The 72089-nt window shown below is 30.3% G+C and overlaps 2 protein-coding genes across 4 annotated transcripts; one reads left to right on the top strand and one right to left on the bottom strand.

Moving 5' to 3' along the window:
• Positions 1 to 16223: 16223 nt before the first annotated feature.
• LOC103575326 (kelch-like protein diablo) lies at positions 16224 to 21032 on the top strand. Of its 3 annotated transcripts, none has more exons than XM_008555061.2 (4): positions 16224 to 16319; positions 16847 to 17257; positions 18484 to 19840; positions 19917 to 21032. In XM_008555061.2, the coding sequence occupies exons 2-4, from the start codon at positions 16944 to 16946 to the stop codon at positions 20106 to 20108; spliced, it is 1863 nt and encodes a 620-aa protein (XP_008553283.1). In that variant the 5' UTR covers positions 16224 to 16319; positions 16847 to 16943; the 3' UTR covers positions 20109 to 21032. The 3 variants fall into 3 exon arrangements, with proteins under 3 accessions (XP_008553283.1, XP_008553282.1, XP_008553281.1); XM_008555060.2 differs by lacking the exon at positions 16224 to 16319 and adding an exon at positions 16357 to 16499; XM_008555059.2 differs by lacking the exon at positions 16224 to 16319 and adding an exon at positions 16357 to 16621.
• A 10207-nt stretch (positions 21033 to 31239) lies between these two features.
• LOC103579175 (transposable element Tcb1 transposase) lies at positions 31240 to 32283 on the bottom strand. Its single transcript, XM_008560503.3, has one exon. It carries the CDS (start codon positions 32281 to 32283, stop codon positions 31240 to 31242), a length of 1044 nt encoding a protein of 347 aa, XP_008558725.3.
• Positions 32284 to 72089: the final 39806 nt, after the last annotated feature.

Below are 72089 nucleotides of genomic sequence, written 5' to 3'. Positions count from 1 at the left end.
ATTCTCTTTCGTATTTCTGAATATAATGTGCATAAAAATGATATATATTTCGTTTTTATTACCATTAAATCGTCGTCATTTACACCAACGGACTCTTGATGAAAATTGTAACCAAAATAAATCGATCTAATGTGCATAATGCTATCATGAATTTGAAGTGTTGACAAATCTTGCTTTCTCAATTTATTTAATTAAATTGGAGGAATTAAAATCGATAAATAATGAAACATTAAATTATGCAGTTCATTAAACAGTTTTAGAGAATCTACGTTATCAGCTTGAAACATTTTATGACAGAAGTAATTTGCTTTAGTACGTTTTTTAAAAATAATAAATGCAGCTTATTCTTTTTTTTGATGAAAGCAAAGTACATAACTGCTCAGCAGTTGACCATTTTTCCTTATTTTTTGCAAGTGCAAAGTGAAGCTCCAAAGCATTCCACTGCTCAATCATTTTAGTAATTGCACTTATTCGGGCCAACCAGCGAGTCCCTGACAATTTATCAATTTTGAGCGGTTTACTTCCAGCTAACGTCTCATATAATAAAGCATATTACAATTGGTGTTTTGTACTGCATGAAAACCAGCTGTAACAATCTTTAACAATGTGCTCCAATTCTGAAGGCAAAACTTCACACGCTTTTTCTGCAGCGAGATGCAAAGAATGTGAAATACATTTAACGACGACTAGGTGTGGTATAGATTCTCGTAAAATTTGAGAAAATGAATGTTTTTCACCAACCATTACATTGGCTCCATCTACACCAATATCAATTAATTTTTTAACATCAAGTCCATCTTTGATTAATTGGTTCAAAAAAGCTTTTGTTAAAGTGTCCAAATCCCCTGCATCTATCTCCAGCAGTCTATAAAACACAGTTTCCACCTTGAGTGTTTTTATACTAAAATAACTGACCATAATACATAACATTTTTTTCGTATCAACTGAAGTACTCTCGTCAACAACCAGTGAATAATAATTGTCACCGATGTCCGTAATTTAGTCTTCCGAAATGCAGGGTGAAAGCAAATTGCTTATTAATGCTGTACATTTAGTAGGATGTAGCTTGATTTCACTGAGTACAGTTGATGTTTTGTCTATCTTTGGTATCAAGTCACTCAGATGATCTACTACTGAAACGGAGCAATGTTCCACAATAAAAGCAGCAATTTTAAGCTCTGCTATTTTTCTTTCAATTATGATGTCAGAAGCAAAAACGTCTGTTAATTTTTTAGTTTTTAATTGGTTTTGATAACAATTATAATTTTGCTCGTGTTTATTACATTATGCATGAAGTGTTGAATCTTTTTTATGTGCTCCTAACGAAAAATTACACAATTCACAAAATGCCCTACTATCATCATCTTCCAACCGCGTAAGCCATCCTGTAACAAATTGTGATCTCGTATTTGGATCCCAAACTATTTTAGTGTTTTTATAATGATTTTGTTTATTACTCAAGACATTTTTTTTTATTGTATGGTATATTGAATTACTAAAGAAGAGTAAAGAAAACTGCAAAAGTTTCTAAAAAAAACAATTAAGTTTCATCGGTCCAAAAAAGCTATTCACTTGAAACTTTTAATAACAAAATTAATGCATTCATATACAAACGACTTCGGCATATAGTATTTTACAAATCATCTGCCATAAGATAAAATAAAATTACCATTATGGTTTGATATAAGACATGAGTCCGGATCGATCACAGACTCTAAAAAAAAAAAAATCGGTCTGTCGGTTGACCCTGCGGGCCAGCCCCAAAACTTCCCGCTTTCGAGCTCCTTGAGCTCGAAAACATCAGTGCGGATGTATTTTCGAGCTCTTCGAGCTCGAAAATGCTATCACATGCAATTATTTTTTTATGATCTTTTCAAGCTCTAACAAGTTACCTGTTATGCTGAAGTTTGAAAATTTAAGAATCGAAAATCATCAATGAAGCGGTTTTTAAAATTTAGTTCCGGATTTTGTTCAGTAAAATAAGTGTATTGAGGCAGAAATCAATGTCGGGGATCAAAATCAAGATTTAAATAAATTTTGACTCATGTCAGAAACAATAAAATATGAAATATCCGATGAAAATATTAAAAACTACGTTTTATCGATTTTTTTGTTGATAATATGATTTAAACTAAAAACCAAGTTCGATGACATTATATGATCGAAAGAAACCATAAAAAAGATGAGTTGGTATGATAGGCACATTTTAGTACGTTATATTCTGATTTATCCGGAAAAAATAAGTGTGTGTATGTATGTGTGTGTGTGTGTGTGTGTGTGTGTGTATGTATGTAAACTCTTTGTAACTTTTGAACTAATGATTCGATTTGGATGGTTGAGGTGGCGATCGAAATAGCTTGTTGGCCTTCAACTTTCCTGAAAATTTCAGATTATTTGATCGAATAGACTCGAAAATATTTGCGAATTACGAAAAAAAAAAATTTTTTTTTTAGTTTTTTATTGATTTCTCAGAAATGACTCATACGATCGACTTCAAAATCTAATCAGCTCTAGAACTCAATAAAACGCGCCAATTGCCGCCTTAGACATCTCAATCGGTTGATTTGTTCGAGAGATATCGCGGGAGAAAGAAATGGTGGATAATGGTTTTTTCCACATATTTTCGAAATGACTGACCCGATTAATTCCAAATTTTTTTTTTTAGTATTTTGAAAGTATTTTAAAAACGACTTGATGAATCAATTCAAAAATCTGATCAGTTATAGAACTCAATAAAACATGTCGATTGTCGCCTTGAACGTCTTAATCGGTTTATTCGTTCGAGAGATATCGTTTGAAAAAAAATCGTAAAAAACGTTTTCTTTCGACGACAAAGGCATACAAAAGTATTTTCGAGCTCGAAGAGAAAATGTATCTACAACAATTTTCTGAGCTCAAGGAGCTCGAAATAGGCGGGAAGTTTTGGGGCTGGCCCGCAGGGTCAACCGACAGACCGATTTTTTATTATTATTATTATTATTATTATTATTATTATTATTATTGTTATTGTTATAATAAATATAATCTAAAAGGAAGCTATGATACAATAAATAACTTACGTAGAAAAATAACATTTATATTTAAATTAGCATTAAATAACGATATAAAATGTGTTTAATTAAATCGTAATATCAAATAAAATAAAAAATATTTGATATCTTATTAGAAAATAGTGGTATAGTTTCCCAAGCTGATCTGTACCGTATTGTCACAGTGGAAGAAGACTTTTTATTTAATATGTTTCTATTTTCATCTCTTTTTTTTTTTTAATTTTTTATTTTTCGACATCATTTATTTTAATAAGAATAATAAGAAACTCAATATTAATAAAGCTATTGTTTATAGAATTTTTATGTAGGTTAGACTTGAAAAATCGTTAGATATTTTAGTTTTTTTGAATAGAAAAAAAAAAAAAAAAGATAAAAAGCGTACGAAGCGCTATCTCGAGTCATTACAATAAATCTATAAGATGGCTCTTCTATCGACTCACAGTCAAGATCAGCATTACGACAACATGCTTTTCAAAATTTATCATATGTTAATTACGATATCTATGGAAATAACGAAAAAAAATAAAAAAACAATTAAAAAAAAATAATAATAAAGAATAGCAACTCTCCAAAATCAAATTGTAAAAAAATATAATCCCCAAGTATTCCCCCACGAATTTCATTTCCCCAAATGTTCCCCTAGAATAATTTCTTTCTCCAAAATTGCCAGAAAATCCCCCAATCTGGCAACCCTGTTGTGATATGAACGCTAGCGAGTTTCACGAAGAAATGATAAATATGGCCGCATAGCTATACTATATAGTTAAGTCTGCATTAAAATGGGCTTTTCTCCCACCATTTTTTTATAGGTAAGTCATTACTGAGCATGCGCATTAGCCAACCAAGTAGTGGGAGAAAGCCCATCTAACCAGAAACAGCACGAGAAGTTGAGTGCCATCTAGTGGCGAGCAATGAACTACTTCCGCTGCTGCTTAGCTCCGGTGAATTTCTCCTCTTCTACATATTTATTCTCCCAACAAATTTTTCTCTTAAGTCTTTTACACTCAAAATCAAAGAAAATAAAAAAAAAACATTGACGCAATTTAGATACCAACAATCGTCAGCATTTTTTCCGAAACAAATTTCTATCGTGTCGTTCAAAGACCGTTTTTTTTTTTTTTTGTTTGGTAACTAAAGTTATGAACCAATGGATTTTTTTAGAGTCCGGATCGACACCATTTTTTCTGAATCAAATTTTGGTCGTATCGTCCAAAGAGACCTTCTTTTTTTGTTAGCGAACGTTATCAACAAATCAATACGATGGAAATTCGTTTCAGAAAAAATGCTGTTGATTGGCAGTAACGTCTTTTTGTCGACTTTTCTCATTAGTGCTGTAGTTTGAAAAAAACCCATTTGCTTATGACTCCTCTGTTATTTGACAGAGTCACAAGTGCCTATTTTTCTGGTCATATAGTAGATACTTAGCTACATCCTTAGGTATGGTAGTGACAATTTTGGAGTGGACAGCGAAGACACATAATATCATAATCTCAAGTACAAAAAAATGACTTTTTTTGGTTTTTTAGTAAATCACCCTGCTTAAAAAATCCGATAGATTCTCATAAAAAAAATTTTATGAGAATGAATCGGTAAAGTGTCCCATCGAAAAATGATACTTCATATTAGCACCTATGAGAATATTCAAACCCGAGCATAATCCGATAGAAACTTACCAAATCCTTCAACTTATGTCTCATTCATTCTTATATAAAATTTGTTGTACATGTTCACATTTTTATCGGAATGATTAAGATGCGTCGTACTTATACATTTCGTAAAAGAATCAATTGGAAATGTAGACGTCTTGTTTCTTCTTGATGTAAAAGAATGAATGGGAAAATAGTTTCATTTTTTCACGTGAATTCGTAAGCGACATTCTTATGGGAATCTATGAGATAATAATTTGCAATGCGTCAATTTCTTATAAGATTCTATGGGTACAAGTTTATACCACTCTTACCGCTGTATAAGAATGAATGAGAAAATAGTTTTATTATTTTTACGTTGATTCGTAGGCGACATACTTATGGGGTTCTATGAGATAATAATAAAAAAATGAGAGAAATATCGTATATTTCTGTTTCCTAAGATAATTAAAAATTATTTGGAGTAATTTAAATTTTTAAATTATTTTTAGTTGAATTGAATAAGAAAACAAAATCATTTATTTCTTTGTTTAAAAAAGTAATTTAATTAATAGTTGACAACTCATTTTAACCCACTGAGAGTTATACAGTAGACTCTGGTTATAAGTTACATCGGACGCTGTACTCACTCTCACATTAATTTTATTTTTTCCTGTAAGTAAGAGTATAGACAGAAATATAACTTATAACCAGAGTCTACTGTATATTATTTTTCAACTTCGGTAAAGAAGAAATCTTTAATTATTTTCCAACATGTGATGGGACTCGAACTGACGACCCTTCGATTGAAGCTCTGAAAACAGTTTAAAGTCAAGTGCTTTAGCCCGCTCGGCCACCACATGCATTTGGAAATCGAAATTTATTCTTTTACTTAAAGCTATCCAGTACTATATATGGCCAAGACTAAGCTTAAAAAAAATTATTTTTATTTATTATTGAAATTTTGATAATATGATGTTCTCTTTATTTTTTTTTAATAGTTTTAAATTCATTTAATGCGTTTTTTTTAAGAAAGTTACTCAATTGTTTCTTTTCTTTTTTCATAATCTTGAAAAATGTCAGTTTTAAACTTTATTAAATTGATTAAATTACAAGAAAAAACAGATAAAATTCGACTCGAATATTCCTAAAATGTTTTCCGATAAAAAAAAAACACATGGTAGTTTTTAGTATTTTTTTTAGTATTTAAAAAAAATATAGCGTAAAAATTCATTTGTTTACAACAAATTGTTTGTTTAATAAACAAATGAAAAATTATTAAAAAATTATTTTTTTATAAAACAAGAGAACATGATAAATCATGATTTAAAAAAAAATAGTTCATTAATATTAATACTAAGCAACAAAAAAAATCGTTCATTAGCAAATGCGCTTTTTAGCAATAAAAAAATTTTTTTAAGGGACGATTTTTTTCTTAAAAATCATTATTTTCATCAAGCATCTTATTCCCAAAAAAACATTTTTTTAAATCTTATTAACAATGCATTTGTTTATAATAATTATTTGAACGATGTAAGTAAAAATTTTTTTAAAATTATTGTTAAGTAGCTTTTAGCAATAAAAAAACAAAATAATCAAAAAAATAAAATTCCTTGATTGCTTTATTTACATTTTTAATTTTTCAATTCCTTAGATCGTAAATAAAAAAGTGAAAAATCGAAATTTTTTAATTTTTCCAACGGCGATTTTCTCTACCCTCGCGGTTTTGATTCACCCTGGAAACACCCCGGAAACACGATGGAATCACGGTGGATCCACGGCGGTTACACGGTGGGTTTTTTGTCATTTTATCACCGTGATTCCACGGTGATTACACGGTGTATTCACCGTGATTCTACGATAATTACACGGTCTACCCACCGTGATTTCACGGTGGTTATACGGTGTACCCACCGTGATTCCACGTACACCGCGTAATCACCGTGGATACACTGTGGAATCTCGGTGAATACATCGTGGAATCAGGGTGGGTACACCGTGTTACCACCGTGGAAACACCATGTAACCACCGTGTATACACGGTGATAAAATGGCACAAACCCACCCTGTAACCACCCTGGATCCACCGTGATTCCACCGTGTTTCCACTCCCAGGGTGTTTCCAGGCTGATTCCAAGCTGATTTAAAACCGTCAGGGTAAACCCTTTCAAGAACAGCTCTACGAAGTAAAAAAAATCCTGGATTCTTAGTTTAGAAATAATCAGGGTTTTTATATAAACTTTGAACGAGTAAAAATGAACTAAATAACAGAAGCATAGTTAATTGAAAAATTGAGGTAATTTTTCTTTTCCGGTGGATTATTATTAATCCATGTGTTTAGAAAGAACCAAATGTTTTTTATTTCTTAATATTTATATTTAATCGGTTAAAATAATTTTTTTCGATTATGCTATTGATTCTATTAACGCGCGTGCATGCGCTGCTACCCGTTTTTAGTCCCATTTTCACCGCTAAATTAAAATTATAAATATTGTTGGGTACAGTTCGGGGAGACAGGACTTTTTTTGGAAATTCCCTGCTCTTTGATGATCTTTTTACAGATTTTGGATATCGTAAATAGTTGTTGAACTATTTGTAAAAAACCAAACCACTTTTTCTTTTTTTTTCTTTTTTTTTTTTTACTAAATTGTTAATGACTTACAATTTTTGCCAGGCCCAAATTTCCACTTTAATTTTTTTTTATAGATGCTATTTCAAATCAAATCAGACCTCAATCATAATTTTCGGTGGTCTTGGACAGATTTTTGTCAAAAAGACACTTGGTGACTAGACTAATATGTTTATATCCGTAAATACCGTAACTTACATGAGACAACAAGTCATTGAACATACAAACGGGAATGTGATGAATTTTATTATATTCTCATAAAATTCAATTATTAATGACAGAATCATTTTCTCATATACACCGTGTAACCACCGTGAAATCATGGTGATAACATGATAAAAACCCACCGTGTAACCGCCGTGGATCCACCGTGATTCCACCGTGTTTCCAGGGTGATTCAATACCGCGAGAGTTTATATTTATACACCTCTCTTCTCTATTTACCTCTGAAAAATTTTGAATTATTGAAAAAAATATTACAATTTTAACTCGTTCGAAAGAAAATTTTCGAGTTATTTGAAAATTTACCAATAATCCAAATTCTTGTCAGAGGTAAACACCCATACAAAGTCGCAGTTAATGGAAAAAACGCCGTAGATCGGCCGATGTCTGTCTGCCGTCACTTGGCCAAGCATTGGCAATTAATAATGGCCCAAGCATGGTTAATTACCAGCAGCCGTTTAATATTTTAAACGACGCTGGCGATGGCTGCCCAATGAATGGCTATTTATGGCCGATTATCGTTTCGCAACGTTGGGATACCGTTAGTGAATCAGTGGTTCATGACTTTGTGAAGTAAAAAAATCTACTAGTCAATTATTAATTATACAAATAACTTATTATTATAGTTTTCTTTAATTAATAATTATTTTTTTTTTGGATTTAAACTAATTTTTAATCAATAATATATTTTAATTTTCCGATTAAAGTTATTTACATCTAACAATTAAATTATTTTTTAGTTCGTTATTATTTGCAACCAACAACCGCAATTTTATAACTTTATTTATAAAAATTAATTTAATAAAAAAATAATACATACATTTTTATAATAAATGTCATTTTTAATAATGGTGGTAGAGCAAGATATTTCAACTAGGTTCTTGATAAATAATCAATTTAATTTGAAAAGTTTTATTTTAAAAAATTATGTAATTATAATAAAATAGTACGAAATTCTTTTTTTTTTTTTTTCTAAATAATCGAAAATATCCATTAAATTGCTCTTCATATTTTATAAAATCGAGTGGTTGTAGTAGAATGAATATCTAGATCATTTAAAAGTGTCTGTTCAACATTAGCAGTTTCGTCCAGTAGCCATCGTTCGGACCCAGTAATCAGAAGGACGGCAGTTCGTGCCCAGAGCCCAGCAGAATTTTCACCGAGTTTTTTTCACATTATTTATCCTACTTAAATAGTTTAAACGGTAATGATCATGAATTCTATTTGGTTAAAAAAAAAAAAAAATTTTTTTTAATTAAATTCATTTACATGCTTGGCTGATTGCCGGCTGCCATTAATCGGCCGGGGTTATCATTTATATATTCAGCCGTTTATGGGCCATTAAAAATTTGCAATGACCGGCCGTTAATCATCATACTCTCCCCGGCGATGGGCCATCCAAGGGCCGGTTTCCAAACTTTGTATGGGTAGAGCTCATGCACGAACTAATGGAAAAACTATGTTTGGTTACTTGAAACACAACCCAGATAGCAAAATGACGTCTTAATGAGTTCTGAATGAATTCCTATTTACGATTTGGACGTCTCATCAACATCTTTAAGAAGTTCTCAAGATATCGAATAAGCCACCTAGCGAACTTAGTAAGACGTCTTTAAAAAGAGTTCTTAAAGAGTTTTTTTTTCTGACTTCGTTATGAATTTACCATGACGTCTTTAAGGAGCTCTTAGTTGTGACTTCATAAAGAAGTTAAAAAAGAATACATTCAGACATCAAAAAATTGACGTTTTATTTATGGTGTCTTCAAGAACTCTTAATTAAGAGTTCTTAAAAATGACATCTTTAAGAAGTCATCCTAAGACTTCTTGATGACTCGTTCAAAAAGACGTCGTAAAGCAGTCATTCCGACTTTAATGCTGTCTGGGAAAGCTCTCTTCTAAATGAAAATTGAATATTAGAAAGCTGGTCAGAATTTTCTCGGTCCGAATCGATAAATGTAAAAAATTAAAAATAATTTTAAAACTTTTGGATAATTAGGAAATAGATGAATAATTCGGAAAGTTACGAAAAATTGAACAATTTGTTAATTATTCGATTCGAATTCAGAATCGAATAGTTATACATGTTTGATTTGATTTGAGTACGGTTCCCACATTCCAATTAATATAATAGGGTGTTTCAAAGTAAACAATTTTTTTTTTTTTTCAAGTCTTATGGTCTTAAAAGTTAGTCTTAAGTATTAAAGAAATCCTCCCAAAAGAGCAGCTTGAAAGCTCAATCCTGCTAAGAGCTCAACGAATATTCATTTTCTCATTTGAATTACGTAAAAAAATTTTTTTTTTTTGTTTTTTATACATAAAAATATTTAACAATTTTTTTTTTCATGATACCAGCATCGAAACTTGAAGTTTCAGTGTCTCTACAGCTCGTTGAAACAAGCTAATTTCAAGCCGATGCTGCAAACAACTGCTAGCGAATTCGTAATTCACAAATCCCTTCACAGCGGGCAGAAACATGCGTGTTTCTTCCCTTGGGAAGAAACACAATTGTTTCTGCCCTGTGCTAGATATATTTAATGTTCATTTGCAGCCCTATTACTCTCATTTGTTTACTTGTCACTTCAGTTTACTCATTTCATTTTTTAAGTGACAGTTTTAATTAACCAAATAAAATTACTAAAACATGAGTGAAAATAATATTATTGTATTATTTACTATTTAATAAGTGACTGTAAATCACATATTTCTCATTCTCTAACAGTTCTAGGCATCATCGGCTTGAAATTAACTTGTTTCTTACTGGCTGCTGACACTGAATCTTGAAGTTCCGATACAGGTAATCATGAAAAATATAGTGTGTGACTCAGGATAAAACACGATTTCAGACTGCGGGTGATGTCATTTGCTTTGAAAGTAACGAAAATTTCTCTCATGTGTTCATAATAAAAATTTACAGATAGCATTAGCTCAGATGAAAAACATAAATTTCTATCAAAAAACTATTTAATATAACAAAAATATGAAGTTATACAAATTAAAATGGAGATTTTGAGCTGCTCTTTTGGGACTCTGTAAACATGAAAAAGTGAAATAGATGAATATTCACTAATTTCAAGTGCAAACCAAACCACTTATTGTAAAAAGTGGTTCAACTGGCACTCAGCATTAGTGAATATTCACCTATTTCACTTATTCATGTTTAGAGAGGACGATTATTGTTATACCTAAGACTAAAGTTTGAGACCATAAGAAAAGTGTTTTTTTTTAAATACCCCAATATATACAGTTCATATAAATACAAAATGTATCTTTATCTTTCACAGCTAACAAAATTATTCTGATGGAGCCCACCGACGCTGCGTGGATTCATGAGTCTACCAGACGGATGGTTTTTGATGACAATGAAGCGGCGGATGGACAAGTACCTTGCAGTGCATACCACAACAACCTTCCAAAAGTTGCATTTTGTCCATGTGGACATAAATGCATTTGTTTAGAGTGCAAACATAAATTGGAAGTGTAAACAAGAAGAAACAACGCTCATCGCGAAAACTGTAGATTCAAGTGCATCATATGCAGGAGTCCAAGTAGTAATTTAATTTATTTTCGTTGTTAGATTCCCTATCAAGAAGTCCCCATAGAATCCAATGAAATGAGTCAAAAACTACATAGAAACCAATAGGTTTGTATTGCTTCCTATGCAGTTTTCTTGAATTTGACTGGATTCTATGAGGACTTTTGGATAGGATTTTTTTTGTTTGGGATAAAAAATGTTATAAATTATTATACTAGTAACAATAATAAAAGAGGTTCACTGCGTTTTGGTCCCAAAACAATTCATCCCCGACAACTCATCCCCGACAATTCATCCCCGACAATTCATCCCCGCGACGATTCATGACAATGACAACTTACACTTAGACAAACTATACCCGATATTTTATCTGTTGGACAATTGATACTTCAATAAAAATATTAAATGCAATAAAACAACTATAAATTTTTTTAATTATAAACAGTTTATCAATATAATTTTAATAAATTTTAATAAATATTTGACTAATGAAAAAACTAATAACTCATAAAAATAAATTATAATTAAACCTCAAGTTAGTACGCGTATAACTGCAGAAATATACCCACACACAAAAAAATGTAAAACATAGCGCTCTTTTTTCACGAATTTTGTGTGTGTGCAATTAAAAAAATATACCCGCACATAACAAAATATGAAAAATTGCAGTAGGCCCCAGCCCTGCTTAAAAAATCCAATAGATTCTTATAGCTGTATGTATAAGGCCCTATACTTAACTATAGCATTTCTCATACACAGAAAAAAAGGTTGACTTGGCCCAAGATAATTTTCGCCTTTATTTTTTTATTCTTGGGCTGAGTAATTGGGTTTTTTTAATCCGAGAACATTTTCTTCGACTAATATTATAAAAATATTGTATCAAGAATAATTAAATTTTAATTCAAGTTCAATAATCTTGGTTTAAGAATATTTATTTCAAGTCAAATATATTTTGTTTCTAACCAAGTAAAAAAAACTATCAAAACAAGATACTTTTCTGTCTTGGTCGGTGAGTATAGTAAATTGTCACAATATAGATCAACATCTCAAACCAAGAACTTTTTTTGCGTGACAGAAGAACATTTACTCTCAGTTTGAGAAAACTACATTATCGACTCAAGACAACGGTCTATTGTAATGAGAAAATTTTAATTTTGATTTAAATAAATTATAATATTAGCTTAATAAAATAACTTTTTTTGAATCATGCAAATATTTACTTAACGGAAGACATAAAATTCTCCCATTGATGCTTTTTTTTCTTGACTTAAAAAAAGTCTAGTCTCGATTCAAGAAAATAAATGACTCTACTTAAAAAAATATATCGACCTATATTTTTCAGTGAATCTAACCTAATAGAAATATTAAATATTGTTAAGCAGGAAAGTGTATGCATATCTTTAGAACACCGCAATACAGCAGTAGAGAGGATAAGGAATAAACTCTTTCGATTAAATTGCTTATGAACGAATTGAGAAAAATAAATTGTTTGCTCGTGGTAGGAATCGAACCTAGACCGATTCAGCATCACGCGAGAGCTTTACCAGTTATGCTACCCGACCATTTCCTGAATATTCGTTCACTTTACCCATATCTAGTTAGCACACTGTACAATGTAGAGTCTAAACTACCGCCACTTGAGCATAGTACAGTTAGCTTTCCCAAGAGAATTTTTGCGTTGAGCCGTAAGCGCAGTTGCTGTTGGTTCAAACGTCTACGCTTACTTGCTGCAACACAACAAATACTTAAGCCAAGATATTTCTTACCATTGAATCGAGTACTTTTAATTCTTGACTCGAGTCACAAATCATCTCGATTCAAAATAAATTATTCTTCAAGAAAGAATATTTTACTTTTCGGACAATTGATTATATATTGGGGCAAAATATTTATTTTTCTCACTTTAAGAAAATATTTTTTACTTCAAGAAACATATATTATATTGGTTGAATAAGAAAAAAATATTATGCCAAGATGACTAAATTTAAGAAAATTTTGCTCTTGAACCAAGAAAATTTTCGTTTTCATTCAAAATTGCAAAAAATATTCTTGCGGCAAGAAAAAATTTCTTACGCTAAGATATCCTTTTTTTCTGTGTAGAACTCATTCATTCTTATAAAATCCCTATAGGAATTCATGAGAATCTATTGGATTCTATGAGATTTTCTAAACAGGGAGGGCAATTTTTTTGTTTTGTAATTAAACTTTTTTTTTTTTTTTAATTGAATTTCATGAGAAATTTTCTCGATTTTTAATAAGAATATTGAAATTAAGAGATGGATTGTTGGTAAAGAATTTTTGAAAATGAGTTGTCAAAGGATGAACTGTCGCAGGTATGAATTATCACTGGGATGAATCGTCGGGGATGAGTTGTCAGGAAATGAACTGTCGCGGGGATGAATTGTCGGGGATGAGTTGTCGGGGATGAAATGTTTTGGGACCAAAACGCGTCACACCAATAAAAGAATAGTAAGAACTGATTCTAATTGATATAATCTAGAAATATGTACTTATATATATTAATTATAAAACAAGGACAACTTGTGGCACAAACTTTACTTTGTTCTCTATCATGCTATGTTACAATGCCGAAATTAAAATAAGGTTTAATTAAAGAAAGTTACTACATTAACCATCAATAAATTTAAAAAAATTGCATGCATCAATTAAAGTTATTATTATATTTATTATTATCGTCGTATATTCAATACATTAATGCACGACAAGAACTATCCGGAATTTATCTTTTCCTCATGATCTCAACATATTTTTTGTTTAATCTTAATAATTAATTATCACAATAATATGGCGTTAAATATGTAATTTAGTACTACATCTAATTGTAGCATTGAGTACATGTCCATTAAATTGATTTTTTTTTCTTCCGTTAGTAAACATTATAACGCATACAATAAATTGTATCCTAAAATCGAAAAGATTAATAATAATTATTTTATCATTTTATCTATCAATAGTTAATATTATTATTATTATAATTTTTATTTATCGTTTGTTTTACTTTTGTTTATTCAATTATTTGAATTCGATTTTATAGCCATACTCAGACAGTGCCCCCTGCTTTTGTAAAACATTCAATGACTTTCAATTGTAATGACCGTATAAAAATTTTAATAGTTAATTAGAAAAAATTAAAAGCATTAATTTTTAAAAAGAGCTACGCAGTTACAATTTCGCCGATACATACTTCGTTAAAAAAATTATTAATAGTTGTATATTGACATCAATTAGGAGTTAAACGAAACTTGGAAAATAAATATCAGTAAAATCTTGATGTCAACATTATAAGTTCGAATGTCAAATTTCTTAGCCTACACTTTATTTACCAAATTCTGTTTAATTTTTAATTGATAACAACTGTGCCCGCATCTGCTCGCATTTGTCCGCGGTTGCCCGCAGTTGCCCACATCTGTCCTCATCCTCCGCGATGATTCAAGGACGAAAGTCAAAGTTTCGTCCTTGAAGTGAGTAAATTTTCTGTAATTATTTTCTTTTTTTTTTTATTACTCATGAATAATTTCTTTAAAAATCTATATCTCCCCTGGTGGAAATTTTTCGGACTTTTGTCTGAAAAATTCCCATCAGTTCTAGAGCTTTAAAGACTTTTTCAAAGTTCTAAAGACTTTTTCAGACAGAAGTACGAAAAATTTCCACCAGGGTCAGCAAAATTGTAACTGCGTTATCCTTTTTTCAATAAATGCTTTAATTTTTTTCAAATTAATTAATTAAATTTTAATACTATTATGACAGTTCAAAGTCATTTAATATTTTTAAAAAGTGGAGAGGGGGGGGGGGCACTGACTGAGAATGCTCAATAAAATTGAGTAAATATTTTAATTATTATTATTATTTTCCACTTACGGATGTATTCAACTAAATACGAGTCATTGCCATTAATCATCGATAAATTGTTTCAAGGACGATAATGAGTATTAAATAATGAGTATCAAGTAAAAAAAATAACAATAATATTATTATTTTACATATTTCATTGCATCGAGTAAAAAAAAAAAATGTGAAAAAATTTGTTTCTTCTAATTTTTAATTATCGAGAAAACATTAACAACAATATTGTTTTTTTTTTTTTTTTTTTTTCAATTGTATGTCATCTATAAAATAAATGCCATGGCTTATAAATGTCTTAATTTTTTTTTACTATTTACTGCTTTCCATTTTTTCTATTGTGATCAGCTAAAAAATTTTAATTTATTTATTTAAGAAATTAGTTGATACGTAATTAGTGTAGATAAAATAAAATCATTATTACCTTTGGTAACTTTTTCCGAACTAGCGGCCTCGGGTTTACAGCTCTTGGTAATGTGACACATTTGATTTCATTTTAATAATAATAAAAAAAATTTTTAAAGTTAACAAAAAATAAAAAATTAAAATTTATTTCATTAAGATCCAAAATAATTAATAAACAATAAATGATAAAATAATTAGTAATCAAATTTCTGATAATATAAAAGAATAAAATTTTAAGCTCATAACAACTAAAATTGTAAATTTTTTCAGAAATAAAACAAAGAAAAATTTAAATAATGAATGAATATAAATACACTCAAATTAATTAATTTTAATCTAAAGAAAACATAGATAATCTGAAAAACGACCAACCTGTGAGCGACACCTAATATTTCGTCCTATCTTTAAGCTCGGACAGCTTCATTAATGTATTTTATAAAAATTAATTTCGAAAATTGAAAATAATTTCATCATAATTTTTTTTATTGCAATGAAAAGTCCAAAAATTTTTTTTAAATAACTAAACACTCTTTTAATTTTTATATATAAATTTATTACATTCAAATTAACATTAATCTTTTAGCGTATTTCTTCTTTATCGACAGTTCTTACCACCTGTAGATACATTTGAGTGAAGATGTCTTTGAATACACCCTGATGAGTTGTCGACAACTCTAGCTTTCTCAACATTTGGCTACAAGTTACCGCTAACTTTCTGAGAAAATTGACGCCAGGGAAGAGCCGCAATACGAGAGCAGGCTTCTGAGAAAATTGAAGACAACTTTCCGTCAACTTATAATTGCCAACTTTTGCAACCAAAAACTGACTTGTTGGCGCCATCTTCAGAGAAGTGCATAGTAGTAAACATCTACTAAATAATCCGGCCAGCAAAGTAACCGAACGTACTTCGGCTTGTTTCGCCTTCTATTCTCGGTCAGTAGTGAAAAGTCAAACGTTCGGGTCCATACTAATGTTTTTAGGATCTTTTACGGTCACGTAAGTATATACATGTATACATATACCTATAGGTATACCAGTGTACTATACAATCCATGATTATATAGTTTTGAGTTGTATTGGTTAGTTAACTTTCGATCTATACAAATGAAATAGTTGTCAAAATGATTATTTTATTTATGAAATTGTAATCAATAGCGTTTATACTGCACAATATAGGTATGTGTAATCGATCGTGGATAATTATCATTATGTAAATGTAAAATACAAATTGAATATTCCGATTTTTTTTATAAAAAGAGTGCCAAAATAGCTGTGGATCTAATTAAACATCAAGAAAAGTAATAGCTTTTTTTAATATAAAGAAACTATTAATCGCTCATAATTATTGATTTGGATTTATGATACTTTCATTCTTGTTTTTAAAACCTCAATTAATTAAAATTTTTTTTTTTACACCATGTCAATAAAACTATTATTTACATAGTAAAATTACACATAGTTCATAGAATTTTTATAAATTCAACCAATTAAATATTTATAATTCTAAATATTTTCATAAATAGGAACAAAAAAAAATAAGAAGAAAGTTGGTGGTGATTGAAAGTAATCAAATCAAGGTGGAAACAAAAACAGCAAGACCGACTTGCTCGGTCTTGGTGAATGGTTTTGCAGATTGACTCAGTGTGGGGTTGGGCGTCACCCCCGTCGCGCCTACAACTAGCTGGAGGTAGCCGAGGAGCCTCGGGAAACGTGGCTGCCCAAGCATCCTCACAGAGGATGGGTGAAATGGTTGTTGAACGAGCTCCATCGCCGGCACGCCTGAGTCATACTTCCGAGAAGCATCCTCGTGCTACCTTAACAGAATTGAATGTATTAAGACGCCACCGAGAACTCTGTGATGTTGTACTCAACGTTGGTGCCAGAAAAATATTTGCTCATCGAGTAATTTTGTCAGCATGTAGTCCTTATTTTAGGTAATAAAAACATAAATTAACTTTTGCTCATATATTCATTTATTGCATAAATTTTTTATAGTAAAGTAACTGTCGATTTGGGTGACCCAAAAAAACCGACTTTTTTTTGTTTTCTAGTCTTATGAAAATTTGTTGATTTCACATGTTTCACAAGACCCACTCCAAAAATTACCTCGACTAACAATTTTTAAGGGGTTGCTCTAGGAATTCAGATTTCAAAAATGATTGAAATTCGTTTTTTTTTCTTGTAGCAGAAATATTTTCTACTTGTAAAATCAATGCCATGCTGAAAATTTTAACTCAAAATATGGATCTTTAAACGCCGCCCAAGAATTTTCAATATTAGCTCATAATAGGTAGCTAATACTTGGAATTAATTTTTGTATTCTTTTATAACTCAATGATTATCATTTCATTAAAATATAACTTTTGCACAACCGAAAATATACTCGACAGTCTTAAACAATAAAATTGGGTAAGATTTGAATAACAAAAAAAACCTAAATTGAATAAAAAAATAAAAAGTATGTAAGTAACTGATTTTTTCTATGTTTCGGGTTTTATTTTTATTCGTTATGATATCAATCAATGATGAAAAAATTGAAATGCTTTAATATTAGTATTTGTGTCGCTCGAAAACTTCTCAAAAACAGCACTCGGAAGCATTTAAAATTCTCGAGTGACGTTTGATTCTTTAAATTTTGGGCTAAAATTTTCAGCTTTTTCATTATTTTACGAATATTAACTATTGCTGCCGCGAGAAAGAAAAAAATTAGGGAAAAACAATCCGAATTTCAATCATTTTTGGAATTTTTAAAATTCGTGAGCGACTTCCTGAAAAATTTTTATTAAGCTGATTTTTGGAGAGGGTTCTGAAAATATCTTAAATTAACAAATTTTCATATGAGACTCGAAAACAAAAAAAAAGTCGGTTTTTGTGGATCACCCACTGTCCATGTTATATCATATGAATTTTTTTTAATACTTTATTAAATAATATAAGTTAAATAAATCATATAGCATTAATGACCAATATATATGTATATATTTATAATAACTTGAGCAATGATGTTATCAATTATTAGATATTAAGTTTAAACTATTATTCAAGCTTATAAATGTGTCATTATATAAATTACTTCATTAAAATAAATTAGGATTGTGTAGTTTTAGTTATAATGGAGATTTAATTATTTGTGTTTTAACAGTTTTCTATTTTTTAACAGGGCTATGTTCACTGGGGAACTAGCAGAGTCTCGACAAACAGAAGTTACAATAAGAGATATTGACGAAGTTGCTATGGAGTTACTTATAGATTTCTGTTACACGTCTCATATAATTGTTGAAGAAGCCAATGTTCAAACACTGCTTCCAGCTGCTTGTCTTCTTCAGCTCGCTGAAATCCAAGATATTTGTTGTGAATTTTTAAAGCGACAACTAGATCCATCAAATTGTTTAGGAATCCGGGCATTTGCTGATACTCATTCATGTCGTGAATTGCTGAGAATCGCTGATAAATTTACTCAACATAACTTTCAAGAAGTTATGGAAAGTGAAGAGTTCCTTCTTTTACCAGTTGGCCAGTTGGTAGATATAGTATCATCTGATGAACTAAATGTGAGGACAGAAGAACAAGTTTTTAGTGCTGTAATGAATTGGGTAAAGTATAATGTAACTGAAAGACGTCAACATTTAGCTCAAGTACTTCAACATGTAAGATTACCATTACTAAGTCCTAAATTCTTAGTGGGTACAGTTGGATCTGATTTACTTGTCCGATCGGATGATGCATGCCGAGATCTCGTAGATGAGGCTAAAAATTATCTTTTACTTCCACAAGAACGACCATTAATGCAGGGTCCAAGAACACGTCCTCGAAAACCAACAAGAAGAGGTGAAGTTTTATTTGCCGTAGGTGGTTGGTGTTCTGGTGATGCAATAGCTTCAGTTGAACGTTTTGATCCAAATACTGCAGATTGGAAAATGGTAGCACCGATGAGTAAACGAAGATGTGGCGTTGGTGTTGCAGTTTTAAATGATTTGTTATATGCAGTTGGTGGGCATGACGGTCAAAGTTATTTAAATAGTATAGAAAGATATGACCCTCAAACAAATCAATGGTCTTGTGATGTAGCGCCAACAACGTCTTGTAGAACTAGCGTTGGTGTTGCAGTTCTTGATGGTTTTCTTTATGCCGTTGGAGGCCAGGATGGGGTACAATGTTTGAATCATGTTGAAAGGTATGATCCTAAGGAAAATAAATGGTTCAAAGTATCACCAATGACAACTCGCCGACTTGGAGTAGCTGTCGCTGTACTTGGCGGTTATCTCTATGCTATTGGTGGATCAGATGGACAATCGCCGTTAAATACTGTGGAAAGATATGATCCAAGACAAAATAAATGGTCACAAGTTTCACCAATGTCTACAAGGCGAAAACATTTAGGCTGTGCTGTATTTAATAATCTTATTTATGCTGTGGGTGGAAGAGATGATTGCATGGAATTATCAAGTGCTGAAAGATACAACCCACATACGAATTCTTGGAGTCCAATCGTCGCCATGACATCTAGACGAAGTGGAGTAAGGCTAATCAGTATGATTTTTAGTAATTATTTATTTTTAAATTATGGTATACTAATTGATAACTAATTTTAAGGTTGGGCTAGCAGTTGTCAACGGTCAACTTTATGCCGTTGGGGGGTTTGATGGTACTGCCTATTTAAAAACTATTGAAGTTTACGATCCTGAACAAAATCAGTGGAGATTGTGTGGTTGTATGAATTACAGGCGACTCGGAGGTGGTGTAGGCGTAATGAGAGCACCACAGACTGAAAATTATATATGGTAGCTCAGGCCCCCCTCTTCGGCCCAAACGGCTGAAACACCTTTAACTCCACTGACTCCTGTAACACCACTAACACCGCTTTCTGGACCAGTTGTTTCAACTAATAGCAGAAAACGCTATCGACGCTCCATGAGCATTATTTAAAAATTTTTTTTTTTTTTTTTTTGCTACGGCTAATATTTTTAATTTATTCTTAAAGTCATATCTTACAATTAATTATACATACATAAATTTATATAATTTTAAACATTTCATTGAAGTATTTTTTTATTGATTTATTGACTTGTATAGAAACTGTTATTTCATTTTAAATTCATTTTAGATAATTTTTATGATGTTCAGCTTTATCTCATTTGTTTAATGATTTAATTTTATTTTTAATTTTTTTGTGTCTTATTATTGGTCTAGATTATTTTAAATTATTGTGTATATTATAGAGTAATTGATGAATATTATTGACTTGGGCTAAGACTGGAAATGCCTAAATCTAATTTGTTTGTTTTTCCTTTTTTATTTATTAATTTATCATTCTAACGGTATATATAAAATATTCATTTAAAAAAAATAAAATCTTTAAAATATTAACGCGCCACATAACGTCTTCTTTATCGAGGTGTTTTGTTTAACAGCTTTTACTTTAAGAGACTTATTTGATTACAACTCCGTCATTGTTTTAACAAAAAACAACCAAAAAAAGAAAAAATTACTTTTGTCAAAAAATTGTTTTCATATTATTTTTAAAAAATATTTCTATTTACATGGCATTATCTTATCGTTATATTTATACATCTAAATCCTTAAGAAAAAAGATGTTTCTATATTACAAAGTTACAGTAAAAAAAAAAGTTTTTAAGTTCAGAAAGCTGTAAAAACGTTATATTGAGAAAAAACTGATTTCGTTTTTGTAATTAACAAATCAAATATACATGCGGTTATAACTACATTGACATATTATATTAGGATAATTATTCATGAATGATAAATCTAACAATAAATTACTTTTCACAGAAAACCTTATGGAAAGATTTCATTTTCTTTCATACATTTTTGATAACATTTATCTAAAATCATTCAGATTTTTAGTCTAGTTACTGAGTACATTTTTATTGCGATTACAAGAGTAACAGCATGCCATTTTTTACCACGTTTTATTAACTCGCTTTCGTGTACGTCTTTTCGGGTAAAATTTTCTAATTGATTTTAAACTATCTTCCCGATGAGCTAGAGACATGAAATCTGAAACATAGCTCAAAATTAGACGACAATGCAGGAAAATCAATAAAAAATCTGTCTATCGGTTGACCCTGCGGGCCAACCCTAAAACTTCCCGCTGTTTTCGAGCTCAAGGAGTTCGAAAACATTGTTGTGAATACATTTTCGAGCTCGGAAATACTATTGTATACCATTGTTTTCGGAAAAAACCGTTTTTTAGCATTTCTTTCTCCCACGATATCTTACGAACGAATTAACCGATTGAGATGGTTGAGGCGGCAATCGACGCGTTCTCTTAAGTTCTAGAGCTGATCGAATTTTGGAATTGGTCGGATGAGTCGCTTTAAAGATAATCGAAGAAAAACGTTTTTCACTATTTCTTTCTCGATCGATTTCTCTCGAACGAATAAACCGATTGAGATGGTTGAGGTGGCAATCGACGCGTTTTATTCAATTCTTGTGCTGATTAGATTTTGGAATTGATCGATCGAGCAATTTCATAAAAAATTTGAAAAAAACTGAGAACAAATTTTTTTTTGTTTTTCTTCCATATCTTAGAGTCTATTTGATCGATCGATTTTAAATTTTCAGAAAAGTTGACGGCCAACAAACTCTTTTGATTGCCACCTCAAACATTTTCATCGGTCTGTTCATTAAAACGAGTAAGAGTTTACATCCATATACATGCACACACGCACACACACACATATACATACATACAGACACTCGGGCATCTTTCTGAAAATAGTCAGAATAGCTTCCTAAGACCTCAAAACGTCAACATCTGATGAAAACTCAATTTTCGAAAATCGGGGTGAAACCAATAACTTTCCGAATTTTTGAAAATTGATAATTTTCTTAGCGGGAAGTTAAAGAAAACCAAAGAAAAGAAGAAGGAGAAACAGTAGGTGGAAGAAAAAAATAAAATAAAAATTGAATAAAAAATTCATATTCGTTTGTTTGTCTGCTCGGTAAAAATTTTATAATAAATTTAAAAGTAACTTCTAGATGAGTTACATTCTTAAATATAGCTCATAACTGGATGACAGATAAACAAACACCATGTAATAAAGATGCAATGAAGGAGATAGAAAAAATGCGATGATTAGGACTTCCAGCACCATGAATACTCGGAGAAAAAAATCTGAAAACCGCCTGACTCTGCGGGCCAGCCCCAAAACTTCCTTCTGTTTCCGAGCTCAGAGAGCTTGGAAACATTATTACTTGTGAATTTTTGAGCTCTTCGAGCTCAAAAATTTGTTAGGCCGGTAAAACATACTTTCACTGAAAAATTATAATTTTTGTCCGACGATATCTTTGGAACGAATGAACCGATTTGAACGTTCTTGGTGGCAGTCAAAAGGGCTTAACAAGACTTAAAACTGATTACATTTTGAGGCGAATCGGGCAACTGGTTTCTAAGTTATGCGCAAAAAACAAACAACAAAAATTTTTTTATTTTTATTCTTCGTATAACTTTTAAATTACACTGTGAAAAATTTCCAACAAATTTTACTATGAGCGTATTATAACACCGGACCATAAGAAAACTGGTACAAAATTTACAAGTGTCCCATAGTAAATGGTATGCGCAGATGACACGATTGGGACCTATGCGCATACGTTTACTATGAGATACTTGTAAATTTTGTACCAGTTTCCTTATGGTCCGGGGTTACAATGCACCCATAGTAAAATTTAATGGAAATTTTTCACAGTGTACATGACCGATCTACCCCAAAATCTAATCAATTCTAAGTTTTGGTGAGCCCTTTTGATTGCCACCAAGTACGTTCAAATCGGTTGATTCGTTCCAAAGATATCGTCGGACAAAAAAAGTTTACACACATACACACGGACGTCCACCCGGGAATAGTCAGAATAGCTGCCTAGGACTTCAAAACGTCGACATATGCTGAAAACTCGATTTTCGAAAATCGGACCGAAACCGATAACATCCTTTTTTCTGAAAATTTGCAATTTTCTTAGCGGGAAGTTAAAAATATAGTAAATTTTACTACAAAAATATGAGAATAATTACTAAATTTAGATAGTTATAATCTTGAAACGCTAATGATTTATATGAAAAATTCATAAACAGATAAGTATATTTTTCAAGTGATATAGTAATTTCTCGTAGACTGATTTTAGAGTAAGGTAAAATTAAGCCCCTATACGCGCTGACTTACATTGGAGTGAGATTAAATCACTCAATATAAATTAATAAATGAAATAAAAAACCATATTTTTTTTTTACAGTTATTTTTTGAAGTTTCGAGTATTAGAATAAAATTGTAATTTGAAGAATAATGTTGTTAATTAATTATTATTAATTTTTTAAATAAGGTCCTTGAGTGTACCCATAGTCGCTCACCAAAAGTTGTGATGTACCATTACTTGATCAACACATGGCCCTGTAGTCGTTCAAAGACAAGATCAATGAAGCTATGATAAGTTTATCGATTCGGAAAATAATTTATAAATTATAATATTTTATTCTTTCAAAAAATAAAATTTCATGAATTTTTAAAATGTATTTAATAAGATATAGTTATAACAGTTCTTAAAAAATTTGACGTAACCTAAATTTAATCTAACGAATAAACGTTAAAATAAACATGCCCGGCTGAGCGCGATTTTGAAAACAGTCATTTAATTTAGATTTATAATCCATTATAAAATAATTTGATACATCATATTTCAATGTATTTAGATTCACAAATTATTATTTATCAATAATAATATTTTTAGTTGTAATTTTTTTTTATAAAAATTATAAAAAAACACCTTAAACAGTTAAAGTGAGCGACCAATGGTACTGAGTGGGCATAGAAGCTTTTTTTACCTTACTTATTTAATCGTATAGTAAAATTTATATGTCAAATATGAAGTATTGAAAATCTGATTATTAATAGTAACAACTCGTTTAGTATTTTCTAATATACTGGTTATGGAAACTCTACTATATTGTATATTAATTTTTAGTTATATTTATAGTAATTTTTATTATTTAAATATGAAATAAATATCAAGTGCATTAGTAAACTTGACCATATATTTAGTAAATTTTACTATATTAAAATAGAAATAAATAAAATTAAGTTTTTAATAGCTTTTAACTTCATTCGATAAGCTTTAAAATTTACAGTTTTTCTCAACAAGTTTTATGTAAAAATTATTAAAATTTGTTTCTTAAAATAACGATATTGCCACTATAAACTGTAAATTTTACATTTCCAATTAGTAATATTTGTGTTTATTCTTTTCAATAATCTAGTTTAAATAGTGATAGAAGCCACTGCTAAATGTAAATTTTTTTTTTCTTTGTCATCTGAACGTAATTTTTCGTTTTTTTATTTCGATAAAATTATTCAAGCAAACATTAATATTATATATTAAAGTCATGATGTATTATAGGATATACTATAGTACATTCCAAAAAGGTACTTGTTACTCTGTCAGGTGACAGAAGAATACTTGAACAAAATTGTTTTAAATTTGGAATATAACAATTCTACAGGGAGAGAAAATTATGGTAACAATTACAACATATTGTGGGAATGGTTGCCATAATGCATAGTAACCGGTTTTTTTGAAATGTTGATTATAGGAACGGCACCCATATATATTATTGTAATCATTCCTATAATTATGGGTATAATTCCCATATGGTATCGGAATAGTTTCTATGGAATTATGGTAATCGTTACCATGTAACTATGATAATGGTTACCATAATATGATGGTAATGGTGACCATAATATTATGGTAATCGTTACCATAATATTTAGAAATTATAATAATTTTTTTTTTTGTAATAATCGTTTTTTTTGTATACTTGAAATTTTGTAATATTTTGTAATATTAAAAAAAAGGCTTCTTACAAAAAAATAAAATTATTATAATTTCTAAATATTATGGAAATTATTACCATGATATTATGGTAACCATTCCCATACTATTATGGTAACTATTCCCATAATAGTATGGTAGTCGTTACCATAATATCATGGTAATCGTTACCATAATGTTATAGGAATAGTTACTATAATATGTAGGGCTTATTCCCATATACACTTAGGAACCATTACAATGTGGTTATTGAATTGGTTACTATTTACTTATGGGAACTATTGCTATGAGTATGGTAATCATTACCATGATTCTTTCACATGTGATATGGGAACTGTTACCATAATGATAGGAATTGTTCCCATACTTATGGGAACTTTTCCTAGAAAGTATGGGTCTATATCCCATAATCCCAAGTAATCATTACCATAACGGTATGGGATGATATTTCATAAACGTACTAGGAACAGTTACCATAATTTTCTCTCCGTGTAGAACATCTTTCTTACCAGGGAAAATACAAGTGGTTGGGTGCGATCTCGTGGTGAGCACCGAACTACTCCTGCTGCTGCTGCCAAGCACTTGTGACTTTCTCCTTCTCCATATTTATCTTTTCTCCCAAGAAATTTTTTTTCTTGGCTTAAGCAACTTTTGTTTTCTTGGTCGGAGCATATAAAAATACTTGCATGAAAAGTATAGTACTTGTTATAAGAAATTTTCTTTTCTTTAAACAAGAAAATGCAATATTGCTGCAAAAAAATTATGTATCCTGCTTAGAAAAAAATATCTTTTGCTTTAAGTAATATAAGCTCTTGAAGCAAGTGAAAATTTTTTGATTTAAGCGTAAAAATATGTTGACATGAGAAATAAATTTTGATTCAAGATAAAAATTTGAAGATAAATGTTTACTTGGTACAAGTATTTTTTTATTTTCCGAATCGATAAAAAAAAATTCTGAATCAAGAATATTTTCCTTGATTCAAGTTAACTATTTTTTCTGTCGATAATCTCTAATATTGGAGCATGGGTCTTGGCTTAGTGCAACGTGCACTCACATATACTATTTCAAAAATATTTACTGACAATTCAATAGAATTTGTTTTTTCGTACATGCTGCTAATTGCCGTGATACGGTCCTGAATTTCAATATCTAAAATGTAAAACTTACAAATTCAAATGCAAGTGATTTCAGGGAATTGAAACGCAAATTTTCAATTTTCAAGCTTTAATGAATGGTTGTCAAACTGCAAAAGTTGAAAAGTACATTTTTAATTTTCTGAAACTTATTAACGATTTTTTTAAAATATAGTTTTACTATTTTTACATTTTAAATAGTAAAAGTTCGTGATTGCTAAGGCATTGATAATATTTGACATAGAAATTTTAAAAATTACAGTGTGAGATGTAATAGTTCCATTTTCTACATTATGGTTCATAATTGAATGCCCATACTGTAAATCTTCTCGAACCACTCAAAAAATTTTCTTATTTGATACTTTAATTTTCACACAACGGCTAAACTGTAATTTTTACAGTTTTAAAGAGGATTAAATGATTTTTAAAGAAACAAACTGTCTGTGAGCAAAAGGTAATAATTATTTCACATTTTCTTGTGCACGATTTACATTTTCAAACTGTAAATATTACTGCTTAATTTCCAACTAATTTTTTACAGGATAAAATTAAAAAATTACAGTATACATTCTAACTTTTGTAATTTTTAATATGACGGGCTGGTTTTTACATTTTATTCTGTAACTATTCCAGTTTTCTTTTTTCCGTGTTATGACAAAAAAATGTCCTGTCCGGAAAAAACGAGATTGTGACCTTAAAGTAAGAATGATAAAAACCGTTCAAACTTAGGATAATTTTTTTTTGTTAGTTTAATAAAAATTTTAATTTTGATAAAAACGAAATGTTAAAAAATTTTTTTTTATTATTATAGTTTTAGAACATAATTACGTCGATTTCCGAAAAAAAAAACGCTCTTTACCATTTTTTCGCAAACGATATCAATTGAACGAATAAACTGATTGAGACTGTTAAGGTGGCAATTGACGCGTTTTATTGAATTCTACAGCTGATCAGATTTTGAAATTGATTTATGTAGTCGTTTTTGAGAAATTTCAAAAATACTAAAAAAACTTTTTTTTTTAATTCTTCCGACAACGGTTTCTCTTAAACGAATGAACCGATTTTAATGGTTGCCTGTACAAAGTCGCCGTTAATGGAAAAAATGCCGTAGATTGGCCGATGTCAGACTGCCGTCAATCGGCCAAGCATTGGCAATTAGTAATGGCCCAAGCATGGTTAATTACCAGCAGCCGTTTAATATTTTAAACGACACTGCCGATGGCTGGCCAATGAATGGCAGCTTATGACTCGCAGATTATCGTTTCGCAACGTTGGGATACTGTTAGTGAATCAGTGGTTCATGACTTTGTCAAATAAAAAAATCTACTAATCAATTATTAATTATACAAATAACTTATTATTATAGTTTTCTTTAATTAATATTTATTTTTTTTTTGGATTTAAATTAATTTTTAATCAATAATATATTTTAATGTTCCGATTAAAGTTATTTACAACTAACAATTAAAATATTTTTTAGTTCGTTATTATTTGCAACCAACAACCGCAATTTTATAACTTTATTTATAAAAATTAATTTAATAAAAAAGTAATACATACATTTTTATAATAAATGTCATTTTTAATACTGGTGGTAGAGCGAGATAATTCAACTGGATTCTTGATAAATAATCAATTTAATTTGATAAGTTTTATTGTAAAAAATTATGTAATTATAATAAAATAGTACGAAATTCTTATTTTTTTTTCTAAATAATCGAAAATATTCATTGAATTGCTCTTTATATTTTATAAAATCGAGTGGTTGTAGTAGAATGAATATTTAGATCATTCAAAAGTGTCAGTTCAACATTAGCAGTTTCATCCATGATCATGAATTATATTAGGTTAATAAAAAAAACTTCTTTTAAATTAAATTCATTTACATGATTGGCTGATTGTCGGCTGCCATTAATCGGCCGATAGTCGAGCGCCATGAATAGGCCGGGGTTATCATTTGTATATTCAGCCGTTCATGGGCCATTAGAAATTGTCAATGACCGGCCGTTAATCATCATACTTCGCCCGGTGATGGGCCGGGTTTCCAAAGGCTGGTTTCCAAACTTTGTATGGGTGAGGTGGCATACGACGCGGCTTATGAAGTTTCAGAGCCCAGTTGATTTTGGAATCAATCCATCAAGCACATTACAAGTTATCCAAAAAAAAAAAGAAAAACACTTTTGAAAAAAGTTTATTTTTGGAATATTTCTGAATCAGCCCTACCGATCAATCTTAATTTTTTTCGGCTTTTAGATATTGACAAACCGCGTTGAATGACCAGTTGAAGATCAAAATCGGTTCAAACTCTCAAAAGTTACAAATATTTACGTACGTACGTACGTACATGGAAAAAAGAAAACTGGAATAGTTACAAAATAAAATGTAAAAACAAGCCCGTCATATTAAAAATTACAAAAGTTAGAATGCATCCCTAGTAGAAATTATCTAGACTATACTCGATTTCAGACCAGTAACTGGCCAGCGATCCCCACTAAAAACTAGAAATCCCGCCACCTAAAACTAAAGCGTACCCTTGCGACCTTCAACCCACTCTGGAAACACTCTGGAATCGTAGTCAGAATATTAACATTCTAAATCCAGTACGTTTCCAGAGTGGTTTTGTGCCCTTTTTCCAGAGTGACACCAAAGTGGTTTCAGAGTTAATCAAGAGTAGATCAAAGTGTTTTCAGAATGGACCCAAAGTGAGTCCAGATTGAAATCAAAGTGTTTCTGAAATGGGCTCAAAGTGAGTGCAGGATGAAATCAGAGTGTTTTCAGAATGGGCCCAGAGTCGATGAAATTTAAATATTGAGAAATAATAAAATTTGGTACTTGCTAAACACATAAATCAATAATAATCTACAAAAAAAAAATTTTTATTCCAATTTTTTAATTAACTATTCTTTTGTTAATTAGTTAATTTTTACTTGTTAAAAGTTTACATAAAAACCCTGATTATTTCTAACTTAAAAACCACGAATTTTCTTTTACTTCTTGGAGCTATTCTTGAAAGGGTTTAGAAAAGATCGCCGATAGAAAAATGAAAAAATTTCGATTTTTTACTTCTGTATTAACAATCTAAAGCATTCAAAAATAAAAAACAAAAATAGAGCAATCAAGAAAATTTTTTTTTTATTATTTTGGTTTTATTGCTAAAAGCCACATAACAATAATTTTAAAAAAATTTTTACTTGCATTGTTGAAATAACTGTTATAAACAAATGTATTGTTAATAAGATTTAATAAATTTTTTTTTTTGAAAAAAAAAAACGCTTAATGAAAATTACGATTTTTGAGAAAAAAATCGTTTCTTAAAAATTTTTTTTTATTGCTAAACAGCGCATTTGCTAATTAACAATTTTTTTTTACTCAATATTAATATTAAGCAACCATAATTTTTTTTTAAATCATTTATCATGTTCTCTTATATTCGAAAAAAAATTTTTTTTTATTCATTTATTATTTGTTTCGTAAGCAAACAATTTGTTATAAGCAAATCAATTTTTACGCAATATTTTTTTTTAAATACTAAAAACAACCATGAATTTCTTTTTTTTTTTGTAGAAAAAATTTTTTTTTTCTTTTTTCTATAATTTTTTGAATTATTGTACACTTGAACTTGTCGCTATCTTTCTGTTCTTCTTGATTGTTATTAAAATAACTTATTGAAGATACGACTACAACACATCAAGTCTTTTTTATTCTCCATTAATCATTAAACTAATTGAACTTTTAATCGAAGCTCTATTTTCATTAAGCATTTTTTCCCAAAAAAAAATTTTCATTAAATCTTATTAACAATGCATTTGTTTATAACGATTATTTAAAGAGAAGTAAAAAATCGAAATGTTTCATGGACTAGATCTGATCTAGATTATATCATGGATTTGTAATATTTTTATTTATGGGCAATATTTATGAGAAATATCTTAAGTTACAAAATCGATTATGTTTTGTTCACTATTTATTTAGTGTCTTTTATTTTAAAATTTCGACAGTTAATGAAAGTTTTGATAACTTTAGGTTTTATTTGACTTAGTGACTAAATATTTATAGTATTGAATAAAAGTAATAAAATAACTCTTAAAATGTCAAGAAATTTTCCTTATTTACTGAATAAAATCGAAAATATTGTGGCATTAGAAACCATTAAAATTTTTGTGACATCTTATTGCGGAAGCGCATTAGCATGTTACAAATTACTTGAAGGTCACAAGGGTACACATTGATCACACTAATATATTTTCTGTACTAGTGTGTATGTGTGTGTTTATTTTTTTTCTGTTTAACCTCTATTTTTTAATGTGTACGTTAATATGTAAATAATTTTATGATAAATAATTAATATACATATAAAAAAATGGTATCAATGAAAAAAATGAATACAATAAGTGAATTGCGACTATGGGCAATAGAAACAAATATTGTAAATTGTCCTTTAGACAAATTATTAAAAACTGGGAAGGAGGAAGTCGAAAAAAGGAATAATTAAAAAAAAAAATATTATACATTATTAATAAGAAAATTTTAATTATAGTTAGTTTTTGAAAGTACGATTTAATAATTACATTTATTTTTAAAATATAATGATGTTGCCGGCTTTATAGTTTAACATTCATAAATTAAACTTTGATTTTTTAAGTCAATGAAAGACTCAATAAATAAATTTTATAATAATTTTGTTTGTCAATCATTATTTTTATTATAAGTTATAATTTATTTATTTAAATTAATTAATTTTTAATGTCTGTCAATGCGGGTCAATATTTATTTATTGATCTATATACACTACCGTCCAAAAGTTTGGAAGCAGCAAGGTAAAATCGAATAAAACCAAACTAAGTCATTTAAATTAAAATGTATTGATAAAAAAATAAAGATCAAACAGAAACTAACTTAAACAAAATAAAAAAATAACATACAATGGTAAATTAGATTAAATTTTAGCTTCATCAAAGTGTCCACCTTTCTCCTTTATAATCTTCTCACATATTCTGGGCATTCTATTAATCAATTTTTTTAAATAATCTTTATCTAATTTGTTCCATTCGTTCTCTAATAGCTGCCACAAATGTTCTGAGCTCGTAGGACAACGACTTTTCACCCTCCTGTCAAGTTCATCCCAAACAAGTTCAATGGGAGAAAGATCAGGGGATTGAGATGGCCATTGCATGATGTTTAAAATGTTTTCAGCTTTTTTCTTGTTTAAAAAGTTCTGGCACAATTTAGACGAATGCTTAGGATCATTATCCTGTTGAAAAATGAATCCAGAACCAATGAGACTTAGTCCACTGGGTATGGCAGAATCTTGGAGAATTTTTAAATAGCTTTCCTTGTTTAATTTTCCGGTTATCCTCACAAGATTGCCGGGTTTACTGTTGCCAAAACACCCCCAAACCATGACATTACCACCACCATGTTTGATGGTAGGCACTGTACATGCCTCTGAAGCCCTCTCTTCTTTTGACCGGCGTACAAAGACACGTCTATTGGATCCGAAAATCTGAAATTTTGATTCGTCACTCCAAAGGACATTTTCCCATTGTTCTATAGTCCAGTTTTTATGCGCTTTTGCCCATTCTAGTCTATTTTTCTTATGTCGATTTGTTAGTTTGGGTTTTTTAGCAGCAACACATCTTCTTAATCCCGCAGACAGTAAGCGTCTTTTAACAGTAGTTGTTGAAATAGGTGTTTCTCGCGTATCATTCAGAGCTGCAGTAATCTGTGGTGCAGTTAAGCGTCGATTCCGTTTAGAAAGAACTCTAATGAAGTTGTCCTCTTGATTTGTTGTAGATTTGGGCCTACCAGATCTCTTTCTATCTTCATTTTTCCCCGTTTCTTGTTTTCTAACAAGGGTATAGTGGACACCTTTACAAGAAATTCCGAGCCTTTCTGCGATTTGACGTTCACTGTATCCTTCCTCGCGTAGAGTGCAAATAGCGCTTCGCTGTTCAAGCGTGATTTGCTTGCGTTTTGCCATTTTCAGAAGAAAAATACGGTCAAAGTAGTAGCCGATATCTTTCGAATACAGACAATGTTAATATCACAACTTTCACGTGCCAATGCTCAAGTGCGACTGAATAAGGTCTAAAAAAGTTAAAACCAGCAAACATTATCAATAAAACTACACCATTGCATAGGATAAAGTAGCCGACGGATTAAGTCATAAAACACGTGTTTCGTCAATATTAAGGAATTCCTTAAAACTTGATGAATGTAGGATAATAATCCTTTTGTGTTTGTGTAGACAGTCGTAAAAGGTTGTAAAACTTAAGATTATTGCTAATTTTTACCGCTATTAGTCGGCATTTATTTGTTTTGTTTGAAAACAGGTGTGCTTCCAAACTTTTGGACGGTAGTGTATATCTATAGATAGCATATATGCTTCAGGTTAGATTGATCTATCGCATATAAATTTTTGTAGTAATTTGGAGAAAGATACATTAATTGGAATTAATTTTTAATTTGTCTGGGTATTTTTTAGAAAATCGTTTTATTTTTCCGAGGAACTGGTAATTTTAATAACCTCAAAATCTAAAATTTTCAAGTGACAGTTTTTTCAAAGCCGTCATGTTTCTCTTGGATCTCTAGTAAAACTGGCCAGTTACTTGACAAAAACTCGATATCCTACTTGCCAGTTTCTGGTTTAAGTCTAGTAAAACTGGCCAGTTACGAGACAAAAACTCAATTTCATTTCTACTAAGGATAATATTTCATTACGTTTCGTTTATGAAGCGCTGCGTTACTATTTGAAAATGTAATAAATGCTCGTTCGAACTGCAATTATTCCTGTTTTCTTTTTTCCGTGTACGTACGCGGAAAAAAAAGGTAATTTTCCTATGTTGCATAGTAATATAACCTATGTTCACATGGGAATTTTTACTATGTTAACATAGGAATAATTCCCATGTTATATAGTAATTACTCCTATGTTGTCATAGTGAATTTCCCCACGTAAACATAGGAAATATTACTATGAAACATAGGAATAATTCTTTTGTGACATAGGAATTACTCCTATGCTAACATAGTAAATTTTTCTATGTTGCATAGTAGATTTCCTTATGTGCATATAGGAAATTCTAATATGTAATAACTAATATAACATAGTAATAATTTCTATGCATATAAAATTTTAAAAAACATAATTTACTTATTTCCTTACATATACATTAGCTTGCTTACTAAGACTTACTTAAGGCGTTCCGATTAGTAAACGTCCTAGTTATACACGGAGAAAAAATTATAGTAACTGTTCCTAATACGTTTATGAAATATCATCCCATACCGTTATGGTAATGATTACTTGGGATTATGGGATATAGACCCATACTTTTTGGGAAGGTTTACATAAATATGGTAACAATTCCTATCATTATGGTAACAGTTCCCATATCGCATGTGAAAAAATCATGGTAATGATTACCATACTCATAGGAATAGTTCCCATAAGCTAATAGGAACCAATCCTATAACCACATTGTAACGGTTCCTAAGCGTATATGGTAATGGTTACCATAATATTATGGTAATGGTTACTATAATACTATGGGAATAGTTACCATAATATTATGGTAATGGTTACCATAATATTTAGAAATTATAATAATTTTTTTTTTGTAATAAGCGTTTTTTTTGTATATTTAATCTTTTTGTGAAACTATATTACAATAAAATATTATTTTTGGTCAGATAAAAATTAATTTGTAAATAATAATAATAATAATAAATAACTTGATAATAATTTACACTGCAAAATTCTATAGAAAAAAAAAATTATTATAATTTCTAAATATTATGGTAACCATTACCATAATATTATGGTAACCATTCCCATAATATTATGGTTACCGTTCCCATAATATTATAGTAACCATTACCATAGGTTCATAGTAACGATTATCACAATTCCATAGGAACTATTCCGATATCATATGGGAATTATACCCATAATTATAGGAATGGTTACCATAATATATATGGGTGCCGTTCCTATAATCAACATTTCAAAAAAACCGGTTACCATGCAGTATTGGAACCATTCTCATAATATATTGTAACTGTTACTATAATTTTCTCTCCGTGTACTAACTTTGTCTGAATTTGAATTTTTGAATTTTTTAAAAGAAAAAAAATTTCATCCTTTATAATTTTTTGAACACAAAAACTTTTTCTATGTTTACATCGGAGAAATTCCTATACGCACATAGTAATAGTTACTATGCCAACGTAGGAAAAATTTCTGTTTTTTTTTCTCCGTGTACATACACATATACATACTAGGCTATGTCAAAATAAGTTTTTTTTTTTTTTTTTTTGGATTAAACGTATCTTAAAAGTTTCTTCAATATGAAAAAAAATTCTCGTAAAGTTTGAGCTCAATATCTCAAAAATTGAGCTGACGCAAAGGAGGGTCTCCTTTCCTATTTAAATAACATTGTAAATTTTTTTTTTTATTTTTAACATAACTACACGAAGAAATTTTTTTTTTAATTTTGCTCTCGACTATATTAAAGAAAATTTAATTCTCTACAAAATTGTCTATGTCCATTTTTTTTCTAAACTCAACAGAAACGAAGTTATAGAGCGCCGAATAGGAGGAAAATAGTATATTTACGCATTGAGTGGAAACCGTAAAATTATATTGAAAGCTGGCCGAAAACATGATGAAAAGTTTTTATTTTTAATAAATTGGCCGAAAGCACGCTGAAAATTTTTTATTCTTATTAAATAGGAGGCGGCAGAGGCAGCCGAGCAGTTCTCGTGTGGCTAAGGCGGGGGGTAGAGTATCAACGTAATGATACAGTACAGTATAAGCACAAGTCGGGCCACAGCCGCACAATGAAGGCAGAAAAAGGAAGCAGTTGCAATATAAAGTCAAAAAGTGTAAAAGGCCGTTAATGCGGCTATACACTGGTACAATTAAAAAAAAAAAAATTTTTATTAAATACGCCGAAAATTAGTTGACAATTGAATCGGCCTACTTTCGCAGATATTTTTTTTTTTAAATAAAATTATGGTACTTAGAAAAATTTTATGCAACTCAAAATAGAACTTAAAAAATTTTCAAGTTGTGGGACTTGAAAATATTCCAAAACTTCTTTAGTAAACAGCATAAAGTCAGTGATCTAAGTGATTAAACATCACTAGTGAATTAATATTATCAAAAACTTTCATATTTAATTATTAGATTTATTTGACCAGAAATACATTCTTATTATTATAAGTCAAATAATATGCCATCTTTTCACCAATTATAGTAGATTTAAATTTTGATGTAATTTTACAGGCTTCATAATTAATCACCTGAGAAAAATGAATTACATAAGGCCACATATGGCTATGTGTAGGGCATATATAAGACAGCACCGTCAACTTTCATACATCTCGCATGTTACATATAGTTAGGTATGGTTTGGTTAGGCCATATATGGTTATACATAGTCACATATTACAATACGTAAGCGTAAGGTAAATGTCCCAATACCGGAACGACGAAGGGTATATGACTGATTTTTATCGTTTTAAAAATATTCAAATAAATTATAAACCAAAATAATTTATTACATCATATAGAATAGACATTTACCAATTTAAAAATAATCAAATAAGTTCATTTTTCTTAAATTTAATATAAAAAAAAAATTTTTTTCTATGATACCCAAAAGACCCAATACCGGAACGCTGAAATAGCCTTGTCCCAATACGGGAATTCGGTTGTCCTAATACTGGAACAGTAAATAAAATAAGTTTTTTTTTGCATTTATTCATGGTGAAAATATTAATAAGTATTAAATAATATTAATGCAAAACGAGTATGAATGTAGCAGACATCAGAGAACTTTAAAATTATAAATAAATAAGATAAATAATTAAAAAAACTATATTTACAAAAAAAGCACTATTAATTTCAAAATTTTTTGAATTCGCATTTTTTTTAATTTTATATTATTAATTATTTACTCGATTTATTAATAATTTTAAATTTGTCTGATGTCCCTGCTTACAAAATCCTATAGGTTCTTATAGCTGTATGTATAAGGCCCTATACTTAACTATAGCACTTCTCATAGAACTCATTCATTCTTATAAAATCTCTATAGGAATTTATGAGAATCTATTGGATTCTATAAGATTTTCTAAACAGGGGTCTGCTATATCACACCCATAATGTAAAATGTATTTAAAATTTAAAAATGATTGAATATTCAATGAAAATAAATATTTTGAACTAAAGAATAGAAACAAAATAAATCATTTGAGGTTATACTAGAAAAATAATTCCAAAAAAAAAAAACTAAAAACAAAAATTTATTTTTTATGATTTAAATTAGAGTTTATCTATACTTAATATATTTTTAACTTCCCGCTAAGAAAATCGACGATTTTCAAAAATTTTTAATTTTCCGCTAAGAAAATCGACGATTTTCAAAAATTTCGGAAGGTTATTGTTTTCACTCCGATTTTCGAAAATCGAGGTTTCATCAGATGTTGACGTTTTGAGGTCCTAGGAAGCTATTCTGACTATTTTCAGAATGATGTCCGAGTGTGTTTATGTATGTGTGTGTGTGTGTGTGTGTGTGTGTGTGTGTATGTATGTAAACTCTTTGTAACTTTTGAACTAATGAATCGATTTGGATAGTTGAGGCGACAATCAAAAAAGCTTGTTGGCCATCAACTTTCCTGAAAATTTCAGATAATTTGATTGAATAGACTCGAAAATATTTGCGAATTACGAAAAAAAAAAAATTTTTTTTTAGTTTTTTATTGATTTCTCAAAAACGACTTATACGATCGACTTCAAAATCTAATCAGCTCTAGAACTCAATAAAACGCGTCAATTGCCACCTCAAACATCAAAATCGGATAATTCGTTCGAGAGTTATCGCGGGAGAAAGAAATGGTGAAAAACGGTTTTTTCTAAATATTTTCGAAACGACTGACGCGATGGATTTCAACTTTTAATCAGCTTTAGAATTCAATGAAACGCGCCGATTGCCACGTCAACTATCAAAATCGATCGATTAGTTCAAAAGATATCGGCGTTGAAAAGTTAAAAAAATAACATTTTATGTTATTTTTTCCGGATAAATCATAATATAACGTACTAAAATGTGCCTGATATCATACCAACTCATCTTTTTTATGGTTTCTTTTGATCATATAATGTCATCGAACTTGGTTTTTAGTTTAAATCATATTATCAACAAAAAAATCGATGAAACGTAGTTTTTAATATTTTTATCGGATGTTTCATATTTTATTGTTTCTTACATGAGTCAAAACTTATTTAATTCTTGATTTTGATCCTTGACATTGATTTCTGCCTCAATACACTTATTTTACTGAACATAATCAGGAACTAAATTTTAAAAACCGCTTCATTGATTATTTTCGATTCTTAAATTTTCAAACTTCAGCATAACAGGTAACTTGTTAGAGCTTGAAAAGATCGTAAAAAAACAATTGCATGTGATAGCATTTTCGAGCTCGAAAATATATCTACACTAATGTTTTCGAGCTCTTTGAGGTTGAAAACAGCAGGAAGTTTTGGGGCTGGCCCGCAGGGTCAACCGACGCCCAGATTTTTTATAACAATTATACATACTGCATTAAATATTAGGGCTCCAGTAATAATTAATATTGTATTACTTGATTTAGCCATTCAATAAAACTCACCGTTAATGTCTATCGATAACATTAATATGATTGGCTGTTCCGGTACTGGGCACGGGTTCATTTTGGTGTACCAATAGACGAACAGTAAAATTAATATAATAATACTACTTTTTTCATATTTTTAATATGTTTTCTTGAATTTTATGTCATTCAAGATGCATATACAAAAAAAAAATTATTGAAAAGTAATTTTATGCATTTTCTATAAGCTTAAGACCATTGACTGATTTCTTAGCAAAACCATTAAGAGACATGAAAAAGTCATGAATCCGAGACTATTGCTCTAATTAACATTTTTTTTTCATATTTTAAATATTTTCTAAAATCTATTTTATATCTTATTTTTTAACTGAAAGATTAAGGTTTCAAATAAAGAAAGTTTTATTTAGTTTCATCGCGTACGAGTTGAAATATGATATAATGATTATCAAATCGTTCCGGTATTGGGTCTTGTTCCGGTATTGGGACATTTACCTTATGTAGGCATATATAAAAGTGCACCAACTATATTTCCATATATCTTATAGATTATATATGGCCTTATATGGCTTCATCAGGATATGTGTGGTCATGTATAACCATTGGGGTGTTTCTGTATTTCCAGGAAAAAATGTTTAGTCATGACCATACTTGTTCATGTATGATCAGGCCTGAAAGTGAATATTATCATGCCTGTTCATGTATGATCATGCTTGATGTCAAATATGATCATGCATGATCATGGCTGAAACGTTAAATATGTTCAGGTCTGATCATGCCGGATCCAGCCTGGAAGGTTAAAAACCTCCAGCTCTGATCAGGCCTGATAATGGTTCATGACGATTTACAAGTTTAATATTTGAAGTAAATGTACACGGAAAGATTGGAACCCGACTAGTTACTGTTCTGCACCTGACTCAGTACGGTGCTGGAAAAAAATGCTCGATTGTGGTGCAGCACCACACTGATTACTCAGTCAGGTTCCGCACAGTAGCTGCTATAGAACTGTCCTACAGCTGACATAGGTTTATTTTCTATTGCAGCAAAAATTTTTTCTTTCTGTTCATTTAAACCAAATGCATTTCAAGATATCTCAAATTTTTGGATCATTTACTAGTATTCATAATTTTCAAGTTATATAATTTTGTAGAAAATAAATTTACAGTAATAGTGACTCTCAAATTTTTTACTTAATGATCATTATTTCCTATTGGATTCAAAGTATCTTTAGTTATGTTAAATAATAATGCAAGCATAAGTATATAGTAAGTTAATATTTGTCATAATACAAGACAATGTGTAAGGAACGGTAGCATAGTTAGAATGAAGTAAATCTTGCTAGAATTTTTCTATAGAACGTAAAATTTTGTTAAATAGTAATAGAAAAATGTGGCTGAAATTTCTGTATAATTGTTAATCACAGATTTTTTACTGCAAGGGAATTTCTTATATTTTTTATAGTTACAGGATATGAAACGGATTTTAAACTTCAACACATGTCTTCAAAAAAAAAAAAAAAAAAAAAAAACCCTTACCTACCCTTATAATACAAAATTTAACGTTCACCGAGGTAAAGTTCACATCTGCGTTGAAGATTCTCCTTCCAAGATCACTATAACGTACTGTCAAAAGCAGGTGCATGCAAACAAAAGTGACCTGAAGGAAAGGTATTTTTAAAGCAATGCTCTGCTATAAAATGTAATAGAAAACATACGAAAAATATTCATAACATACCTGTAAAATGAATTTTTTTTTTTTAGTGAATACGAAGAAGATCGAACCCTTATTAAATGAAACGATTAGCAAAATAAATTTTAGTACTTTTTAATGTTTTTGAATACTTTAAATACTTTTGAATTGCTCTTCTTATGGGCATTTAACATTGCAAATCGTTTTGAATCGTTTCTCGTAGTCAGGGAAGATAGATTTATGTTAATCGTTAATATATTGTGAAAATTTCAAAATATTAAACAGAAAACTTTGTTTCATCGAAAGACTTTTAGAGTTATCGATTTATAATCAAAATTAGTAGAAGTAATAGCAATGCTTAGTCATATATAGTTGATTTATACAAATTGAAATATAGATGTAAACTCTATATATAAAATATATTTTACGTGAAAAAGAATAAGTTGAATAAATTTGTTTTGTGTGTTTGGTATATAAAATTAGATAAGTGAAAGTCATCTAAGGTTACGTATAAATATATTCTAATGTAATTATTGGCGCATGTTGTGTTTTATAAGTAGGAATCAAATTGTAAAAATCTTATTTTTGCTTATACAAAAAAAAAAGTGTTTTACTGAGATAATAAAATTTTTGAATTATTAGGAGAACCCATATGAAAAAACAATATATGGTTAAAATATATAAAATCATATATGTTTGCAACAAAAAAATATATGATATATTATATTGTATATTATAAAAAATCATATAGAGATTTTGGCCAATTTAATATCAAATTATATACCGTGCATGATAATCGATCCCACAGACAACTGATCCCACAGACTAGATTCAACTGACAACTGATCTTCTAATTCATCAGTTTCATCAAGATCTTCATAACTTTTATTAGTATCATCTTCAAAATCTTTATTTTCATCATTTTAAACCGTATGTCGATAGGATCAGATGTCGGTGGGATCAATTTGTAGGGATCACTTGTCATGGTCTAAAATTGTTGGGATCAGTTGACGACACACCTATATATATATATATATATACATACATTTATATATATATTCCATATATGTAACTTATATGTTTTTCATAATGATCCATATATGGGGCATTCCGTTCCAACTCGTCCTACCGAAGTATTTTGCATCTTCGATTTCGCTGAAATTGGGGCACTTTTTTGTACCCCTAAAAATAGGTTTTTATAAATTTTTTTTAAATTGTTTCATCCAGCCTATCGGAAGATATGAATTTTTCAAGATTTCGGGGATTTTTTTTTTAAATAGACATAACTTAGTGAAAAATTGTCCGATTTGGGTCTTTTTTTTTTGAATTTGTCTTTTTTGATTAATTTTTTAAGAAATTTATGCTTAAAATTATTCATTATGAATATGATTGTTTTTTCTTACACTTATTCAAAAAATTAAAGCAACAAGAAAATTTTATAAAATTTTTAACGATTTTTGGAAGTCTGTATTTTCGTGAAAAATGATCGTATCGAAAAAACAAAAAAAAGCAAATTGAAGCTTGAAATCTCTAGTTTAAAGATCTTCCAGCAAAATAATTTTTTGAGCCACGGTTTTTGCGGAATCATAAGAAATAGGTCAAGACAAAATTTTACTAAATTTTTTGGTTTTGTTTTTAGGTCTACAGGGCCGAGAAAATTTTTTTTTCGAAAAAACCAATTCATGGCTCGTTTAGGAAACTTATTCAGCTACAATTTGCTTTTTTTGTTTTTCTGTACGACTATTTTTTGCTGAGATATCAGCCTTCAAATGATAACGGATCCTTTTGTCCTTAATTATCGATATCTCAGCAACTAATGGTCGCTCAATAATTTGAAGGGCAGTTTAAGAAACTTGAATAAACACCCTACAAGCACCATTTTCCCGAGTCGAAATTCAAGAACCGATAAACCGTAGCAGTTTCCCATCACTTTGATGTTTCATTTACCGCCTAAAAAGACGCCTGTTTTGACCGTGCAAGATGAAACATAAGAATAAGTACGATCAAACCAGGCCTGAAATAATAATAATAATAACAACTATGTTCAGAAGTACCTAGCAAGCGTGGGTACGAATCCCACTTCGATTAATTCTTTTTTTTTTTTTTTAATTTTTTATTCGTTTAGAAATATCTTTTCAATAATCTGTAAGAAAATGAACTAAAATTATTTAAAATTTCAGAGAATTTTAGTTTTTTTTTTTACAAATTTTTACAAATCTCATAAAAAATTGTCATTGAACTTCATATGTTTTTTTTCGTGGTAATCTCAATTTCATTTAAGCGTAAGATTTAATTGATTTTCATAATAGTCCCCTAAATGTTACGAAATTTTTTAAAATTTTGAACGGCCAGCAAAAAAAAATGATTAGAAAAATCTAAATTTTTATACATTAGTAATAATTTTTTAAAGTTCGGTAAACTATTAAAAAGTTATATCAATTATGATAACAATATTTGATCTAAAAAAATTGTTAGTTTATTCTATTTATAAATCTCCCTAAAAGTAGTTTATTAAATAATATATTTTACTCTGAATATGAATTACGGAGTCAACCATGATATCATGATCTTAACGTTTTTTTATAAGTTATTTTTTCATATTTCAACAAATATACCGTTTACTTAAGAACGGTTTTCAGATAATTTTGTCCCAGCTTTTCTCTGAAATAAAAGCTCTAAACGCAAAATAAAGACACAGACCCGATGCTTTACTCTATGAACTAGCGAAGTGCACTTGAATTTTTTGATAACTTCCATTTGTTTATGAGAAAAGCTTGGACAAAGTTCCTATTTAATGTACAAGTGCAACAGAGATAGTACCGTTTATCCAGTTGAGTGCGAATAGAGAAACAAATGAAAACACGTCTTAAGTGCGATCACGCACGTAGGTTAGCGCAGTGGATAGCAGCAAGGACTTAGAATCGGATGGATCCGGGTTCGAGACCACCAAACATCAGGGATTTTTTCATTAATATCACACACACTCGGTTAATCTCAGTAAATATCTTCACCCAATAGATCGAAGAATATATCTAGATAAAATTTTTTTTTTGCGATTTAAAATTAATTTCAAAAATTATTACTATCCGTAAAATTTTAGGGAACTCTATAAAATTTATTTGGAATTTATTAAAACTTTAATTATAAAATAATTTTTCTTCGGGTTAGTATAAAATGAAAGAAAAAAAAAATTAAAAAATGTATGTGAGATTTGAACCCATGCTTGTTAGGTACATTTAAAGATAATTATTATTATTATTATTTTTACTCAAGCCTGGTTTGATCGTAAAGCAGTCAAAAGTGGACAAAACTCCACTAGTTACGATGAAACCAGGCGTTCTATCGTATAGATACTAATACAGTAGAAATCCGTTTTAAACGTCAAATATGGGTCTGAAATGTATAAAAAAAAAAAATACGATCAAAACAGCCTTAAAATTTCGACTCGGGTTCGATTTATTCGAAAAAAAAATTTTTCATCCTTAATATCAATCTGAAAAACCCACAAAAAATGGCCATTTTCTGGTTTTTTAGTCAATTCATCGCTACATTATAAATATCGATGAAAAAAATAATGTTGCCAGGTGATTTTACAGCTTAATGTACCCCCAAAAACTCTGGAAATTTTCAAATTGATCCATTGAACCGTTTATCCGGGCCGATTGCTCAAAGTTTTATAAAATAATTAAAGAAACAAGTTTTGTTCCTTAATTTGTGTAATCATTACCAAAATTAAAAAATTAATTTTCTTTGGATTTTCTTCCATTTTTACATTAGTTATTTAGTAAATGGAGGTAAAGAGAAAAAAAAAATTTTTTTCAAAAAACGAGATAAAACAAGATTTTTTTACTTTTTTTTCTTTTACGTTTTATACCGGTTTTTTTTTTTTTTTTTTCGTTTTTTGAAATAATAAAACTGCGGTTGTTGGTTGCAAATAATAACGAACTAAAAAATATTTTAATTGTTAGTTGTAAATAATAATTTAATGTTAGTTATAAATTAATAATTGATTAGTAGATTTTTTTATTTAACATAGTCATGAACCACTGATTTACTAACAGTATCCCAACGTTGCGAAACGATAATCGGCCAGTCATAAGTTGCCATTTATTGGCCAGCCATCAGCAGCGTCGTTTAAAATATTAAACGGCTGCTAGTAATTAACCATGCTTGGGCTATTATTAATTGCCAATGCTTGGCCGCGTGACGGCAGTCAGACATCGGCCGATCTACGGCATTTTTTCCATTAACGGCAACTTTGTATGGGTAGATAGCTCTATTTATTGTATAGGATATTTCTATCAGAGCTGTTTAAAGTATATTGTTCTTGCATCATGATACTCTTCACGTCTTCATCAGTCGTATAACTTTTTACACTGAGAGAAAAGTACTTAGTAACCTGAACTATGCAGCGTCAGATATAAAAATATAGTCTCCTTAACTAATTTTTATTGTTACTGGAACTATGTACTAGTATGAATCAGCACGAAAAAATAGTTCCATTGACTAAACTTAAGAAACCGTTTTTGCCTTATTGTGGTCACTACAAAACTGCAATTTTTTAAAACAAGGCTTGAACACAATATAACCTTTATCATTAACTTGATTAACATGAACTAGTTACAGTAACTATGTTAGCTTAGTGACTGTGTGATAGTTGGTAGAAATAATCTTAATAGTTAACTCGACTAAGAGTTTAGTTGTCGTCTCATATAATATCATTTATTTAGTTCCTTTTACTACTGACAAAAGTATCAACCGTACTATTTCATAATAGTTCTCTAAACAATCGATTTCTAGTTAATTTAATAATTATAGAATATTTCTGCTGACTAATTATCAAATGTAAAAAAAAAATTCAACAGAGAATATATTTACAAATATAGTTATGAATACCATTAACATTTAGTTTCCCTTGCTATAACCCAGACAGGAAAGTACGACGGGCCCAGGCTTGGCTCAGGCTTGGTTCAACTATGTTGAACTCTGGGCCAAGCTTGTAAGCCAGTCTTGTTCCAGCCTTGGTAGAAGTCTGGAATGATAACTGGGTGCCAAGCCTGGTTGCCAGCCCTGACCCATGCTTGGTTGCCAGACTTGGCCCATGCATCGAAAAAACACATAAATTCAATTAAAAAAAAAAAATTATTATTATTAAAGTACTAGAGTTTGTGATCATTAACGTTTAAACTATTTAAGTGAAGTAAATAACGTGAAAAAAACTCGGTGAAAATTCTGCTGGGCTCTGGGCGCGAACTGCCGTCCTTCTGATTGCTGGGTTTGAACGCTGGCTACTGGACGAACCTACTAACGTTCAATTGAAACTTTTATATGTTCTACTTGTTCATTTTACTACAACCACTCGGTTTTATGAAATATAAAGAGCAATTTAATTTATATTTTCGATTAAGAAAGAAAAAAATAATTTCGTATTATTTATATTATAATTACATAATTTTTTAAAATAAAATTTATTAAATTTAATTGATTATTTATCAAGAACCCAGCTTAATTGTCTTACTCTACCACCATAATTCCCAAGTTAGGGTGACTCTCGGCTTGGCCAAGGCTAGGTTATCTAGTGTTGGCCGATGTTAGGGTAACCATCCAACGGCCGAGGCTAGGTTATTCAATCTTGGCCCATGTTAGGGTGACTCTAGGGTTGGCCAAAGCTAGGGTATTCAGTCTTGGCCCAAGCCTGGGTAATCATTGGAATGGCCAATACTAATTACCCAGTTATGGCCCAGGCATGGGACAGTATAGGTTTGCCAAGACGGGCTTCCCAATAATGTCCCAGACATGGCCCCTTCGTTCAACTCGGGGGCTTCCTGTATGGGTAGAAGTTATTCATAGCTGGGTCCTAGCTAGGGTCTACCGTGGAAACCCAGAGCTCGGTGAACTAGTTCTGGTTCAAGCTTGGGCCAATATTGAAGAGCTAGAGCAAGGTTACCCATGACTGGGTCTCGTTTGGGGCCAACAGCGGAAAGCCAGCGCTAGGTTGCCCACGACTGAGCCTTAGCTAGGGCCGACACTAGGAAGCCAGAGCTGGGCTTACTAGTTCTGGTTTAATCTCGGGCCAAGGATGGAAAGCCAGCGCTAGGTTGCCCACGACTGGGCCTTAGCTAGGGCCGACACTAGGAAGCCAGAGCTGGGCTTACTAGTTCTGGTTTAATCTCGGGCCAAGGATGGAAAGCCAGCGCTAGGTTGCCCACGACTGGACCTAAGCTAGGGCCGACATTGGGAAGCCAGAGCTAGGTTGCCCACGACTGGGCCTTAGCTAGGGCCGACACTAGGAAGCCAGAGCTGGGCTTACTAGTTCTGGTTTAATCTCGGGCCAAGGATGGAAAGCCAGCGCTAGGTTGCCCACGACTGGACCTAAGCTAGGGCCGACATTGGGAAGCCAGAGCTGGGTTACCCAGTCCTGGTCCGTGCTTAGCCCCGTTGTCAGAGCTTGTAAGTTCCTACATGGGAAATTGCGTTCCTAATGCCAAAAGTGCGTATTGCAAAATATACGCGTTATTGATTCTGCTGAGCCAAAGAAGCGTACCAAACCTTTTTCTTTTTTTGCTTATCAATTTCGAATCGTTAAAAATGTGTAGATCGATTAATAAAGTAAAAAAAAAAAAAATTTTTTTTATACCAAAAGAGCGTGTAAAAATTTTTTGTTGCCAATCAATTCGAGATTATTTATTAAAGTAAAAATCAATCAAGATAATATATATCTTTTCTCCCCCCTGATTAAACAAAACGATTTGTGAAGATTAAAAACGATTAAAAATTAAATCATCATTAATCGTCGTTAAACGTCATAATTATCATAAATTTTCAGTTTTAATCGTCCCAAATCTTCAAAAAACGATTTATTATTTTCCGATTAAAAACGATTAATGACGATTGAAATTTCAAATCGTCATGAATCGTCTTTAATCTTCATTCGAAAAATTTAATCGCTTTTAATCATCAATTGACGATTTATGACGACTTAAAACGATTAAAACTGTTTTAATCGTCACAAATCGTTTTGTTTAATCAGGGCCAATAAATTTTTTTTCTGGCTTAAACAACTTTTTTTTTTTTTTTTTGGTTAAAGAAAATTCTCACGTTAAAAAAATAGTAGTTATTCCAAGAAAATCTGTTTTCTTCAAACTAAAAAATGCTATTGTTACTAAAAACTAACATCTTGCTACAAAAAATGTCTCCTATATTAACAAACTAAAACTCTTTAAACAAGTAAAAATTTTTCTATTTAAGCGTAAGAATATGTTGACTTGAGATATTAAATTCAAGATAATTTTTTACTGCAAAAAAATAAGTGCAAGAAAATTTTGATTTTCCGCATTGATAAAAAAAATGATCGAAAATCAAGAATATATTTTTTTAACTTAATTTAACTGTTTTTCCTGTACAGAGAAACTCAAATTTGAAAGCCGTGTTTATAAGTTTTCATAACGTACAAATAAATAACCTTATGAGTTGAAGAGAAACCCTTTTTAGCAAAATAATCAGACAAGATGTTCGAATCGAAGCTCGAAATTTTTATTTTTAATTCAAATTCTTTTTTCTCAAGTTAACATATGCTTATGCTTAAAGCGAAGAATTTTGACTTGTTACAAAAGTTTTTATTTCTTAATATTAGATATTTTTTTGAAGCAAGATGTATGAGTTTTTGTAGCAGTCTGCAATTTTTTGTTCGAAGAATATAAAATTACTCGGAATGAATACTATTATTTAACGCAAGAATTTTTTATGCTCCAACCAAAACAAAAAAGTTGCTTGAACTAAGAGATTATAGTCACCAGAACAAGGCAACAGCAGCGAGAGTAGTTTGGTGCTCGCCACTAGATCGCGCCCACCTTTTGTATAGTGTCTCTGGTAAGAAACTTATTTCAGAAGTATTATATTCCAAGCTTGAGAACGATTCTGGTATGAGTACTTCTCTGGTATTCGACAAGTATCATTTTTGATTTTAATATAGTTTGTACTAAATTACATTAAGACATTAATGTTAAACATTAATGTTTCCTAAAATAATTTTTGTTATAATAAAAAAACATCAAGTACATTCAATGTAATAGAAAAAAAAATTTCTGAAATTATCACACAAATGTTGGTTAGTAAAGAAAAAATAATTCAGTAACAATAAACCAAAATCTGCAGTACAGATCGCTAAATAATTTTGTTTCTTGCAATACTAAACCATGGAAATGGTAACTATAAATGTTTAGTTACAATAAAACAAATTAGTACATTCTCAGAAAGTTCGATTTTCTAGTGTGTACATCGAGACCCAAATACTTATTCCTACAATTATAAATGATCTGAAGAACTAAGTGTACATTATTAACATCACAATAATCTTATTGCTCATTAGACTAAGAATAAATTATTTACTACAATATAAATTATAGTTATGTTAACTTCATCTTAGTATGTGTGACTAAAAATAGCAAGAATGACTATGTAGTCGTAGAGCACTTTACTATGATGTATTAGTTACTGAAACTGATTTAGTTTAGCTGAGTCGTCTGTGAACTACGATTCCTTAGTTCAAAAAACCGATTTTTTCTCTCAGTGTAGACATATATTAAATCCATATGTTAACTGCAGCTAAAACAAGTTTGTACTTAAGTACAGTCGAGTCTCGTTATGAACCCGCATAAAGGGGTGTAGGGGAATATAATTCTAAGAATTTGTGTACCCCCACTCTGTCAGCGCAGGCGACAGTCGTGAGTTGAACTTCCCCTACTTTTTAAGCGTGTGAGTGTGTACGTGATTGTTTCCAGTATCTCGTTATGAGTCCGTTTGACTTGAGTGTTATGTTTCTTATATGTAAATAGGACTAATATGATAAATAAACTCTTAATTTCTTTTCATGAATATACGGACTCATATCGAGACTCTGAAATTAATTTTTTTTTCACGTTGTGGAGGGGGAAGGTCTTCCGTGGAAATCCTGGTTCACGGACTCATAACGAGCGGACTCATAACGCGACTCGACTGTATTTGTTTAATTAGCCACTTGAAAACATTTTTACATTCAAATTTGTACTGAGAGAAAAAAATGGTTTTCTAAACTATAGTTCTGAACTATATATATTATAATAAACATAGATCAATGAGACCTCCACTACTAACTGCAGTTTCGTTAACTATGATATGATATTAGCTAATAGTAACAGAAAAGTATAGTTAAGGTGACTATTTAGTAGTAAATTTAACAGTTTCTTATTCAGAATATTCAAAAGAAAATTGTTATGACAGTCATACTTCTATAGTTAGCAAGCCTAATTCGATATAATTATCATCACAATATAAATATAGTAACCTCTCTTATGAATTTATGGTTTAGCTACTTCATTAGTTGAACGCCTTCAATTATTTCAACAATGATAAATTCAAAAAATTAATTTTTGTTTTTGAATTCTCAATTCAAGTGAAGTACAAGGGTGATTACTTATATACTGTATAACATATTAATATCATGCACACATGCTCGCTCTTCTCTCTGAGAATTAGATTTTCGCCACTATCCTCCGGAGGATTCGAACCTAACACCTAACACACTAAACGCGCGAGGACCGACGATAATATATTTTTTATTTAAATTAAGTTTATTTGCAAAATTCATACAAGTCTTTTTACATAGTTAGCTGCAATATTTAACTTAAAAAATAGCTATAATTGTCTCAATGTATTTTTAATTGTTGGTCCCTGGAGGATGGGCTGCTCACAATCATTTTTTTCTTAACCATGATGGTACTTTTGATATATTTTTAGTCTTAAGTCTCTAGTATTAAGGCTAGTTAATTAAAAGTAATTTCGTATGTTAATATAAGATGTAAAATATAATAAAACTTCATCTTGTTTTTGTCTTTTTTTTGTTAGACTTATAAACTAAAACTGTACAATATTTACAAAATACACATATTGTAGAAGGCCAGATCTACAGTAGGGCTGTCCTCCCGTTTACTTTTCTTCTTTTTAGGTGCTTTCGGTGGGGAGTTTCTTCAGTGAGCCACCAGTATTTTTCATTTAATCGATGGAAGTCAAGTTGGTCTCTCTCTGGGATTGCAGTAGAATAGTTGGTACCAAAGTCTGCATGTTTATCGGCCTTATATAAAATTCTCTTATCATTTATTCTACGTGAGTGATGATATATTATTGGTATATTGTTGTAGTCTTGGATTAGGTCGAGCTTGTCGTAATAGATGAACATGTGTGGGAATATGTACCCTGCTGCGTTATATTTCTCACCTTTATCAGCATCCATGGAGTTAATTTTTTTTAATTCACTGTTTTCAATCGTGGTTAGGTTGCTGAAGTAATCCCTATTTAGTTTAATGATGAAGTTATCTATTCTTGTAATGTTTGCTTTGTCATATAAGATTTTATTGCTGATGAATTTGCGGTAGTTTGTGGCTTCATCTCTATAGCAGTTGCAGCAGGCACGAAGGCATTTCCGCTCAAATTTCCTCATCTTTTCCATCGTCGCTGCATTGGTGTTCCACCAGATTGGCGATCCATAGGTTAATATTGGTCTTATGAGGAGTTGGTAGCAAATGACTTTTGCTTTCATACCAAGATTGCGATTGTAGAAGATTCTTCTGTTGGCTTGAAAGGCCTTTGAAGCTTTTAGCAGCTGTTTGTTGATATGTTCATTGAGTTTCATCAGATGGTCTAAGTAAAACCCCAGATATTTTACTTCTTTTTTATGTGGTATTGGGATGATCTGTTTCGTGTCCGGGTGTTCAGTACTAATTTGGAATTCTGCAATATGTTTTTTTCTGATATGATTCATTTTTGTGGCTGGTCTTCGGAATATGACTGTTTCACACTTGTCTGGGTTTATCCTTAGATTCCACTGTTGGTAGAACTTGTTAATTTTATTCATTAGCTCTTCAAGCTTCCTCCTCAGTACCAATGGGTTAGATCCCATTATGTACGCTATGAAGTCATCGGCGAAAGCTTTGCCATAGACGTCCGTCTCAGTGTTGAGGCCGAACATTATCAGAAGTCTGCTGGTAAATATGTTGAATAATAATGGTGAATTCACTGTCCCTTGTTGAAGGCCTTCGGTTATTCGGAATACTATCGATGAAAGGTTGACGCCATCCCAGGTCTTAAAACTTTTGCCATGTACCATGTCGTAGAATAGCAATATCATCCATTCAGCAAAGTCTCTTTTAATTAATGTGTAAATGAGGCCTGCCAGCCACACCGAGTCGAACGCCTTCTCAAGGTCTACAAGTACAGCTGCTATAAGTTCCTCGTGGTGGATTCCTTGAAGGATGTCAGTGACTATGGTATGGGTGGCGTGCACTGTTGAGTGTCGCCGTTTAAAGCCATACTGCTGCTCCGGAATGATTTTATTGTCCTCACATACTTTATTGATGATGTTATTTATATGTATTTCGTATACTTTGCTCAGGTTGCTAGTGAGACTGATTGGTCGATAACTGGCTGGCTTTGTTGGGTCCTTATTGGGCTTTAGGATCGGTAGGACCTTAGCTATTTTCCAGTTAACTGGGAAATATGCATGATTTAATGCGTTATTGAATATGATAGTTAATGCTGTTATGATTGAGTCTGGTAGGTGCTTGAGTATTATTGCTGGTATGTTGTCAGGACCACTTGACGTCTTGTTTGGTAATTTTCCAAGGATTTTTTTGACTCCACATGAATTGCAAAAGGTAAGTTGTGAGTCAGCTTCATTTTTGGGGTGGTCTGCTCTGTTTTCCGTGTTGAAAGTAGTATATGTTGTTGCATTTGCTCTTATCTGGTCTAGATTTACTTTCACCTCTTCAACTGTTCGGTCAACAATCCTTTTCAACGCCGTATCATTGTTAAGGTATCTTGGCGAGTTAATTTTCTGATAATGTGCTCCAATTATGTTTAGTTTATCAGCTGGATCCGTGATGGTAATAGAATTGTTGCTTGAGTCGATAACTGCTTTATTACGATTTATTGCGCTTGTGGTAATAAGATCGGAGTTGATGTCTAGTGTTTGGTTTGCTATTTGCAAGTTGTTTTTTGGTCTTAAGAATCTGTTTATTTTTGGAAAGAAAGTAGCTGGATCCTTGTGGTTTATTTGTCTTGTCATGTTGCTCCAGTAATTAGTGATTGATTTATTAAATTCTTTTTTAAGTTCGTTTTTTATTAATTTAATTGTTTCTTTAGTTGTTACTATTTGCTGTTGGTATTGTGGAGGGTGAGTTTTGTGCAGTTTATTGAGTTTAGTGATGAGAGCTGATTTATTTTTCTGGAGTTTCTTGATTCTGGAGTTGACATATTTAAGAACGCTGTCTTGTTTTTTGTGAGTTGGAACTACTGCTTCTATGGAATTTATGATTGATTGAGTGATATCTTGTATGTAAGTGTCTATTTCTGGTACAGTGAGATTTCTATTGTCCGGTGGTATTGTTGCAAACTCTTTGTTGAGGTGTTTAGTAAATTTAGGCCACTTGGTAGCTTTATAGTTGAATTTTTTCAGCTCGGGGTTGATTTGGACCGTGGATTTGAGTTGTACTGAGAATATGAGTGCTCTGTGATCACTGTCATAGTCAGCTGTCTCAATTTTACTATTGACTAGGTTGATAAGGTTTAAGTTGGTGATGCAGCAATCTAAGAATGCTTGACTAGGCATGTAGGATGGCTCACTTGAAGGATATAATTTAGCACCCAGACCTGGGGCTACTTCTTTCTCCCATTTCATAAGATATTTCCCGCGTTCATTAGTTTTAGGATCGCCCCAATCTTGACGTCTTGCATTTAAGTCACCAGCGATTACAAATGAGTTTTTATTGTTTCCTAAGTCTAGTTTGGAGCACAGGTGATCTAGTTCGTCTCTGAACGCTTTTTTGTTGTCTGGTGTGGCATATAGGCTGATAATGAGCGTTTTCCCTGGTCGATCATCAGGTTGAGGTAGACTAATAATTGTATACTCCAGAGTTATGTTCTCCGCTGATGACGGCTGGTAGATAATCTCATACTTGATATGATTTTTAATGGCTATTGCAGTGCCCCCGCCTTGCTTTTTTTTTGGTCTGTCTGTTCTGATAAGAGTATAATTTTGGAGTGCTAATTTGTGGGTTTCTTTGAGTTTGGTTTCGCTGATTAAGGCTATATCTGGATTGTGGAGCTGTAGTCTTGATATTAATTCATGTCTTCTTTTGTTGGTTTGGATCGAATTTACGTTGATTGCCATAATTTTAATCACTGATTGTGGATTGTAATCTGCCTTGTGGGTTGAAGTCTGACTTGAGCATTGTTTTTGGGTCTTATTCGCCATTGGGAATGCCTAGGTAGCTATAAATGAATTCAATTCTCTGTGAGTTATACTCCACGTTAGCCAATCTTACATTAATTGATCTCATTTCTTGTGCAATGCCTGCTACTGTTCTTTGAAGTTCCATTGCCCATGTGGGTGGCTCCAATAGGTTAACCGGTTTTTGTATTTGGGGTTGTGATGAAACTTGTGCGTTGGTCTCTAACCCCATAACCGCCTGTCTAAATGACATATTCTGTTGTACAAATCTGTCATTTGAGGGTGGTCTAGGTCTATTGTTATTTAGCGCCTGTCTATTAGTACTACTTGTTTTAGTTTGCTTCTGTTCTTGAGCAAATTTAAGATACGGGCAGCCCTGGTAGCTGGCAGGGTGGCCTTTACCTTTGCAGTTAGCACATGTAAGCTTATTTTTGTCATCTTCCTTGGATATGGTACATTCATCTTTGGGGTGGTTTTCACCGCATTTTACACACCTATAGTTCATTCCACACGAAGATGCTGAGTGACCCACTCGCTGGCATCTTGTACATTGGATCGTTTTAGGTTTGTGTAGGCGTTCCCACTTTATTTTTTGGTAGCAAAGCTTTTTGGTCTGAATTAAATTTTTTAATATGCTATCTGAAGAGATTTGCACTATAAAATGTTTCCTGCTGTTTTCTTGTCTCATCGGTAATTTTTTAATTTTCACGATCTTGACTTGGGGTAGTTGAAGCTCTGAGATTTCAGTGGCGATTTGTTCCTCTGTGAATGATCCATTTATATTTTTAAGTAGAATTGTCTGTGGTTTGTCTTCTTTTTTTGTGTAGGTGTAAAATTCAATTTTGCCTTTGAGACTGTTTATTATTTGGTCGTAAGATTCTGTGTCTTTTGCATATATGGTTTGTTTATCTCTATTTGCGTAAATGGTGAAGGCATTTTTGTCGATGTTACTAGCAAGCAGTTTACTAATTGTATCATTGATTGAACTGTTATTTATGAAGATTGGTGGAGGTTTGGTCCTTGGATTCTTATTTGCTGCTGGCTGCGATGGTGGTAAACGGAGTCTGTTGTTTGAACTGTGCTGTTGATTTTCAGTGACTTCTTCTGGTGCACCAGTTAGGGGGTCAAAAGAGTTTGACGTTGTTGGGTTTTCTTCGTTTGTACCTGTTGGTAATTTAGCTGTTTTTTTTGGGGTAATCCATTCATCTTTGTCCCCGCCTACATTATCGTCTGCTGTATGGTCGACTACCATATCCACGCTGGATGTGGTAGAGTTCGTGCGTGATCTGGCTTTATTCAGGTTTGGTTTTACACTATTCGTCATATAATTCTCTGGTTATTAAATAATCGTTCAATATCAAAAGAATTTAACTTGCCTTTATTAATTCCTGTCCTGACGTTTCTCGCAGTTTTTGTGACTCTTGATGTGTCTAATAATTGCGTTGCCGCTTTTCTCTTATTATTGAGACCCGCCATTGCTGGCACATGCCTTCCTAGTCTCTGTGTTTGTTCTAAATTGATGTTTTGAGGAATTTTGGTTTCTTTTTAAGTATATGCATTCACTGAGATGCACTTATTCAATAGTTTATTATATTATGATATATTTTTATAACTGTTTGATAGTTATTTAGCACTTTAGCAGTTTTTAGAGGCTAATCAAATTTCACTCCTTACTGTAGCGAGGCTGCAGTAAGACTCCAGCACGACGCTCTGGACCGACGATAATACCGCTACGCTACGGAACCAATTGGAAAATTATAGTTCGACTATGCTTCTAATACTTTATTCCCATATTGAATTTTTATATCCTATTAATTTTAAATATTTTACAAATATTTCCAAACGGGAATATTTTTTAAATATGTCAATATTCGTGAAAAAAAAAATTTTTTAATATTTTTCAGAAATATTTCTAAAAAATATATTCAAAATAATTAAAAAAAAATTTAAAGAATGTTTATAACATATTTTTTTTTAATTATTCAAAATTTATTTTTTAGCAATACTTTTGAGGAAATATTTGTAAATTCTTTTTGCCACCTTTTTGACATTGGCATATTATAAAATTATGCAAAAAATATTGACAATATATCCTGAAAATATTTTTAAAATAGTTTGGTGTGGATAAAATATACAATTTATTTTTTACACGATAACTTTTTTTAATAACTTTTATAAATGACAATGATAGTGGCACGTGACCCAATAGGGACGATAGCCAAGAAGGAGAAAAAAAAAACTGACAATAGTCTAATGTAAGTAATTAATTTGGATACAACATATGCAACACGGGTAATAAAATCTAATAATATTTGTTATTTTTCAAATAAAATTACTATTTCACCACGGCAAACTTGAAACGGTTAAAAAACATAAAAATTCTTTTAAATAAGTAAAAATTATGATCGCTCAATCGTGTATATTGCAATATAATAATTTCATTTTTGTGTTCTTAACTACACGTTTGTCTTCAAACTTTTGACAATCGTTAATAAATTAGGTGAAATATTTGATAATGGTTTTATTAATCACCATTTTAATGTTAATCAAAGTAACGCCCCTGATTAAGAAAAATGATTTGCTCCATGTTAAGTGTATTTCTGTATATTAGTCGGTTCAAATTGTTTTGAATCATCCCGGGAAAAAATGATCAGACCTGATCATGCCTGTTCATGTATGATCAGGCCTGAAATTAGACCTAATTATGTCTGTTCATGGCTGTTCATGTCTGTTCATTCCTGTTCATAGATATAAAATTTTGTTGACCAAGAATCTATCACATATAAGATTTTTATTACTTAAAATTCATACGAAATTTCCTTTTCAACTAAATCTCGTAGGTCAGTGGGTAGCGTCTTAAAATTTCGAGCGCAAGGTCCACGGTTCAAATCCTGCACACCCCCGAATTTTTTATTTTTTATTTTTATTTTTATAGCAATAATTATATATAATATAATATAGTTATACATAATTATATACAATTATATAGGGCTATTTTTTATATATAATTTTTTATCCCAGGTGGACATGAACAGACATGAATGTACCTGATCAGACCTGAGCATGCCTGATCAGGCCTAAATACTCATGTCTGATCAGGTCTGATCATTTTTTCCCGGGTAAGTAATAAAAATTTTATATGTGATAGATTCTTGGTCAACAAAATTTTAAATCTATGAACAGGCATGAACAGGTGTAATCAGGCCTGAGTGTATTTAACGCTTCAGACATGAACAGACATGAACAGGCATGGACAGGTATGATCATTTTTTCCCGGGTACTGCTGAAGTATAAGTTCTGAGAAATAATATTAAATAGTTACCATAACAAAACAAAAAATGTTAGTAATGCTTAGTTGATATTACTACTTGCAAATAGGTGCGGGCACTATGATATAGTACAAGAAACTATAAATATTAATTAAGATTTCTATTTTTTTATACTCATCCCTTTCTAGTTACCCCAACCATGCACTTTTCCCTCAGTGTGGACTAAAATAACAATTAAGTCTCACCTTGAATTGAGGTCCTGTAATGTTGTTGCGATATCGAGTTATAACAAAGAGTAGAGATAGTTTTAAATTGCTTTTTATATAGACCACTATAGTATTGCTGTTATAACGATCAAAATAGTTCTGAGAGTAATATACTTTTAAGCCAAATTAAAAGCAGCTATTATCGAAGTTAAATATTGCTTCTTAAACGTCTAGCGATTCTTGAAATTGTTAGAAGAGTTTTCCTCTTTCAGTGTAAGGATTATATTCTCGGAAAATTAAAATGTCTTGATCATGGTACATCGAAATGATTTTATTATTCATACATTTGTACAGAATATCATACTTACTAATGGGTTTAAACTGATTTCGGTTGGGCGACCGTAAAATAAATGAAGGTATATTAATATTAGCTTTACAAAACTGCGAGTTGAGGTCGATGACATATATGAAACGTACCGCGAGACATGATCAGAGCATAAATTATGCGCCACAATTTCGGACTCATGCGAAATCTCATTCTATACTATAAATATGTATATCGTCATTTAGATGGATAAGAGAACACCTGTAACGAAAGAGGAGCTCCCTTATTGTATATATATTTTTTTCTTTATTATTATTATTATTATTATTTTCTTTAAAGATAAATTAATTATTATTGTTTTAGTTATAACAACTGTTTTAACAAATTAAAAGAGCATTCAATCAGAAATAAAAATAAAAAAAGTTTTTAACGTTTCTTCCAGATATAAAAATAACTGCAAGACCATTTGAAGAACTTCGTAGAAACAGGTTTAAAATCAATGCCTGAAGTTATTATTCAACTTTTTTGTTTTTTTTTTTTTTACTCTTCTTTTTCTTCTCTTCCAGTTTGTTTCATTCTTTTCTTCTCCGTCGATCAGTTGCAGTAATATCCTATAATCAAACTATAATTGATTATTATATTTTACGTAAAATTGTTCATTTTGTTTCATAATTGAAAATCCGCTTGGTTATTTAACAGTAGCAATTTTAGAAGTTTTCAGTTCTAAAAAGAAATAATATTTTCATGTCGAAAAATTATTTGTCTACTTTTTTGTAATATATCTAGTGACAATTCATGAGATATCTTTTTTTATACAATAGTTTTATGTAATAGTGATAGAAACCCTCGCGGTTTTGAGAATGCCGCAAAAATACCGCAAATATTCGGCATTTATGCTCATGCCGTAAATTTACCGACATAATTCGGTATTATCATGGTTAGATTAGCCAGTTTTTTAACTATAGTTATGCAATATATTTACTGTACTCAAACTGCAAAGTTACTAGAATACTACAGTAGAACTACTATAAAAATGCCGAACTTTTACCGAAAAAATGTTATATACAAACCATAATATATACGATAACTTTATCGTAATAAAATCGTATTTTTTTGGTAACAATACCGTAATTATCCAGCAATTTTGCGAGATTTATGCTGATATAATGAAAAATTGTAAAAAATTTAGTTTTATTTTTTGTTCGCTTCTGCATTCAAAATAATAAAAAATGTGCAAAGTATAAAATTTTTAATTTTTTTCTATTAGTTCACACGTTTCCAATTCAAACAAAAGAATGTGAAAATAATTATCCGGGAAAATTGATGTCCTCAATTTTTTTAAATTTATTTGTATCCAGATTAATATAATTAACTTCATCCTATAAGAAAGTGATTTGGCATAGTGATTAACAGACCAGACTTCAAATATTTAGGAGTCGGAATCGATCCCACAAGACAGCGGATTTTTTTTTTTTTTACATGACAGTTATTGTATATATAACTTCAAAAAGTTATACATAATTATATAAAATTATATATAACTTCAAAAAGTTATATATAATTATATAAAATTATATATAACTAAATAAAATTTTATATAATATTACACAAATTTTTTTTTCCCGGTAGAAGGGTTTAATACTGCAAAAATGCCGAAAATATACTATAAATATGCTGTACAATTACGGTTTTAATGCTGTGAAAATACCGTATTTTTTCTGGATTACTACCGTAAATATTCTGAATTTATTATTTATCCGAATTATTTATATATCCGAAACTGCGAGGGAATCGATCAGAATAATGTTGGCAAAAATATCTGTCGAAAAGTTCTGAATGATAATGGAAAAGTGTTCGTAAAATCCAAAAGTGCACATCGCATATGGTTATATTATATTTTGAATAAATAATTTATTAGTATAATTATTTAAGTATTCTTTCTGAAGAAAATAAAAAAAAAGCTTTATCTATTTAATAAACGTAGAGTATTTTTTGATAGTACGATGTCGGCGAATCTATTCTACTTTACCTAAAAATCTGGAAAACGGATGACCTTGCCTGCCAGTCCCAAAACTTCCCACTGTTTTCGAGCTCAAGGAGCTCAAATTATAACAATGATAATAATAATCATAACTAATATTTAATAATTAATCGATGGCCAGGGGCCGCTGGGGATCTATAGACAATAAAAATAATTAAATCGAGCTCGAAAACATTCGTGATTAAATTTTCGAGCTCGAAAATACTATCGATCGAGTTTGATTTTTTTAAGCTTTTAAAGCTCAAAAAAGTTATGTATTGCATTGAACTAGGATAATTAAAAAAATCTCAATATTTGATAACATGAAACATTAAATTTTTGTCTATGATTATTTTCGAAAATAAAAAAAAAGTACGTATAAATTCGGGCAGAACTAAGTGTAAACAATCCTGATAAAGAGTGAAAGGAGTTTTTAATTATCATAACCTCAAAATATGAAACATCCGAAAAAAGTTTCGGTAACAGTAATTTCTTCAAAATTTCGTTGATAGAATCTAAAACAGTGGACCAATTGTTATAAATTATGCAGCGGTAAAAAGAGATCGTGAAGGTGAGGATCTGGTATAGTTTTTAAAACATTTAGTACATTATATTATTATGACGTATTTAGGGAAAAGTGTTAGTTTTTAAATTTGTCGGCATCAATGTCTTTCGAACGAATAAATCGAATTCAATGTTCGATATAGCTATCGATACGTTTTATCAAGTTCTAGGGCCGATATGATTTAAAAATTGATCGGTTCAGTCGTTTTAAAGATATTAAAAATAACCGTTTTTTCACCATTTCTTTCTCTAACGATATCTCTCAAACGAATCAACTGATTGAGGTGGCTCTTGCACCAATCAAAGTGTTTATTCAAGTTTTACAGATAATAGTATTTTGAAATTGATCGATAAAGTTGGTTCAGAGATATTCGAAAAAAATGTTTTTTCCATTTCTTTCTCCAACAATATCTCTCGAATGAGCGAACTAATAGGGATGGTTTTTGTGGCAATTAATGCGGTTTTTTTAGCATTTAAAACTGACATTACTTTTCGTTCAATTGGCTCAATCATTTCAAAGATATTTGAAAGGAACCGTTTATTACCACTTCTTTCTACAACGATATTCTTCAAACAAGTCAGAAGAAGCTAGCCTACAGTAAATTGGTAGTGTATAAGTTGACGACAGTTATATCCTATTCAGGAAAAGAAGGTAACAAGCTTTCATCGCACTTTTGAGTTCAATTGACTTTGAAAGCATATCTGTGATTAACCTGAAAGACGTAAGTTTTTCTATTCGGATGCTCAGCGTTTGCTTGACTGACTACACGGAAAAAAATTCACGGATTTTTTACGATTCAACTATCATAACTTACATTACATAGTATCGTAACACCGGACTATAAATTTTATATCATAATTTTTACAATAGACTATCGTAAATTTTGTTTTGTAATGAATACCACTACAAGAAAGAAAAAATCAGATACTATAGAGTAAATTATATAAGTTGTGTCAATATAAATTACAATACAACTATCGTAAAATGAATGAGTCGGTAATGTAGAATTTCTTTAAAAATAAAAGTATAATTAAAAAGTAAGTAAAGTGAAATTCGTTTCTTCGGAAAGCAAAACTTATAATAAAAAATAAAAAATTTTCACTTCTTTTTTTTTTTTAATAATGAAATTGGCAAGGTTATATAATTAAAAAAAATGAAATAAAAATAAAACATGTTAAAGTAGTAATAATAAAACATTTATTTTATAGTTTTTCACATATATTTTTTTGGTATATAAAAGTTGTTGTTAATTAATTTAACTTTATAAGTTATAATAGCGAGTCCGACACGAATCTCGGATGTTGTAAAAATATTCCAATCGGAATTATCATTATTTACAATTTGAAAAGCATCAAAATGAACATTATTTAATTGTTTAGTCGCTATTAGAATTTTCCCGCTTTGCTGACAGTAGCAACAAAACTGAACTTCATAAAACCTAGGTCCATCAGGTTCAAAAAGTATTATTATTGTTTCTTTTTTGATAAATAACTCATTCCTTTTTATCCATTTCAAAAGTTTGATGTTTTTTATAGTAAAATCACTAGTCAACATTGTCGATGGAATATCAAAAGTTTCTGATGAATGTGGCCTTTTGCTAAATTCTGATTGATCATAATTTTTTAAAAAGAATCTAAAATTTTGTTTCAACTGATGTCGAACAGCAACAGTGTGGTTTATATTTTTACGGCTAAGCGAAGTACGAGAAGTTTCTTTCCCTTCCTGATATTTACCTTCTTTTCGAATAGTTGAAGCATTACCTATAGGCCCAATAACCTTCATTACTCGAGGATAGTGAATGAGAATATGATGTTTGAATTTAAAGAGATTAGGACATAACTGATTGTGAAGACATAAAAACTCATGGATTTCAACTTCTAATACTGCTGGTGTCTCTTTAGTTATTTTAGGACTTGTACATATATCTGTTATTTTTTTTTAAGACAGAAGAAGCCGCCAAACATCATTGTCTGGAGGAATCAGGTGTCCAATCATTAAAGATAAATTATTCACTAAGGCTAACATTTCTCCTGCAGTCATAACGACATATTTGTTTTTTAAATGAGATGGAGAGATTTCTACGGGTTTATTTTTTAGATTTACATCATAACAAAATGCTTTAATAATAATGTTTAATTGAATAAGCGAAAAGAATTTTTAATAAAATAATCTAGAATATAAGCCATGTCATATTTATGGATGCCTTCTAATAAATCATGGCATACATCAACGTATAAATTATTTAAAGCATGAAATCCCGGCAGTTTATGAAAAATACACTCTTCTTTAATTCCTGTTAAACTGGGGTTATTCATAGTAATATTTTCATTGTAGTTATCAATATTTCGCAAAGTACAATGATTCTCATGGAAAACTTTGTTAATGTTTGTATAATGTGTCAAACAAAATCTACAAGCGAAATTCGAAGAAAAATTTTCTTGAAAACCTTGCATCCAATTGACTCCTAAGTTATCACCTTCAATCAAACTACTCTTAGTTTACTCTAAAAATAAATTTGCTTAGAAACTGAAGGATGAGCAATTGTCAATCCATATTGACCTAAATATTGAAGTTCTGTAATAATTTTATCAAAGATTGTTTCTTTAGCAACTACTTTTTTGTCTAAAGGGTTGAATAATTGAAAAAGAAATATATTTTCTAATTTCCCTGATTAAAAACTCTGATTGAAACTGATTGAATCTGATTGAAACTCAATCAGAATTCTATCAGTTTCAATCAGAAACGAATTTTCAATCAGAAATGTTCGGGAGCGTTTGAGCGTCCTGATTGACTTTCTATCAGTTTCAATCAGATTCTATCAGAAAAAAATATTTAGTATTTTCTGATTGAAACTGATTGGATTTTTTTTTATCAGTTTCAATCAGGTTCAATCAGAAAAAAATAATTTTAATTTTCGATTATTTTCCGATTGAATCTGATTGAAACTGATAGAGAAAAATCCAATCAGTTTCAATCAGATTCAACAAGAAAATAATAATTTTTAATAACTTATTTTCTGATTGAATCTGATTGAAACTGATTGGATTTTTCTCTATCAGTTTCAATCAGATTCAATAAGAAAATAATAATTTTTAAAAAATTATTTTCCGATTGAATCTGATTGAAACTGATTGGATTTTTCTCTATCGGTTTCAATCAGATTCAATGAGAAAATAATAATTTTTAAGAACTTATTTTCTGATTGAATCTGATTGAAACTGATAGAGAAAAATCCAATCAGTTTCAATCAGATTCAATAAGAAAATAATAATTTTTAATAACTTATTTTCTGATTGAATCTGATTAAAACTGATTGGATTTTTCTCTATCAGTTTCAATCAGAAACGAATTTTCAATCAGAAATGTTCGGGAGCGTTTGAGCGTCCTGATTGACTTTCTATCAGTTTCAATCAGATTCTATCAGAAAAAAATATTTAGTATTTTCTGATTGAAACTGATTGGATTTTTTTTTATCAGTTTCAATCAGGTTCAATCAGAAAAAAATAATTTTAATTTTCGATTATTTTCCGATTGAATCTGATTGAAACTGATAGAGAAAAATCCAATCAGTTTCAATCAGATTCAACAAGAAAATAATAATTTTTAATAACTTATTTTCTGATTGAATCTGATTGAAACTGATTGGATTTTTCTCTATCAGTTTCAATCAGATTCAATAAGAAAATAATAATTTTTAAAAAATTATTTTCCGATTGAATCTGATTGAAACTGATTGGATTTTTCTCTATCGGTTTCAATCAGATTCAATGAGAAAATAATAATTTTTAAGAACTTATTTTCTGATTGAATCTGATTGAAACTGATAGAGAAAAATCCAATCAGTTTCAATCAGATTCAATAAGAAAATAATAATTTTTAATAACTTATTTTCTGATTGAATCTGATTAAAACTGATTGGATTTTTCTCTATCAGTTTCAATCAGATTCATTCAGAAAATAAGTTCTTAAAAATTATTATTTTCTTATTGAACCTGATTGAAACTGATAGAAAAAAATCCAATCAGTTTCAATCAGATTCAATCGGAAAATAATTTTTTAAAAATTATTATTTTCTTATTGAATCTGATTGAAACTGATAGAGAAAAATCCATTCAGTTTCAATCAGATTCAATAAGAAAATAATAATTTTTAATAACTTATTTTCTGATTGAATCTGATTGAAACTGATTGGATTTTTCTCTATTAGTTTCAATCAGATTCAATAAGAAAATAATAATTTTTAAAAAATTATTTTCCGATTGAATCTGATTGAAACTGATTGGATTTTTTTCTATCAGTTTCAATCAGATTCAATAAGAAAATAATAATTTTTAAGAACTTATTTTCTGATTGAATCTGATTGAAACTGATAGAGAAAAATCCAATCAGTTTCAATCAGATTCAATAAGGAAATAATAATTTTAAAAAAGTTATTTTCCGATTGAATCTGATAGAAACTGATTGAGAAAACTTTAATCAGATTCAATCAGAAAATAATAATTTTTAAAAAATTATTATTGTAATAAAAATTCGTATAACGACAATGTACAGAGAAATTGAGCTTCAATGTAATATTAAGCATCAAAATAATTTTTTTTTCTCTAAAGTAAGTATTTAATTTGTAGATAAAAATAAAAGTCAACGTCAGGGTTGAAATTATAACTTTTTTTTTATCGAACCTCAAAATTATTCGGTTGCATACAAATATCCCTGATTAAAAACTCCGATTGAATCCGATTGAATTTGATTGAAACTCAATCAGAATTCTATCAGTTTCAATCGGAAACGAATTTTCAATCAGAAATGTTCGGGAGCGTTTGAGGCCTCCAATTGAATTTCAATCAGATTCAATCGGAGAAAAATATTTTTTATTTTCTGATTGAATCCGATTGAAATATTTCAATCAGTTTCAATCAGATTTAATCGGAAAATAATAATTTTTTAAAAACTACTTTCCGATTGAAACCGATTAAAACTAATTGAGAAAAATTCAATCAGATTCAATCGGAAAATAATAATTTATTTCTCGATTTTATCCCGATTGATCAATTTTTTATTTCTCCATGTAGAATGTTCTACTTGATTTTAAACTATCTTCCTGATGAGCTAGATATAGCTAAAGTCCTTAGTAAAAATAAAACGAGGCACTGGCTAGCGTCTCGCTAGCGTCACTGGAATCATTGGTAACGGTAGATGACAAACGAGGCGGCCCTCGTTTATTTTTAATAGGGGTATGCGTATTATCTATGAGATACGAGTAGTTTAACATTAGACAGTATAAAAATTGTAAGCTTAATATAGTATAAATCCTTTTTACTGTAGAATGTTCTACTGATTGTATCTTATAAACAGTGCACTTTAGCGATATCACCCTGTTTAGAAAATCTCATAGATTCTCATACATTTCCATAGAGATTTTATGAGAATGAATGAGTTCTATGAGAAGTGCTATATGGTTAAGTATAGGGCCTTATACATACAGCTATAAGAATCTCTCGGATTTTTTTAGCAGGGAAGTATAATAAACAATTCTGTAGAGGACGAAATTTTCTAAAAGATGGGTGCTATGCATCTTTTTCGTACGATGAGCCGTTTTTTTTTTCACTATTAACAAAATTATATGAAACAAGTAAAAAATAGACTTTCGGAGCAGATAGAATCGACATAGATCGAGTTAGAGCAATTTGTTTTATAGACTTTCAAATTCAACAAATTCTCTGCAAATTAAAACTGGTTTCAAAACGATAGCTTAAAATCTGGCTAAGTTATAGCAATTTTAAAAAAATGTTATTCAATTAACATACTTTTTAAATGGAAAAATTTGATACTCGAGAGAAAGTACTTTAAATTAAATTTAAGAGCTGAAATTTTCAGGGAATTTTTTTCTCAATATAAACAACAAAATTTTCTTGTATCGGCTAGAAAAAAAAAATTTCGTTTCAAACGAAGCGGATTCAATTAGAAAATAATAATTTATCTATCGATTATTTTCCGATTGAATCCGATTAAATCCGATAGAAAATTTTCAATCAGTTTTAATCAGATTCAATCAGAAAATAATAATTCATTTATCGAATATTTTCTGATTAAATTCGACAGACAATTTTCAATCAGTTTCAATTGGATTCAATCGGAAAATAACAATTCAGATAGTATTGATAATTATTAAAATTTGGGCAGATATGAATTTTATTTATCATTAATTCAGCAATTTTTAAAATATCCGAGTATAGAATTTTATCTGTCTTTCCAATTTAATCTATTTTATAAAAAGTTAAAACAAGCATTTTTCAGGATTATATAAAAACTTTTTTTAAAAAACTGTATTGATTGAGTTTAAAACTATTACGAAAATAAAAGAAAACATCAATGAAAAATTATATATATATTAAGATAGTTAAAAAAAAAAAATTTTTTTTTTTGGTATCCCAAAATCGACAGTCTACCTAAAAATAAAAATTTCGGTACCAATCCAAGCTCTTAATAATAATACTACAGTTTGCGTCAATCAATTTTTCTATTTTCTATTTAAATAACACGGGAAAAAAACTTTTTATTTTTTAGAATTTTCTAACTTACAAGCCAATCAACGAATTATTATGCACGATAGATATTTTTGTAGGATATTGAATGCTCTACAACAAAAGTCTCATCATTTTTTGATAAATCTAACTGTTCAAAAGTTGTTTGAGCTTAAAGTCAAATTTATAGAAAATTTTGAGATCTTCTTACTTTTCCGGCGAAACTATCAGTTTTATCAGAAAATCTCATAAAAACTTTTTTGTAGGTAATTTCATTTCTCAAAAATTATTATGAATAAAGTTTTTTAAAATTTCGCTTTTTTTTTCTATTTATTTTCATTTCTATGTCAAGCTCTTAAAAAATAGTTTTCTGATTGATTTTTTATAAATTCTAAAATATATTTTTTGTATTTTAACTTATATTTTTTAAATAAATTTTTTTCGTGGGGGGTTTTTAACGCAAGGATTTTCGTATGCTCCAACTAATAGAAAAAAAAAGTTGCTTGAACCAAGAGAAAAATTTCTTAGGAGAAAAGATATATGTAGAGGAGAGGAAATTCACCAGTCCTAGGTAATAGCAGTGGGAGTAGTTCGGTGCTCGCCACTAGATAGCGCCTACCACTTGTGATGTGTCCCTGGTAAGAAACGTAGTTCAGACGTATTGTATTCCAGACTTGGAAGCAATTCTGACACGAGCACTCCTCTGTTCTTTGACAGAGTGACAAGTGCCATTTTTGGTGGTAATATAGTATATCCTATATTACTTCATGACATGAAATCTAATTGTTAATATAGATTCAACGTAGATTTTAATATATTTGATTTTTTAATTTTTTACCATTTAATAATATATAAAATTATTTTTTCCCGGGAATCGATAATTTTTGATTAATTTACAATCGAAACCTTCCGGAAATATCTGATTAAATCCGATTGAAACTAATTGAAAGTCAATCAGAAATTTCCGATTGACTTTTAATCAGTTTCAATCGGATTCAATCGGAAACTTCCGAATGATTCCGATTAAAACTTATTAAAAGTCAATCGGAAATTTCTGATTAACTTTCAATCAGAATCATTCGGAAGTTTCCGATTGAATCCGATTGAAACTGATTGAATGTCAATCAGAAATTTCCGATTAAATCTGATAGGACGTTTTCAATCAGTTTCAATCGGAGTTTTTAATCAGGGTTAGAGTGATATTTATCAGGTAAAGCTGCAATGCTGATATAAACTGATCCACATTTATTCAACTTTTTGTGACTTCCAAGAAAGTTGTTAGGCTCATATTTGTCGAAATATAAAAATAGTGGAAGAACTAATTGCCCATTGAATGACTTTTCTTCTTCTTTCCATAAATATCCTTGGATAAAGTTTCGTACAATACCGGAGCTGTCATTTTTTAGGTTACTCATGAACGTTAACATATCATCTAATATTCCTTCTACTTCAAAAAATTTTTTTAAAACATTACGCATTGGAATGAAATTTACAGTAATGGGCACTATTTTATAAATCATATTATCATTTTTAGTTTGAAATTCTTTTCTTTCTCCTATTTTTAGTATTTCCGGTGGTACATACGTTCCGTGTTTTTCAAAAGCATTAAACCGAAGATGCTCACTTTCCATTTCATCGAAAATAAATGAGTAATTAAAAATTGTTTTAGTAGTGAATTGATTAATTTCAACAAACGAGGGATCCGATTTAAATTTATAATCGATCCGTTCTTTAAAATTTTTCATCATTAATTTAGATAATCTACCGAAGATACCGATAATTTCATTAATACTTTTTCTTGCAATCGAATAAAAACTGTATAGTTTTGCATACAGCTTGAACAGTTCTTCTCTAATGATATTATCGTAATCATTAGAAGTAATATTTTCAATATCAATAAAAAATGATTGAAAATCATAATTATTCTCCTGAAAGTGAGCATCATCAGATTCAGAATCTGATGAAAATGAAGAATCAAATGATATAAAAGCATCATCAAAGTTTTCATTGTTAATATTGGCAAAATGAGAATCACTTGACTCGGGAAGAATAGTTGTTCTACTGTCAGCATTAGTTCCTAAGTTGTGGCACTGAAGCCGGTGTCGGACAAATGAGCGAAATATAAAGAAACTGCGTTTGCATGTTTCCTCATTACATCTATATATATTTTCATCACTATGGATGTTTTTTATATGATTTAACAGTAAATCATTACTTATAAAATTATAATTGTACGAAAAACAAGAAAACATTTTCATTTACTTAAGAATAATGCTATTATAAATTAAGAATAATAAAATAAATATTATCGTAAAACATCAAGAAATCTCCAGCTATCCAAAAAATATTTAACTTTTTTTTAGATCAGGAAAAACAATAGTTACATTACTTTAATTAAAATAATATTGCAGTGCTTGTAAGTACTATTGATTATTATGATCTTGATCATTCCTAAAAATAATATCTTGAATTTCACCAGTTACTGCCGTCACATCTACAGATGGCTTATCAGTCGCTTCAATGATGTCTAAGTACGCTTGTTGTAAAAAAATCCACAACGAACGAGCATTTTGCGGATACTCACTATGAACCGTGTAACAAATTTGAATAGTGCTTTCAAAAGCCTGTAGTAATGAGTCCGCTTCGTAAATAATATTCTCTAGAATCACGTAATAGGCAACAATGTTTTCAAAAGGGCCAACGATTATAGGAATAAATTGATGTTGCAGCGAAAGCCTTGTTGTATGGGTAATTCCTGTTTGTAAAACTGATTCCAAATCTACAACATTCTAAACAATAAAAATAAATGACAGATATTTAAAATACAACGAATAAAGACTGACTTGATTAATAAAAATGATTCAAAACAATTTGAAATGATTTAAGACAATTCGAATCGACTAATATATAGATGTACACGTAGCATGAATAAAATCATTTTTCTTAATCAGGGTACAAATTGTATCGTTAAAGTATGAGAGCATTAATTAAGAGAAATTCACTGGAATATAGACAAAAAACGACTCTTTTCTTTCTTGGAAACTCAGTTTTCGTGGTGATTCTGGTTGATTATCACCATCACCAACACTTTTTCGTTTTCTTCCAGGACTTCGAGGAGCGATCAAATGTGGTAGTAAGCTCAGAACAATGGCGGTTTTTTTATCTAAGACATGAAAAAATATTCAATTATTATGTACATTTTTTGGTAAAAACCAGAGATTAAAAAACCTTAGTAGCTTACTTGAATTACTTGAAGAAAGAAGTCTAATTAATTTGACGTCTGCTGCATTTTTTATCTTCAAAAGTTTAATTTTTTCAATTAAGTGGTCTTCTGTAACTTTCCAATATTTTTGAATTCGTCCCACTGAACCTGGGTATAAGCGACCAAAATCTCCTTCAAATTGAAATAAAAAACTCACATAAATTTTTTTTGGTTTTACGAAAAATGAAACAGATGCTTTTATTAATTTTATTAATTCTTTGTACCAAAATTAAAGCGTCTCTCATACACAAACATAAAAATTTGTCTAGACAAGCTTGAACGGTTATTTTACTTTCAATTAATTCATTTCGACGAACGTTAAATGTTTCATTCCACAATTGGACTACCTGAGCTCTCAGTGTTACTGTTGACCTCAAAGCTTCTATTTTTTCAGCACACGAAGCTAATTATTAAAAATTTTATGCATAAGTCTTAGTCATGAATGAAATATAAATTTATTTTAATAGTTATTATCGAATGAAAAAAGACCCAATCATAATTACAACTTCTCATTATGTCTCACCTGATACCTCTATATTTTTTTCAACTACCTTTGATTTCTTTCCACGATTACTTAAAATTCCATCTTCAAAAAGTACTTTTTTAGCATAGTCGTAGTGCCACTATAATTTTCCCAACGTAGGGATTACAACATCATTCTCGCATCGGTAAGGTGAATAATATGTATGAGGGTGTTCACGAGGAAATGTGTAGTGAATCTCGTTTGAATAAAAAATTAATTGCTCAGTTGTAATACTAAAAGAAAGAAAACAAGGGTGATAATTTATTGTCATGATATTGTGTATGTGCGGAAAAGAAAAATAGACGCTGCAACAGGACGCAGTCCTGTGGGAGCAACAGGACAAAATCCTGTTCCTCTCACAGGATTTTTCCTGTGGAATAAATAGGATAAGGAACCAGTTTCATGTACTAATTTTTTTTGTCCATATAATGAAATTTCAAAATTTGAAAAAATTCGAAGTTAGGAAAAAAATTAAAATTTTTTTTCGAAATTAATTTTTTTTTTTCAAATTTTGAAATTTCAGTATATGGACAAAAAAATTAGTACATAAAACTTGTTCCTTATCTTATTTATTCCACAGGAAAAATCTTGTTGCTCCCACAGGATTTTGTCCTGTTGCAGCACCTATTTTTTTCCGTGTAACAGTAAAAATAAATGTGAAATATTACGTGAATGTACCCTGCTTAAAAAATCCGATAGATTCTTATAGCTGTATGTATAAGGCCTTATACTTAACTATAGCACTTCTCATAGAAATCATTCATTCTTATAAAATTTCTATAGGAATGTATAAGAATCTATTGGATTCTATGAGATTTTCTAAATAGGGTAGACAGAAGTTCCTCACTTTTCAGACGTTGTATATATTTTTTTTTTCTAGACCGATAATAAACCGTGCTAAACGATTCCGAAGTTTTTTTAATCAAAACATTGTTTTTGTCGTAATAAGTAACAATAGCTCGAGCGTTTGCATCTTTTTCCAGTAAATTTCGTAATGTCTATGATTTAAATGAATAAGTTATATAAACAGTGATATCTTTCATTACAAAAATAAAGGACATTAAAGACTGATATAATTTTTTGTATTCAACATATTTAATGTTTTTTATAGCTGAATTTGAATAAAAATATAAGAGTGCATTTAAGATTATATATCCGAGAATAATTTATACAAAGCCCAGAGAATAAGAATAAAAATTACCCCAGGTTGACTCATCTAGGGAATCTCCTCAAATGACAGAGCAGATCGAGTTGATAAACAGCCAAGACATTTTAGAAGCTCCTAAAGACTCAGGTCCGAGCTTTATATCAAATATTCTCCTCGTATAGAAGAGGAATAGGCTTTCTAATCAATCTCGAATGATATATTAATATTTAATAGCTCTGACATTACATCGATCTGACTCGCCAATCACAATGGCGTTTGGTAAAGTGCCAATTCTAGCCACAACTCGGGGTATGCAGTCTAATTGTAGAAATAGCTAAAACGAAGAACCATATACCATCCATAAATATATCATCAACTGCTACATTGACTTTCATGTGTTGTATGCGATGATTTGCGTGCAGTAATCACTTGCCGCACCCCTGATACGCTCATACTATGTTTTCATTTCGAATAGAATTGAAACTTAGTTGGCCAGCCTGTAGCTAACAGCTTTGCCATACTTAATCACTGCCTAATAGAGTTAGCCAGCCATAACCTCACTATGTAACGCCATCTTAACCAAAGGTTGACTGATCAGAACAAGCCAGTGGATAGATTCGAACTTATATCCAATAGCTGTTATAAAACAATGAGGTAGTGATTGTGCAGTTATAAATAGTTTATTGATGATTAAAAAATATGAGCTAATGACAAGATATGAAAAGTTTCCAGTGGCTAGCTAAAAAATATGAGTTCATGATAACTCGTTAATTTTGAAAAAAAAAAAAAAAATGTTTTTTGTTTTTACACTGCCTTTACTTGCCCGTTTTTCAGTTTGCTATTTATATTTAGATTTATTTTTTTATGAGCTTATCATCGAATTAACCGTGATGATCAGTTGGGCGGTGACGGAAGTTGAACCTGGATCCATGGGATGAGTCTCGCGTGTTATCCATATATGTATGTTTTATATAGTGCTGTTTGTAACTTATAGTGACTAGACAACTACAAGATACTGGTGAAATTCATTTTTTAAGCAGCTCCATCCAATTTTTTCAAAATATAGTGAAACCTAAACTTACAATTAACCTAAATAAGACAATTCATAGATAAATTAAGAAAAATATAGATAGCCCGAACTGGGATTCGAATCCAGACCATGTCGGTATCGCGGCGAATGCTCTACCAGTTGAGCTATCCGGCCCTATACTATATTCCGTTCAATTTAATCTAAAACTTATTGAGCCACACCCTCCATCTGTAATTGATATTTACTGGGAATCCATTAGATACTGGTGAGTTACATTTATATTTTTATGTAAAGCCGTCTATAACTGATA

This window comes from Microplitis demolitor, chromosome 2 (genome assembly GCF_026212275.2).
Source record: "Microplitis demolitor isolate Queensland-Clemson2020A chromosome 2, iyMicDemo2.1a, whole genome shotgun sequence".
Classification (NCBI taxonomy): Eukaryota; Metazoa; Arthropoda; class Insecta; order Hymenoptera; family Braconidae; genus Microplitis; species Microplitis demolitor.
Note: the sequence above shows the minus strand (reverse complement) of the source record. Positions and strands in the feature narration are given on the sequence as shown.

Coding starts and splice junctions, on each gene's coding strand:
- LOC103575326 (XM_008555061.2), top strand. CDS start 16,944: ATGGTTTTGCAGATTGACTCAGTGTGGGGTTGGGCGTCACCCCCGTCG. Junction 17,258..18,483: donor GCATGTAGTCCTTATTTTAG/GTAATAAAAACA, acceptor ATTTTTTAACAG/GGCTATGTTCACTGGGGAAC. Junction 19,841..19,916: donor TGACATCTAGACGAAGTGGA/GTAAGGCTAATC, acceptor ACTAATTTTAAG/GTTGGGCTAGCAGTTGTCAA.
- LOC103579175 (XM_008560503.3), bottom strand. CDS start 32,283: ATGGCAAAACGCAAGCAAATCACGCTTGAACAGCGAAGCGCTATTTGC.